We start from the raw sequence: 72,089 nt of genomic DNA on the forward strand, positions 1-72,089 counted from the left end.
CATGTATTATAAGTTGATGATATAGTATCCTCCTGTACCTACCTCTTGATGTTTTGTGATCAGAGGACATACTGCAATTAATAGAAACATAATCTTCATTTCTAATATTTGTTCAATTGTTGTTTGTTGGTATTTGTGAATTGGGTGTGCATCTGCTACACTAGATTTATGTTTGGATTGGATTGGATTGGATATAACTAAGTATAACTTGGTGCTTGTAGTTTGCAAATGCATTCATGTTCTATGATTTGGACTTGTTAGCCTAGTTTATTAATGGTTTCGACTTTAGAGTTTATGGGTGAAGAAAAACTGTTGTTAAGCCCATCGTTTCGATAATCACTTTGATTAAATAACACCCCCCTCGATCAAAACCGAAAAGGGTAACATCTTAATTGCCCCCTACTCTGATAATTGACAAACGTATTTGAACCCCTAATGGTTCTTCTCTTTGGCATCACTGCAAAGTCTGTTGGAAACTCTTGATTGGGAACTTTCTTCCGGATCTAGTTGTATATTTTGTTCGAATCGAAATGTGCTTGCTTTACATGACATTTGGCTTGCATGATGATTCTGTTGAGGTCAAACTTCAAGTTAAAGTAGTACTGAATTGCATTCATACTTTCTTTAGTTGATAATTTGAGGAGATCAAGAGAGCATATTACCTCCTTAACTGATGATTTTTTTTCTTGCACTATGTGGGAGTTAAGTGTTGCTTTTCTGTTTCATGGTATCAAGTATATATTTATTATATAGGTCGTGTAACTTACCTGAAAAAAATAGTTTACTTTATACATTAACCAAGTAATTTAACTGAAGGACCTGTTGTATTAGGAATGATCATGCGGATCTTCGAAAATTAGAACAATAAAAACAAACAAACAATGAGTAGATAAACGATATCATAAAGGCTAGTTTAGGGAGGATAAAAGAGAGGAACTTGACTTACTTTCAGGAGGTATGGAAAGAAACAACTTATCTTTGTTATTGGAACTTTAGTGTTTAAGTTTTTGTGGCATTTTCACCATATTAAAAATATCCTTGGTTATAGAGTGATGGTTGCAGTTGTTTTGACATAATGAGGTTGCAGCCCCAAGTTGTTCCTTTGACAAATGATCAAGTAACTAAACCTTAGATGTTAGTTATTTACACTACTTTTTTTCTTCATTATGTGGGTCCGGTGTTGATTCTCGTATAAATGGGACCCATGTAATAAAAAAAATGTTATTTTTTTTAATAGCGTGTATTATTAAAAAGATCAGCGAGAGAGCCGGAAAAACAAATTACAACACAGAACAAAAAACATATCAAGACTAAGGTTACATTACATGCCCTCACCCAAAACACCAAACATTGACCTGATCATAAATTCATAATACTAGCATAACATCAAGTGGAAATAGACACAACACTAGATCCAACCCTATACAAGACATAACCCCAGACTTTAAAGGCATTCAAACGGTGACCCGCACTCCACTTCAATCTGTGTTTTATCCTTGGAAACAAATTAAGTTTGACGTCTTCAAAAATCTTTGAGCTAGAGTGTTTTACTCTATTGAATACCAAGAGCTCTCCACACGAACCAAAAGGAAGTACACGATATGACAAGTAATTGTTTCCAGATTTAGACCTCTCCGCCCGTGTAAAGTTGCAAGTCAGATGTATAATGGAACGCGCCCCTTGCAAAATCGTGCCCGCACCACGCAGAACTGTTCTTCTAGATCTCTGATGCAAAGAAACATTTATGAAACGCGTCACCATGCAGAACTGCTCTAAATCTATCACATTTGTTTAAGCTTATATTCTAAACGGGCATGTAATTGTTATGTTTGGGGTCAAGTTATTCTACAAAGGCTTCTAATTGTAAGAAGGATTTATAGAATGACAAGTGTCCAGTAACCTAAAATTAAACCCACTACATCACCACCCAAAACCTAAACACCTACCCCCACACTACCACCACCCAAAAACCTAAACACCCCCCCCCCCCACCGCGCGGCAAAGAAAAAAAAAAAACTAAACACCCATCCCCACCACCACCACCACCCAAAAACCTAAACCCCCACCCCCGGGCAAAAAAAATATTTCTTTTTCTTTTTTTTTTTTTGGGGGGGGTGATGGGGGAAGGGGGTGGGGGTTTAGGTTTTTGGTGGTGGTGGATGTTTAAGTTTTTTTTTTTTTTTTTTTTTTTGTAGTGAGTTTTTTTAGGTTATTGGACACTTGTCACTTTATAAATCTTTCTTACACTTCTTACAATTAGGATTCTTTGTATTTGATCCTAATCCGTTATGTATGTATCATGTGATTGACTATTGCAACTTGAAATTTCGCTCTTATCTTTTCTATAGCATTTATATTTTCTTAAGCCATAATTGGACACTTATGAGATGCTAGAATGCTCTTCTAGTGCAACCTGAAATTGCGTCCTTAATTTGCTTATTTTTTTGTTAAGTGGGTATATAAAATTATCTTGTAGTGGATCTATGTTGGCCACAGATGTTCATGGCATAATTTAAAGCCAAATTTAATCAAAATCTTGATGCTGGAGCTTTTGGGGGCCAAAGCAAGTAAAGAATCTATTGTGTTCATTTGAAGTAAACTGATGATGAGGAGGAGGAGGCCTACCAAAATAATAACTATGTTAAACATGACTTAGAGAAATGGCAACAATCTTTGTGAGCATCATCAACACCATGTGCTTAGCACCACTCCTTTGCAATTATAGGAGACATCTAAATCTTGCTTTTCTATTTTCAAAAGTTGCTTATTTACAAATTTTTCTCTTTTGTGTTGCAACTACCAATAAAAAAAAACCTCAAAACACTTTTTTACATCAACAAATTGGACATTTTTTTACGTAATTAGAGTAGTCGTAATGTTTGTGCTGAGAGTCAACATCAATTACAATGTATAAAGGTACTCAAGGTTCCATGCTATCTATATATTGTTTGGGTTTAACTCGAACGAGCCATTCCCTTGTATCAACGAATATAGAGGGGTAATGATGTTCCTCAAATGGGTTAGAATTTCCCTCTTAGCTATTCATACCTCGGTGATAGGACAACACGCTAGCCAATAGTGGTCCGTCATAGAACTAACTATATGTTATACAATACTATGAGCTATAACGCCATATATGTTATACAAAACCATCCACATCCACATATATACTTTTGAATCATCCATCCCTTACTATATACATGCTCTACTCATATATGTCTTAAAAAAATCGACACACACATATATATACAATTCAATCCTTTTGTCATAAGCATTGCTTAGACATAAAAATTGAATTTGTAATTATGTAGTTTTCCGTGTTTTGTCCTCCTGATTTTCGGGGTTGGCTTGTTTCTAATGAAGTTTTTTTTAAAAAAAAACATGAAAATTAAATAAGGAAAGGTAAGCAAAATACAGTTTGGAATACGCTCAAAAAGAAAGAAAGAAAAAGATGACCCCTAGGAGAAGTGATCATAACTTAAGAAAAAGGTTCAAAAGGAAAAGTCAAAACTATAAGAAAGTAAAGGTCAACCTACCAATGGCTTGACTAGATCTTGTCGACTTTTTTGAATATACCCAACATCATAATTAACCTTTCATTTCATTTTCTTTTAAGAGTAACATCATATCGATCATGCTAACCTAATACTACTTAGGCCACACGGTAGGGGGTCGTCCCCCTACCGTCCCGGTCCGTCGCCGGTTTGAACACCGTGCCGCCCCTTCCGTCGCCGTCCAGTCATCGTCCTTTCCGTCGGAATTTCGCCGTCCAGGACGGAGCAATACATGTGGGCCCCCCTCTTTCTTCTCGGCGCCGCTCTGTCACCCCTGTGCCGCCACCCCTGTCGCCGTCCATCCCTCGGTCACCATACCGAGTAGTCTTATATTCCTTGTGTTATATAAATTAAAAGGGTTATGATAAATATACCCACTATAAGGATTAATATACCCAAAAGTCAAATTATGTAATGATTAACTACTTTATTGTATTATTTTATTATAAAGTAAAAAAGTAATAATTATATTTTATTATAAAGTCAAAAGTAATGATTATGTTTTTTATCTTATTTTATTTTATAATACTTTTTTACTTTTTTATATTTTGTTATACTATTATTAGTATTAATATCAATATTAATAAATAAATAATCAAGACACTTTATTATAAATACGAAAGTGAAAAAGTTAATTATAAATATTTACGCTTTCGCTCCCAGCTAAATATTTCAATTTTGCCCTCGGTTAAAAATTACGATTTTGCCCCGTTTCAATTTACAGTTTTGCCATTAGTTTTTTCTCTTAAAATTACGATTTCCCATCAGTTCAAAATTATGTTTTTACCCACACTTAAAAATAAATTTACCCTTTTGCTCCCAGCTAAAAATTCCAATTTTGCCCTCAGTTCAAAATTACGATTTTGCCCCATATAAATTTATAAGTTTGCCATTAGTTTTTTTTCTCACAGCCAAGTTACGATTTTGCCCTCAACTTAAATTTACATTTTGCCCATCGTTTTTCTTTGTTTTCCTAATGAAATTACAATTTTACCCCCCGTGTAAAATTACAGTCGTGCCGGCAGCTTTCTGGCATTCCCCCGTTGGTCCATTTAATTTACGATTTATCCCCGAATTAAAATTATGATTTCGCCCTCAGTTAAAAATTACGTTTTTCCCATCGTTTTAGTTTTTTTAGCAAAACTATAAAGGTTTTTTTAATTGGTTTACTTGATTTAATTTTTTTTCGTGTCAAGGAGCTGCCTTAGTCCTGAAAAATTACTGTTTTGCCCTGAGCCCAAAATTACGGTCTTATCATCGTTTTTGTTTTTTTTCCTAGCAAAATTATAGTAGTCTTTTTTTAATTAATTGAGAATTATTCAGCCATCGCCCCACAACGCGGGCGGTGCATCAAATAGTACTATACATTTATTAGTATGATATTAAAATTATAAAAGTATTAAAAAAATTATGTATATCATTAAATGTTAAAATTACTAATCGGTTTGTTTTTTATGCTCATATAGTATAGCATTTAAGGATGAGGGTATAAAATGTAATAATGTTAAAGATGGGATGCAAAATTTATGCGTGTGTGTAAGACCATGTGTAGTGGGGCATTATGGGGGCATTATTTTCAAAAAAACCGCTCACTCCCCCATTACATAGGGCATTATGGGGCATTATTTTTGAAAAAAAAAATTGCTTTGGCATTATAATTAAAACGCCTAAATTGAAAGAAGGATGGTTTGACTGGGTTTGACCCACCAATGAGAAAATAGTTTGTTTTTTTTATGTTTAATGATTGGAGGGGACATTATCAGGCATTATTCCCATTACGCCACTTTTGCAATAACGCCCTATGCTGACTAGAATGACACGTGTCGGATAATGCCCCATGGTGGGGGCATTATTTTTCTAAACCACTACGGGTGGTCTAAGAGATAATTCAGGGATCAGAGGTTTTAGAAACTAGGGTTTTAGACTTTTTACCTAGGTTGTCCCTACAATGCTCTTTCACTATTGGATATTCCAAAATAATATAAAAAAAGAAGTTGACTCTTGAGTACATTTAACACTACCCAATTAAAATGTCACAACTGTTATGAATGCATCCATTATTAGTGATTATCCACATTTCTAACCCCCATGTCATATTTATGTTTGTATTAATGTTATAGCCTATATATATAGTGGCTCATGTATTTTGTATGTGATATCTATAAGAAATTCATCTCTTGTACTCTCATTCTCTTCTATACATTGCTAATAGGTTCTAGTTATTACACAACACGTTATCAGCACGAATTGCTTTTGAAGTTGGATTGTATCAACACAAGACACCATGTCGTATCAACGTTGGCGAAAGAGATAAAAGACAAAATTGTTGATCTGGTATGAAAACCCTTAATTGTTTTAATTTTATTTCCTCTTTTCTCATCGATTGTTGGTATGATAAAACTCTAAAATTAACTTACGCTTTTCTTGATCCTTTTTATTGGTTATGATTTAAGATTAAAATTATCATGAACAACATTGATATCATCCTTATTTAACCAGGATCATAATGTTTTTACTTCTTTGTTTACTTTACTATGTGTTAACATATCTGAATAGTTTTCTTTTCACAAACTAACACCTATGAAAAACATTGAGATGTGAAGAAAAGAAAGTAAAAGTAAACCAGAAACACAATGGTTTTTCTAGTTTATCTAATTGATTATTTACAGTATTGTAACTAATTTCTTACACCTCTTGGTTATCTCTCTTTTATCATTAAATATTTTATTGGATTTCAAGAGAAGTTTGGTACACTAAACTGAATAGGTATGTTTCATTAACGGTTTGAAAAGTTGAAGTATCTAGTGAATTTATGCGTTAATTTAGTTGTCCCAAATATGCAATATATATTTAAATCTCCACAATTGTTCATTTTGAAACCACTCTAAAGATTTTAATAATATAATTCTACTTGTATGTCAACTAACTCTTGGAAGATTTAGTTTTGGTTTTTGAATTGTAATCAACTTATTACTTGTGGGATAAATTGCTTTTATTATTATGGTTATAAGTTTTGATTGTTCAATTAATTAGTTTTTGGGGTTTCAAAGAGACATTACAAATTCTAAATCATTATTTGCTTTTATTATTATGGTTATGAGTTTTGATATCATTATGTGTTTTTATTATTTTTGGGGTTTCAAAGAGACATTACAAATTATAAAGCATTATGTGCTTTTATTATTATGGTTATGAGTTTTGATTGGTCCATTAATTAGTTTTTGGGGTTTCAAAGAGATATTACAAATTCTAAATCATTATATGCTTTTATTATTATGGTTATAAGCTTTGATTGGTCAATTAATTAGTTTTTGGGGTTTCAAATAGACGTTACAAATTCTAAATCATTATTTGCTTTTATTATTATGGTTATGAATTTTGATATCATTATGTGCTTTTATTATTATGGTTATGAGTTTTGATTGGTCCATTATGTTAGGTCCGCTTTTCCATAATAATAATTTACTTACAAAATAATTTAAAGATGTCAAAATACCAACTTTGTTACATAATAATTTTTACAAAAATTGGGCATGACCCGTTCGTAAAACGAACGTGCCCCCCTGTTTTTAACATAATCATTCAAATAACATTCTACGAACCCGTTGACATAAAACTACCAAAAGCAAAGACGACAAGTTTTACAAATGTACAACTACTAACAAAGTTGGACAAAATAACAAGTCATGGACCAAAAGGATGAGAATAATCTAGCGGAAGCGTTTAGTATAACATGACATAGACACGTGCTCGCTCCAATTCTCCAAATCTCCTAAAGTGAGGATTTACCTACATTCAATAACAAGACTTCAAAAGTTAGCCGTAGTACTCATTTAACTCGATGTAACAATATATTAGCTTCATTCGTTTATATGCTTTCATTATTCTTACGCATTCGATTTACCCAATTAAATGGGTAATGGCATATACCCTCATAATAAGGTTCAAGCTTATCACTTACAACCCGGTAACATCGGGTTAATCGCTTTCAACATAATTCTTTCTTTCCATCCGTATAACGGATTAAATTTCAAGCTTTCGTCATAGCATTCATGACCACCCATTCAAAACGGGTGGTAGCTTATCTTTACTCGACTTGTCCAACTAGAACCGGTCGACTTGTATGGCTTAACATAACCTTCATTAGCATAACCAAATCCGCAAGGGATTTGCTATTTCGCATTCATTACAACATAACTTCTAAAACCTTTTTCGACATAAACTCTTACATCTAACCAATCTTTATCTATAAAGGAATTTACACGAATCGTATTATCAATTAATATCATTCGTAAATCTACTAGTAGAGTAAATAAAGTTCAAAAGAACTTACCGTGGCCTTGCACTACTTGTGTTTTGGAATGGCCCGTGCCTTCTTCCTTCTTCGCTCCTACATGTTACGTTTTCATACTTTTAGCTTTCATACGAATTAATTACATACGCATTTCCTTTATTCGTCATGGTGTTAAACAACTATGCACACTTCCATTTCTATTCTACCACATCAATTTAACAAGGATTCATATCAAATCACAAGTAAATAAACCTAGGCATTTCATCGAACACCTTATGTGCGTACCATCAATAAGGCATAGTGTACAAGTAATTAAAACACATTTTTCCTTGTTCATTCATGGATCATCATAATCATTTAATCTTCATATATTATCATCATAATCATATGTATTCTGTTTCTTACCAAATTATTCATCAAAACATCTTCTACAACTCTACTTGAACATCAACATTACTCTAATTCACATATAAACTTCACCAATCCTTCACTTTCTTACAAATACCAAGTGGGTTTTAATCAAAACCTTCAATATGGTCAGAATCAAACATATTACTACTTCTACATGTTAATATTATCTAACATTCATGTCAATTTCCTACTACAATCATAGATTATACATAACCCACTTTATCATACATCACCAAAATATGAAATTTGACTTACTTTGTGTTAAAAGAACACTAGATGATCATGAATCTTGATACATGCATCAATTTACACTTCAATTTCCCTTCCAATTTGATGAATTTAGGATGTTAGGGTTTTGAGGGGAAAGCTCCTCCTGTCCCCCTTCTCACGATCGCACATACACCCACATGAAGCACTGGACTTTTTTTTTTGTTAAGGGTTTTAATTACATACTTTTTCATTTTGACCCCCTCATCATTTAGAACATGTCACTTTTCTCATATTTAGATACTAACTTAGTAAACCTTCATGCATATATATAAAATTTTAGATTTGCTAGAAGCTATAATTCTTAATAATGGTAAAATTTTATATTTACCATTTCTTTTCACTAGAGTATTGCGATAAAACATTTTAACATGTCGTACGGAATTTGGGGTGTTACAAGTCTACCCCCCTTAAGGAAGGTTTCGTCCCCGAAACCTCAATACATACCTTCTGACTGGTCTAACAGTATTCCTTCGTAATTACATACCTCGAACTTCGACAACATGCTTTCATTCGATCATCCATCATGATGAATCGGTCGTTACTACTCTAAAACTTGTCTAATACACTTGGTAAATGAACCTTGCATGATTCAGTGTTATCCCATTACATCATTCCATGATCATTGTTCATTTGTTCAAGCTGACTTCTCAAAACTTATCTGTCAAGTTAACCATTTCCGCATACATCTAACATCTACTTAGGGAAATAATTATCATAATATTCATACTTGTTCATTCATATTCATTCATATAAAGTCACAAATCATGCATCATTTAATAGTTGCTAAGTGTATATATATATATATATAATTATATATATATATATATATATATATTTTTACAATATCTACATATAATCTTTACCCGAGACCAATATTTCTTTCATTGATGATTCCTCATAAGTGCATGGTTACACACAACTTAACGTATACGATTATACAAATCATGTACCTACTATCTTGCTCTAATCTTTTACCATTTATCCCTAGGTTACAAGGGCCAACATAAGTCTTTAACCATGCCATCAATATGATCGTGTAATCAATACTTACATTTGAGTAACTCATATTACACTCGAGGTGTCGTTATCACATTCCATAGCCGTCATACATACGTAATTCCTTCTAATAATTGTAATGCTAAGGCAATTCCCTAACTATGTACCACAATGGATTAACTTTTACCTATATACTTACTAAGGTTTCGTTAATACAAGATTATAAGCTTATTACACATGCCATCTCATTCCATGTATGAGTTACACATAACTTGGTACAACCCTTCTTTCGATAATTTAGTTTACACTCTACCTCGTAGGGTCGTCTTATAACACGAGCCATGAATCTAGGTATATAAACTCTAATTCGTGAACATTTCTTTAGAGGTTTACCTTCAAATAAGTCCTCACATACGCTAGTTAGCCCGACTAGGGGCAGGATCCATTAAATTTTTCAGTCATTTACTCCATTAGTCGTAAAATTTTCATGTCTTAGCGAAATCCTATCTTATATTCCTTGCAAGGTTTACTTGTGGCAAAATATCTTTTATGCCACATTCCATTCAAATATTCTTTATTTATATATTCCACGCAATCCTTCTTTACGTAACATTCTACCTCTCTAATAATTACGCATTCTAGTATTTTCATTCTAACTTCCTTCAACGTTAATCTTTCACATTTTCCATACAATCCCTTCTAATCATTCTAAATTTGGCATTTCAAGCATGTACTCCGCTTTCTTACCAGATCCTTACTTTCCTTTCCTTTCCACTATTCTACCTTTTTTTTGTTCGATATGCGGATCAACTCCTGCCATCTTTCCATAACGACATTTAGTAATTCCATCACTAATAGCATAAACAATTGTATGTGTTAACGATCATACCGATCGCATCATTCACATTTGACTCTCGTTAGTCAATTCTGACAAGCGTAAGACATATACTCAGATTCCCATTCTTTCAAATTCTTATATTTCGTCATGTCCTTCATAGTACGCGTATTGATTTAACATGTTCCATACAACTCCCTAAAATCCTACTTTTACGACCATAAGTCAAATCATGCTTCTTATGCATAGACGCTTAGTCGTCTCTCAGAAGTCAATAGTGTTAACATATAACTTACGACTTAACCTTGTTTATTCGTGTTGTTATGTGAAACTATAAAAACATCAATATACACATATCAAAAATCTTGATGTAATTGGCTTACAACCACACAGTCACCTAACCATCGTCACATATACATTCACATACACATGCTCCCACATGTAAGTGCTTTCATTAGTCACAAGCATATGATATGCTCATTATGAAAATACTTATTTAACTACTTTGTTCCATATCTACACAATTCAACGTTCATCGTTCACAACACAATCAATCATCTATTACAACATTCTAATTCATGTTTCTTACCATGTTATCTTATCAAACCAATTTCTATTGGCAATTCATCTAACACACATTCTTATGCAGATCTATTATCTATTATATCATTATCATTTGTCTACATATATTTATCCATTGTTAGCATACAATTCCACTTACCATTTTCACCTAAGCATTTCATCAAACATTTGGTGGGCGTACCACTTTCTAAGCATAATGTACAAGTTTCCTAAGCATATTCCTCTCAAATTCATCTCATGAACCATTACATTCAAACAATTCACATTGTCATTACTTCCACATCACGTCTAACTATCAAAACTATCATGTAATACCTCATGCACCAACAAAATTCACAATTTAACATCTTCACCATTTTACAATTCCAATTGGGTTTTACCACAAATCATTAATATGATCAAAACTGAGTACAATACAACTTCTATTTTCATACCAACCTCAAGCATATAATTAGTAACGTTAATACTATACGGATCTAATTTATGCTTACGCACATTCTTACAAGCATACGCACACATCTACATACATACCTACCTTCCTGCATCTCTACATACATACGTACACTCACACGCACCTTTATACACACACACACATATATATATATATTTACATACACGCATACCTTCCTACATACTCGTTCGAGATCTTGCTTACAACTTACATACAAATACATTAATGGCTTGGGACCTAAACTTTGATTTAAAGCCCATAAACATTAAAGGAATGATAAAAATTACATTTGGGATGCCCACCGTAGTCCACGGATAACGTATTGAAGCCCACGTTGCATAATCCACTTAAATAACAAGATTTCATGTACCATTTACGTGATCCTCTAATCAATATATATATATATATATATATATATATATATATATATATATATTCACATACACGTATTTTCGCATGCTAATGCTCCATGATTCTACAATTAGAAAATTTCATTCGGAACATCTATTTATCATAATTTGAACATATCCTTTACTAATTAGCTCGTATGATTTACATTTATCACATATTCGCCTCTTAATCATACTAGAGCAAATCATTAAATATACTTAAACATCACACCATTCATGTACAAGGTACAAGCCTCTAGTGCACAATTCTATCAAAGCATACATTCATCCGAATTTTCACACGAATTCCAACTCCACTTCATGCATTCGTCATTCATTTCATGCCATTCCATTCGTTACATTCGACTTTTATAAATTTTACTTTATTGCCAACGATCTACATAACTTTACATAACTTATTATATCTTCTAATACTTAATAGGAACATAAAACGGGCATTTCTGTGGAGTATGAGAACTTAAATTATAACTCATAAGCTCTCAATTCATCATAGTTCATTAGTCCGTATTTACTTCATTCGCATTCCTACATTTCATACTTTATCCACTTTTTAGACTTTCGGCATTCATTCGTGTCATTCGACACATTACTCTCGACCTTTACAAGTCTCTTTCCATCGTAATCACTAATTGTGGTTAGATATATCTTATTAGGCATTATTTGGACTCTACCTGAACACTTAAATAGGCTTTCGGACAATCCGGTAACTCGAAACGCGAAAATAATACAAAAATAAAATTTTCAGCGGATTGATATTCCACTAGCCGTCGCCGACGGCTTCATGCCCCGTCGGCGACGGGCTTCAGATAAGTGCGTCGCCTACATTAGTCCGTAGGCAGGAACTTAAGCCGTCTACCAATATAGGGGCGTCGGCGACGGGGTGTCTGGCCGTCGGCGACAGCCATTCATTAATCCGCTGCAGCTTCGTTTTTTTTTTTTTTTTTAGCATTCTAACTCTTTTTCGGGTCCGTTTCCAGCTGTACGGTCCCCGGAATTTATTGTTTCGCTACCCATAATTATTACTTCACATATTTAACTCAACTTTACATCTCAAACTCATTACATATACTAGCATTCATCGAAAACTTACATTATTACCTCATTGGCGATCTTGGAGCGAGCACACTTTCGAACGAGCCACCGGTTTGAGTTCGAGCATCGCGTTAAAAACTCGAATCCCTCAAACCTTGGCTCTGATACCAACTTGTTAGGTCCGCTTTTCCATAGTAATAATTTACTTACAAAATAATTTAAAGACGTCAAAATACCAACTTTGTTACATAATAATTTTTACAAAAATTGGGCATGACCCGTTCGTAAAACGAACGTGCCCCCTGTTTTTAACATAATCATTCAAATAACATTCTACGAACCCGTTGACATAAAACTACCAAAAGCAAAGACGACAAGTTTTACAAATGTACAACTACTAACAAAGTTGGACAAAATAACAAGTCATGGACCAAAAGGATGAGAATAATCTAGCGGAAGCGTTTAGTATAACATGACATAGACACGTGCTCGCTCCAATTCTCCAAATCGCCTAAAGTGAGGATTTACCTACATTCAATAACAAGACTTCAAAAGTTAGCCGTAGTACTCATTTAACTCGATGTAACAATATATTAGCTTCATTCGTTTATATGCTTTCATTATTCTTACGCATTCGATTTACCCAATTAAATGGGTAATGGCATATACCCTCATAATAAGGTTCAAGCTTATCACTTACAACCCGGTAACAGCGGGTTAATCGCTTTCAACATAATTCTTTCTTTCCATCCGTATAACGGATTAAATTTCAAGCTTTCGTCATAGCATTCATGACCACCCATTCAAAACGGGTGGTAGCTTATCTTTACTCGACTTGTCCAACTAGAACCGGTCGACTTGTACGGCTTAACATAACCTTCATTAGCATAACCAAATCCGCAAGGGATTTGCTATTTCGCATTCATTACAACATAACTTCTAAAACCTTTTTCGACATAAACTCTTACATCTAACCAATCTTTATCTATAAAGGAATTTACACGAATCGTATTATCAATTAATATCATTCATAAATCTACTAGTAGAGTAAATAAAGTTCAAAAGAACTTACCGTGGCCTTGCACTACTTGTGTTTTGGAATGGCCCGTGCCTTCTTCCTTCTTCGCTCCTACATGTTACGTTTTCATACTTTTAGCTTTCATACGAATTAATTACATACGCATTTCCTTTATTCGTCATGGTGTTAAACAACTATGCACACTTCCATTTCTATCCTACCACATCAATTTAACAAGGATTCATATCAAATCACAAGTAAATAAACCTAGGCATTTCATCGAACACCTTATGTGCGTACCATCAATAAGGCATAGTGTACAAGTAATTAAAACACATTTTTCCTTGTTCATTCATGGATCATCATAATCATTTAATCTTCATATATTATCATCATAATCATATGTATTTTGTTTCTTACCAAATTATTCATCAAAACATCTTCTACAACTCTACTTGAACATCAACATTACTCTAATTCACATATAAACTTCACCAATCCTTCACTTTCTTACAAATACCAAGTGGGTTTTAATCAAAACCTTCAATATGGTCAGAATCAAACATATTACTACTTCTACGTGTTAATATTATCTAACATTCATGTCAATTTCCTACTACAATCATAGATTATACATAACCCACTTTATCGTACATCACCAAAATATGAAATTTGACTTACTTTGTGTTAAAAGAACACTAGATGATCATGAATCTTGATACATGCATCAATTTACACTTCAATTTCCCTTCCAATTTGATGAATTTAGGATGTTAGGGTTTTGAGGGGAAAGCTCCTCCTGTCCCCCTTCTCACGATCGCACATACACCCACATGAAGCACTGGACTTTTTTTTTTGTTAAGGGTTTTAATTACATACTTTTTCATTTTGACCCCCTCATCATTTAGAACATGTCACTTTTCTCATATTTAGATACTAACTTAGTAAACCTTCATGCATATATGTAAAATTTTAGATTTGCTAGAAGCTATAATTCTTAATAATGGTAAAATTTTATATTTACCATTTCTTTTCACTAGAGTATTGCGATAAAACATTTTAACATGTCGTACGGAATTTGGGGTGTTACACATTACTTAGATTTTGGGGTTTCAAAGAGACATTACAAATTCTAAATCATTAGGTGCTTTTATTATTATGGTTATGAGTTTTGATTAGTCCATTAATTAGTTTTTGTTATTAGTATTTAGACAATTTATGATGAACTACCAAAATACAATTGGTATTACAATAATGCACATGTTTATATGATAATATGTTATAATATGACAACTACTTAGTCAACTTTGTTGTATATCATTGTTATTGCAATTGTATAAGTCCTTTAGTTGCTATTAGATATTTAAATATGTGAGTTGATTCTATAAAATATTTGTGTGGTAAAAGATATTATTTGCAAATTAACATGACACAAAAATTCTCAAGATGCCTGTTATATTTTCTTGAGCAACAAAATTTATTAGTATAAGAAAGCTCATTTACGAGTAATAAAGATTCATAAATTATTATATGATTGAGAAAGTTGATTCTTATTAATATCTTTTAGTTAGAAATTTGATTAATTCTTATTAATTTAAATGATCTTTAATATTTTTTTTTTCTAGACATGACAAGCAAATTAATATGAACTTAATCTCTTTAACACTCACACACATATATATGTATACGTATAATGTCCTAGGATTGTGTGTGATTTATATATGTAATTGATATGCATATAAATTGTGAATAATTAACATGCATATAACTTGCTTATGGGTAGATATTACGGATTTCAGTTGTTTAGCAATACTTCTGTTGGTCTCATTGTTTTAGATAGCATATATGTTATATGTATTGCCTTTTGACAAGTTAAATGTGCTAAATAAATTAATACAAATTTCATTGATAGCTGGTTACCAAAACAACTACGCTGAGATAAACATTGTTATGCTTTAGTGATTTGATATTTCAGCTTGTTACAATGCTATGCATAGTCATCATAATTAATTGTATGGTTATTCTTCTAATTGTTTGTTGTTGCTAAACAAATATTAATAGACATTGATATAGTCATTAGAAATGAGCCCTCACATGAAAATGATGAAAAATAGCTATGAAAATAATTAATGGACTTTAGCTTAAGTAAACTACTCTGATGTTAGTTACTTAAATTGATAGATAATAATTCATTTGAGTTAGTGTTGATGCTCACATGAATCCTAAATCAATGATGAGAACCCGAAGTTCTCCCAAAAGTATACAAAGTCCCGTTTGTTTTTAATAATCATTTTTAAAGTTTAACCCAAATTTTAGTTCATCGCACTTGGCGTTTTTGGCTAACATATAGCCTAGTGATGGAAAACCTTATGAATAGTACATGTTTTCCCTCTAAACAAAGGCTAAAACTATAATATTTCACGTGGTAGAGACGTTATTGATACTATTCAACGTGTTAATAGCATATTAAATGCTCCAGAAGAGCATTGATAGTTTACCCGCTGATATCGAATTTTGTAATTCATAATGCATCATATTCTAATGTATACCGAAGAAATTTATTAAGTTTCCACTATGTTTGAATGAAAAGTCATCACCTTGGAATGGTGTAAAAGAAAATGTACTAAATATCTAAAATATATCATATAACAAATATGGCCAGAAGACTATATTAGAAGTTACTAGAAATGATACTAATTTTCCACAATATTCTATTAAATCAAATATGGTGAGTAACCAGAAGTTACTAGAATATTTATACGTTCACCACATGGCATGACCAAATAGGTCATCAAGATAGCATCATGATATGCTAAACAATCAGACATGCTAACCGGTACCTTAGCACCTCTAAGTAATCTAAAAACATTGCTCCCAAAATGCCTTATCATATGTCTGGTTAGTTTTTCTTTGTGGCAAATAAATTTTTATGCCCTTCCAAACAATAGACTCCTACAAACAATCCCTCTTATATGGGACCATTGAAATGTACAGTTGTGTGGATTGTGGCATTCATACATGGTTACATGTGAGTTTTTAGCTACCCGTATGTAGCATATGCCCAACACTATGGAACGTTGTTTTTTTACATGGTTTAACACTGTTCTTTGACAACCCAATTGTAGGGACCATTGTTGGGCACAATGTGAAATATAATGAGAGGCATACGTAGTCGAGACGGAATTCGTCGATTGATTATATCAATTCAAAACCAACTGCTTATCACAAATACTCCCCATTACAACTGGTCTCCTGAAGAGAACCAAGTTTCCATTTTTTTTATATTTTGTTGTGCAACCTATGTACCAATAGCACCACCATAACATATAAATGGGATATGTACATCGTATTCCCAGTCTTAGGGGGAGACAAGAAAATGAAAGACTGGTAACATAAAAAAATGCATCATATTATATATCGACCCCTGAAGTGGTCAATACAAATCTGAAGTCCAAAAGAAAGAGCGTGTATTTGCAAATAATAACAAATGAAATACAAGATGCATTCACTAACACAAATAAGATGACAAAGTCACATATACCAGCTTAAACTTATCTGCTCGAATGGAAGTACTCACAAAATGATTATCATATTAATAAATTGTGAGAGATAAATCGGTTCCAAAAAGATAAAACCCACAAACACAAAAAGAGCAGAGTAACGCAATTGGTGTAACCCCAAAAGAGGTGGCACTCAAAACACCATAAGTGGTTGCATACAAAACCCCAGAAGTGGTTGCATACTAAACCTTAAAGAAGGTTGTTGTCAAAACCCCAAAAGAGGCTAATGGAGTTCTAAAAGAAACTCTAGTACCAAACAAATATGAGATCGCGATGAATTATGTACAAAATAAGTACACTATGGAACCGTAATGAAACACGTGTAAAATGATATATTTGATTATGCTATAGCAATAGATGTAATCAATGAAGAAAAGGATTACATATATAGAAAGTGTGCAAGAGTGTACGCACACAAATAGTCAAAATGGCTACATGACTTAAGGTTGAACTAAATTTGCTCGACAAACTAAACGTTTTCGAACCAGCAGTTCGAACACCCATAGACGTCAAACCAGTAGGTTATAAATGGGTGTCTTTAAATAAAAGGAAACGTAAATAATGAGTTTTTGCGATGTAAGGCACGCATTTTAACATAAAGTTTTTTCCCAAATCCCAGCAGTTGATTATGAGGAAACGTATACCCCTGTAGTGGATGCGATAATCTTTAGATGTTTAAGCGGCCTCGCAATCTCAGAATGACTTCAGATAAAACAACTTATGGATGTCATCACCGTATACATGTACGAGACAATTGCAAATGGCATCTGTATGAAAACCCCTGAAGGATTAAAAATGCTCAAAGCATTATGAAACAATAACCCCATATATGTTATATATATGAATCTTAAAGGAAACTACTCGTATGTGGTACATTCGACTATACTCTGAAAAGAGAGGTATAATTTTGATAAAATGAGCTAGATCTATTTAACAAGATTTCACTCTTACAGTGATAATGTAAACATTATCGAGAGGGAACTCTCAAACTAAAGAGAAAAATGTTGAATGACCTTTACAAAGTGTAGTTATCCTCGACCTGTAGTTTCGAGTATATATGTACTATTTTTGCTCATCAATCTGACTACATCTAGAAGATGTTATATAGAAAAAGCTCATTCATTGAGAACATGAACAATTGTCTGATCAATTGACATAGAAAAATTATTCTTATCAACCCCAAGAAAAGGATGTTGAACTACTTAGTCAAGAAGTACCATACTTAATTGCGATCAGAGCATTGACGTATCTTGCAAACAAGACGACATCTGATATTACGTTGTATTGGTAAGATTACAGTTCTAATCTCAAATGTTGCACTCTTTTTCCCTTCACTAAGTTTTTCCCAATGGGTTTTTCTTGGTAAGGTTTTTAACGAGACAACATAACTGATCCAGTAGTATCAGTTTATCTTATAGGTCCCGAAGTACTAATTTAACATCATCATAAATCATGTTGTTAATTATGTATAATGCGTAGTGCACTCTTTTCCCTTAGCTACGGTTTTGTCCCATTGGGTTTTCCTGGCATGGTTTTTAACGAGGCAGAATTATAAAGCGCATTAAATAATTATTTGACATATTTACAATCTCGAGACACGGGATAGTTCCACAAGAACAATATGGCGTCCTGGGTTATGATTGATATATATTAGACTTGCATAGAGTTCGATCTCAATCCAGATACAAGTTATGAAGGTCGAAGATTTCAGCATATTTAAGAAGTATGTAGATTAGAGTTGATCAAGAGAAGCTCAAGCCATACCGTATGAAGACAATGTAGACAACAACACTTAAATCAAAGAACACTACGCCAAATATCAAGTCAAGCAATTGTCACAGAAGATTGGATTCAACATCATCAATATATACAAGTAAAATTGAGGGGGAGTAATGTACCCATAATATACACAGTGTATGTACTCTTTTTCCTTAATGAGGCAACATACCTGATCCAGAAGTATCAGGGGGAGACAATACGCGCTGCACTCTTTTTCCCTTAGCTGAGGTTTTGTCCCACTGGGTTTTCCTAGCAAGGTTTTTAACGAGACAGCATCACCAAGCGTATTAAAGAATAGTATATCATCATGTCGATAGTCAAGGGGGAGTGTTATGAATGCATCCATTATTAGTGACTATCCACATTTCTAACCCCCGTGTCATATTTATGTTTGTATTAATATTATAGCCTATATATATAGTGGCTCATGTATTTTGTATGTGATATCAATAAGAAATTCATCTCTTGTACTCCCATTCTCTTCTATACATTGCTAATAGATTCTAGTTATTACACAACAACAACAAAATTATCATGTAAACCAAATTCATTGTTCACCATATAATTCAAACAACTATTCATCAATAATATAAAAAATAATTCTCACTAAACTTTTGTCTAGAAATACAAAATAAAATAATATATATTTTAGACATGAACAAATCAAATAGTGAAGTGTTGGATAAGATTTATTATTTTTTTTGGAAGGTGACTTTTTATGTACTGGACCTATTGGTCATCGGGTTCATGTCGAAGACAATTCCCGTCAGCCCCGCACTCTCGGACGCGATGTTCGATTGGGCCTCGGTCGCCGCGCAAGCTGATTTCCGCCCGGAAACCATACTGTCCCCACACGAGAGACTCGCTGGAGTAACAGCTGGGTAAAACCGGGTTGCCCTCAAGACCGCACCATGCCTCGATAGGATACGATCCATCATTGGGACGTCCCACCCCCGTATGCAACACCCGGGAGTCGAACCGGCGACCTCCAAGGAGGAAGCCGGCCCAACCCAAACCACATGGGGATTGCCAAGTGAGCTATTGCATGTAATTTTAATTATCAATATTTTCTTAAACTTTTAAACATTTGTTATACTTTAAGAATGAATTGACTGAAATTAATATGTGTGAACACAAACTTGTTTTCTCAATTCATCCTTACCATGACATTGCATGTCAGTCTCTAATGCCAAACTTTATTCTTATAGAAATTAACGAATGAAAAGAAGTTCTTTTTTAAATAATTTGAAGCATTAGTTTTATATGTGTATACTTTTCAAAAAGAAGTTTTATATGTGTATGAAAGAACCAGTCATGGCCGACCCTACTGCTAGCCTTAACCTTAAATGACATGTTTCAATCTAATATACAATCCTTGTTTTACTCAAAATATTTTGATTCGTATGAAACACGTAAAAATTTATTATAAATATAACAAAACTGAACCGTTATCTTTCAACTTTCTATATTACTTTCGGTTACACTCTATATCTTCCATATTCTTGTATTGTGATTACTTATATGATAACTAGTCTAAGTACCCGTGTGTTACACGGGTGCAGTGGCGAAGCTTGACCATGAAAACGGGAGGGGGGGGGGGAAATTTCTATAGAACCGGGGGGTCGAAAACGTATATACCCAAAATTTTCTATACGAAAACTACATATATAACACTACTGAGCGAAAAGTTCGGGGGGTCGGGCGCCCCTCCCGGCCCCTCTTAAGCCACGCCCTTGCACGGGTGGCTAAACAGGAAAACTGTTTGGTAGCCTCTTAATGACCATTCAGATGCTACCTCTTAATGGTTTAAAACCTCTGAATGAATAAGAGGTAACCTCAAGTCTGAATGGTTAAGAGGTAACCCCTGAATGGTAAATCATCACATATCACATTCTTCTACCTTCTCATTGGTAAAATTCTTAATGGTTTCATTAAGAGGTAGCCTCTTAATAACCATTCAGAGGCTACCAAACAGCCCCTAAGTCCTTTAAAATTGTGAGATAAAAATTATAATTTTATATACGTTGAAATATTAATGAAAATGTTAGTGAGTACACAAAATAATTGAAATACATGAATACAACAATAGTAAATTTAGTACAATTACCCCAAGCTTGAATGTTTGAGATCTATCTTTTTCATCGTGACAATCAATGTCGTTTTTATTCCCATCATTGTTATCTTTTTCATTTGCTTTGTTTAAACTACTTTAATACTTTCACCTATTCTTATCCAAATGCTTTACAAATAAAACTTGAAACCTTCTCGTATCGGTGATCTTGCATGCAATATATAAATTAAAAGTTTAAATACTCGTGTACTAGACTGGTTAAAAATGTTAAACATTTAATTTATAAGTCGGTAAATAATATTTCGAAATGAAAGAAATGTGCATTAAATCTATAAAAATTTAAATTACAATTATTTCACAAACAAATAAATAAATCGGAACTCTAAAACTTTCATTCTAAACCACATTTGTTGTCAATTTGTAAGTTTTCAATCTTTGTCTAATATTAGTAATAAGTTATATATCCGGTATACTACACATGTTAAACAATGTAAATATAAAATTTATAATAATCATCTTTTTATAAATGAGATTAAATGTTACATTAAATAAGAAATAGTTAAATGTAGAATCTCTTATAACTCAAGTTACATAGTATTTATATATAGTAATTATTAAAAATCCGATTTCATAACCTAATAATCAAAATAAGTTAAAAAAAAGTTTAAATATGTGATACACGTCTTTGGGTTCATAATTTTTTTAATGAAAACAGTTTATAAAAATAAATACATATCGCACAGGACTTGAGTGTGTGAAACACTCACCTTAGGTCTGAAGTTTTTTGAACCCATAAGCCTCTTTAAAAGCAAGCTAACAATTTATCATTTTACATCTATGGTGAGTTTCCTAAAATTAACATATATAAGCACCAGCTCGAGCGGGAGCACGACAAAAGTTCGTTAGATAATCGGTTTGGTTCGGAACTGGTACGATATCAACACGATTCCGCCACACGCTAGCATTGGAAATCGGATTATCTTCGGGCCAATATGGCCATGTGTTGTTATCAAGCAAACTACTCACCACCTCATCGGAAAACATATAGTTCGCAATTGAAATATAGTCGGTGATGGTTTCCTAGACGCAACACCTGTTGTAGAAAATAAATTTAATATTAGTAAATACAGCCTTATGGTATTGCCATTTCCAATGACATTTGAAAATAACAACTGTGAGTTTAGAAGATTACAAAGAAAATTGATCAAGTGATTGCGCAAGTTAGTATCTTAGTTATGGTTATCAAGAGATGCTTAAATACATGTATCCAATAGTAAATTTACATGCACCAAATCTGAGTTTGACCAAAACCTTCAGTCATTTGATCTCACAATAAATCACCATACAGCCCATTATTGCAATCGGTGAATTTAACTAAGCAAGTCACTTAATTTGACCTTGAATGCAAATTTGATATCAGCAACGAACAAAAAGACCTTATTTGCTATCATCCATGAATGGCCCTTTTAATTGTGCAACAAAAATACCTTTTTCAACAAACTATTTCAACTTTTGAAAATGTTCAAACTAATCTTGATCCACTTTATTGTTTTTAGAAAAGGGTAATTTTATTTATTGATATAAAAGAGTGTGTATTTGAATATCTGAGCATGGTACCCGTTTGGTACTGAAAAATGGGGAAAACTTGTACCAGTACCGAATATACCGATACCGATACGGTACCGGAAAACTGGTAAAATGGGTACCGGTACCCGTACCCATACCAAATGCTCATCTCTAGACTATAGTGTATTGCATCTCATGCGGGATTATATCTCCTCGTTCTCAAAAGTAACAATAAAAAATACCTCATTAGAAAACATCAGCTAATGAAAGTTACAAACCTGCACTTTTGGGGAATAAGTTAGCATGCTGCATTTATGTTGGTACTTAATCGGTCCATCAAAGTTTCTTTAGTCACACAATAGTCATTGTTGCCTAAAATGTTTACAACTTTATGTGAGAGCCAAGATATGCATACAATATTAAGAATAGAGATTTTAATTTGACCCATCTGCTTATGAATGGGTTTATTTTATGAATCTTATACACGTTTGATGGAAAGCGTGTTGGATGGTGAAATTAAGATGCGTCGTCATATGCAATCTAGTAACTCTAGCGAAATCAATGCACTTGCACCGCCATCTCTCTCTCTCTCTCTCTCTCTCTCTCTCTCTCTCTCTCTCTCTCTCTCTCTCTCTCTCTCTCTCTCTCTCTCTCTCTCTCTCTCTCAGTTTCTTTGTTAAATGAAGCAAGTTAAGTATAGGTATTTGAGCTTTAAATGTAAAGGGTACGTGGTAATGTAACAAAAAGCGATGAAAAAATAAGTCGTACCTAAAGTTTTAGTTGTTAGGCTTGCAATTTGAGTTACTTTGATGGCTGCAAAAAAATGAACATAAGTTCAAGCGAGTTGAAGTTTAAAGAGGATGACCTGAAGATGCTAGCAGCCTCCAATCTACAGCCAATATAAATCAATCAAAACAGAAATTAATGGCATTACACAAATATAAACGACCTAAAATTTTTTTCTTAAGCAGCACTTTCACTTAAACTATGAAGTTACATATGTCAAGAAGCTTAGAAGCATCAGAATAGTCGTCGTCGAGTTTTTATTTCCCATAATGGCTAGCAAAACAGTTCACCATCCCACGTCTTGTGCACCATCAATCAGCTCATACTTGTAGTTCGCTTTCAAGGTCTCACTCTGCTGTTTACGCACTTTCTCTCTGCTGCAAGTTGTTGCTGCACAACAGGAATAAACTTCAATTCACAATTATACCATACAATGTTTCACAAGTTCAACCAAAATTGCAAATTGTATTTACCTCAACCAGCGTTTTAGCCTCTTCCTTCAATCATGTCATCTCTAACATCGGCTCACCTGCAATCGCTCCAAGTGTTTTATACCATATAGCTCATATCGAAAGCCTCTCTCTTGTTGCATCGAACACGTGTCATGCTATGTCAAATGCGCAGAATATATCAGAAAAACATTCAAATCCTCTACAAACACATATTAACTTCTAATACATAAAAACACAAAAATCAAAGATGTGCATTGTAGTTATCCTCCACCTCCAATTTTGGCGCCCATCCATCGTTGTCATCACCATCGCCAATAACAATTGCTTCCCGGGTCACTTGTACCTTATCAACCTATACAATTAGACATGATAAATGTTCAAAACAATACATTTTCTTGGCAAACTGATCTATCAATTATTAATAAATGGTAAAATGACAGTGAAAAACAAATGAATTGACAATAGTAAAATGTGTTGTGGCATGGGAATGAGCAAATGGTACCAGGTATCGGTTTCGAATTTCCCGATCCGATTCGATTTTTAGTGTACCGACAATAAGCGTTATCGGTAGCCTGTACCGGTACCGACAGTACCGGGTATTTTCGGTACCCGTACCCATGTTTTAGAATTTTTGGGACCGGTTGGTACCGAGCTCATCCCTATTTGTGGCATATCTTTTATTAAAAGAAATAAATAATCTATCTAATGAGAAAATTTGAGCCCATGTCACACCCCGATATTTCCACATGTCACCGGTGGGCCCGGTGGGGAGTATCGTTGTTACGCCCCAAATCCCACCATTAAATACGTACAAATAAGTAGGATTATATTTTTGAAAATTTCGACATGACCTATTCGTTTGACATCATTAACCACCTGTTCTACAAACCAAACTTAACCACTTATACATCCTAGACAAAAACACAAAACAAACGAAGTCTACATGGGTCACGACGTGACTCCATTTACCAACTTTTACCCTACGACCAAGATGTCAACATATCAACTAGACATAAATACATAAGACCAAGACTTAAAACCATTCCAAAAAGATTTAACAACGGAAGCGAGTAGCGGGCGTAAATCAAGTGTGCACGTTCCAAGTCGTCCAATCGCCTAAGTCGAGGATTTACCTACATTAAACATCAAACTTTAAAAAGTTAGTAAAGGCGCTTATTTAGTCCACAATATCAACATGGTATTTACAATCATCCAAATACTTCCATTTCTTATACGCATTCGATTACCCATTTAGTGGGTATGGCATACAATCTCATAATGAGATTTAAGCATTTCACATCCGACCCGATATCATCGGGTTAATTGCTTTCACTAAAAAAAAAAAAATCTTTCGTTCTATCCGTATATCGGACTGAACCTTTTTGCATACGATTTTGCTTACATGACCACCCGTTCTAGACGGATGTCTCATATCATTACCCGACCTAGTTGTAAAAAACCGGTCGACTTGCATAACTTAGCATAATCCTTCTTTTGCATAAACGAATCCGCCAGGGATTCACCATTCTTTTATTAACACCGCAAATAACTAAAAACATAAGATAATTCTTGTAACAAGGGTCGTTCAATATAATTGCTAACGAATAAATAAAAAGTAAACTTTCGTATGAAACGGATCATACCTCGATCTTGTGAACCTTCCGTTTTCTTAGCACTTGAGCCTTCTTCCTTCACGCCTATACCAATACATAATTTCATTCTTTTAGTACCCCGATTTCATTTCGTTAATTCCTCTATATTACACATAATTGTTCTTTCAAGCATTTCATCAAACACCTTGTGTGCGTTACACTAAATAAGCATAATGTACAATTATTTGAAGCATAGTTTACTAATTCACCTACATATCATCATTATACAACCAATTTTCTTAAAACTCTTTACTCTACATCAAATTATCTAGCATTCAAGTAATTCAAACAAGATCATATAACAAGAATACATGAATTCATAATCACTATGATACTTGTTAACCATGACACAATTCCACCAAGTGGGTTTCTTTCAATTAACTAAAATTGAGCATGATTCCTACACTAGGGAGTGCCCTTATCACCTAAACAACACAAATCATGCCACGGATCTTGTTCGGGTCGAAACCCCTTTCTCTAAAATTCACCAAATTCAAAAATTCGACTTACCAATCTACTAAATATGCTTAGATGTTTGAAGTTTTAGAACATGCAGCAATTAAACTTGATTTCTCCTTGTCAATTGCTGAATTCTTGCAAGAACAAGGTAACCCTTGTTTTTCCCTGCCCTTGATCGATCCCAGTTACGCACACAAGAGTGTGTTTTTGGGTTTACCAATATCAAACCTTAATTATAAAAATCTTACACATTAACCCCTTCTAATTTGATAAGCATTTAAATTAAGCATTACTTCAAATTCTTAACCTATCCTTTTATCATAATCCCTTAATTAGGTTACTTTTGTTCATTTTCATTTAATTTAATTAAGTACCGGTTTTTGGGGTGTTACAAATCTACCCCCCTTAAAAGAGGTTTCGTCCCCGAAACCTGGATATTTAATAAATCTTAAATGTGCACATACCAAAAAGAAAGGGATAGTGTCTTCTCATCTCATCTTCCGTTTCCCATGTGAGTTCTGAACCCTTTCGGTGTTGCCATTGTACCAACACCTGTCGGACCGTCTTGTTGCGGAGCTTCTTCAACTTGACATCTTTGATGGCTATTGGTCTTTCGATATAATTCAACCCCTCGTCCAACTCAATGTCATCGAGAGGTACTAACGCGGTTTCATCCGCAAGACATTTTCTCAATTGCGACACGTGGAAGGTATTGTGAATTCCGTCTAAAGTAGGCGGTAATTCTAATCGATATGCAACCCTTCCAACACGAGCCAAGATTTTAAACGGCCCAATATACCGAGGACCTAATTTACCCCGTTTACGAAAACGGATTATGCCTTTCCATGGCGACACCTTCAACAGAACGAAATCTCCAACTTGAAATTCAATAGGACGCTTTCTCTTATCTCCATAAGCTTTTTGTCGATCCTGGGCAGCTTTCAAACGAGTCCTAATTAATTCAATCTTTTCATTTGTCATTGCTATTAAATCAATTGGCGCGAGCTCCCTTTGCCCCACTTCACCCCAACATACGGGAGTTCTACACTTCCTTCCATATAGTAATTCGTATGGTGCCATTTGAATGCCACTGTGGTAACTATTATTATAAGAAAATTCCACTAGTGGTAAATGGTCATCCCAATTTCCCCCAAAATCTAAGGCACACGCCCTCAACATATCAATAAGTGTTTGAATGGTTCTTTCTGACTGGCCGTCAGTTTGAGGGTGGTAGGCGGTACTTATGTGCAATCTCGTTCCCACGCTTTCGTGAAATCTTTGCCAGTAGCGAGAGGTAAATCTAGTATCACGATCCGAGATGATTGACACAGGCACCCCATGTCGAGACACGACCTCGTTCATGTAGATTTCTGCCATTTTCTCGGAAGAATAAGCTTCTTTAATGGGTAGAAAGTGGGCGCTCTTCGTAAGTCGATCTACGATTACCCATATTGTATCATACCCCTTTTTCGTTCTTGGAAGCTTGGTTACTAAATCCATCGTTAGTTCTTCCCATTTCCACAACGGTATCCCCAATGGTTGTGATTCTCCGTAAGGCTTTTGGTGTTCTGCCTTCACTTGAGAACACGTTAAGCATTTTGCGACATACTTGACGATATCACGTTTCATGCCCGGCCACCAATAGTTGGTTTTTAAATCTTGATACATCTTTGTAGCCCCAGGGTGGACCGAATATCGAGACTTATGTGCCTCGTCGAGTAGAGCAGCCTTGACTTCACAGAATCGGGGTATCCAAATTCGGCCGAATCGCGTTTTGAGTCCGATCGAATTTTCTTCTAATTTATCGATTACACCTTTTAGTCTTTCCTTCTTTAAGTCTTCCGCTCCAAGCGACTTTATTTGAGATTCACGTATCATTTCAAGTAACCGTGGCGTAACAATCATCTTCATGGACTTTACACGAAAAGGAGTCGGATACTCTCTTCGGCTTAACGCATCGGCTACCACGTTTGCTTTTCCCGGGTGATAAAGAATATCACAATCATAATCCTTGATAAGTTCCAGCCATCTCCGTTGCCTCATATTTAAATCTTTCTGCTCGAAAAGATACTTGAGGCTTTTATGATCTGAGTAAATAGTGCATCTCGGGCCGTACAAATAATGTCTCCAAATTTTTAAGGCAAACACTACCGCTGCCAATTCTAGATCGTGAGTCGGGTAGTTTACTTCATGCGGCTTCAATTGTCTTGAAGCATAAGCGATGACCCTTCCCCTTTGCATCAAGACGCAGCCTAATCCCTGGTGTGAAGCGTCTGAATAGACCACCAAGTCTTCAGTTCCATCCGGTAATGTCAGAACCGGAGGACGGGATAGTTTCTCCTTTAACATTTGAAAAGCCTCCTCCTGATCTTTACCCCACACAAACTTCTCTTTCTTTCTTTTCAGTTTCGTTAAGGGTAGGGCTATCTTCGAAAAATCCTGTATGAACCTTCTATAGTACCCGGCAAGGCCCAGAAAACTTCTTATCTCTGTCGGGTTCTTCGGAGAGACCCACTTCATTACAGCATCAATCTTTGAAGGATCAACTAAAACACCCTCCGCATTGATCACGTGACCCAGGAATTGCACCTCTCTGAGCCAAAAGGCACATTTTGAAAATTTTGCGTAAAGTTTCTCCTTGCGGAGAATTTCAAGTACTTCGCGCAAGTGCATTGCATGTTCAGCTTTGCTTCGCGAATAGACTAAGATATCATCTATGAACACGATTACCGATTTGTCTAACATGGGTCGGCACACCCGGTTCATAAGATCCATAAACGCAGCCGGCGCGTTCGTCAATCCAAAGGACATGACTAAAAATTCATAGTGCCCATAACGGGTTCTAAATGCAGTCTTTGGAATATCCTCCTCCCGTACTCTAACTTGATGGTACCCCGAACGCAGGTCTATCTTGGAGAACCAGCTCGCCCCTTGTAATTGATCAAAAAGGTCGTCAATTCTAGGTAAAGGGTAGCGGTTCTTTATGGTTAGTTTGTTTAATTCTCTATAGTCGATGCACATGCGCATCGACCCGTCTTTCTTTTTAACAAAAAGGACGGGTGCTCCCCAAGGCGACACACTCGGGCGTATGAAACCCTTATCTAGAAGATCTTGCAACTGTGTCATTAATTCCCGCATCTCGGTGGGGGCAAGTCTATAGGGAGCCTTCGCAACAGGCTTCGCACCCGGATTTAATTCGATGCGAAACTCTATCTCCCTTTCGGGAGGAAGTCCCGGCAGTTCTTCCGGAAATATATCCGGAAATTCGTTCACGACCTCAACGTCTTCAAGCTTCGGGAGGGTTTGTTGGGCATTTCCTACATAAGCTAAGTATGCTCTACTCCCGTTAAGTACGTACTTATAAGCTTGGACCAAGGTACACAACTTGGTTTCCACGTTTCTCTCTCCTTGAATACTTAATTGTTTTCCACTTGGAGCTTGAATAACCATCACTTTAGTTTCACAGTTAATCTCCACATGGTGTCGCGCCAACCAATCCATCCCCACGATCATTTTAAATTCCCCCAAAACCATGGGTATCAGGTCGATGTCAAATTCTTCATCTTCTATAGTGAATTTACAATTTCTACAAACCTCATGTAACATATACATCTTGCTATCGGCTATTTCTACTTCTAAAGGCATTGGCATTCGTTCGATCTTAAAGGACGGATGTTGTATGATTTCATTCGAAATAAACGACATAGTAGCTCCAGTATCAAATAGGACATAAACCGGTATGGAGTTTAGTAAAAAGATACCTGAAATCACATTCGGGAGAGACTTGGCTTCTTCGGATGTAATTTGGTACATTCTACCCTTGGCCCTAGAACCTTCTTGTTTCTTATCTTCCTTCTTCGACTCCTGCTGGAGTTTCGGGCACTCAGATTTGATGTGCCCCTTTTCGAAACAGTTGAAACAAGTTTTTGGGCTACTCGGACATTGATAAGATGAGTGTCCTTCCTTACCGCATTTGTAACACCCTTTCTTGCCTAACAAACATTCCCCCGTATGAAGTTTTCCACAAGTCTTGCACGGCGTGATACCACTCTTCGACTTATCCTTTCTTCCTTGCTCCTGATACTTCCCCTTTTTGGCCGGGGTCGGATTTCCACCCTTTTCGTTGGGTCTCTTTTCCCCACGCTCTTCTTGCCTCTTGATCTCGATTTCTCTATCCCGCGCTAAATTGATGAGCTCATCAAGAGTCTCACACTTCGAGGGAGTGATGAACTCCCTAAATTCTGCCTTTAACACGCCATAAAAGCGGTTAATCTTCATCCTTTCAGTTTGCACAAACTCTCCACAAAACTTCATCTTATCCAAGAAGGTGTTTGATATCTCATTTATCGTCTCATTCTTCTGTCGGAGGCGTAAGAAATCCTCTTGAATCTTATCAACGGCGGACTGAGGGCAGTGATATTTCATGAAAGGATCTTTAAACTCTTGCCAGGTCATTGTTTGGAGCCTTTCTTCACCTATCTCTTTACTGTGTGCATCCCACCAATCCTTTGCCTGAAAAGTGAGTTAGCCGGTGGCGAACATCACCTTATCTTCGTTATCACAACGACTTCGAATGAACACTGCTTCTATATTTGAAATCCATCTTTGGCATGCGATCGGATCAATTTTACCATCATACGTTGCCGGATTGCACGCCATAAAGTCTTTATACGTGCATCGTCGTTCCTTACCTTTACTTCTAGACCCCTCAATTAGTTCTTTCAATTCCTCAATCTTACTGGTCATCATAGCATCCACAACCCCCAGAACTCGGCTTTCTACCTCCTGAGCCAACCGTGGAAGATTGGCTTGCATAACCCCTTCCGCTACTTCCGTAACTTTGTTCTCGAACGCTTCTTGTCTAGCCACATCGTCATTATCATTAACGTTGCTTGCATCAGCCATCTATACAATAGCATATTTTCGTTTAATACAAATCACAAACTTTCGGTATATATCATTGTTCATTAATCAGCATTTACTTATTCCATTTCATGTCATTTGGTTCATTTCTTTTATACTTTCACATTTCAAGCCTTTATCCATTTTTTTTAAGGTTTCCTCCATTTGTCCATATTATTTGACGTATTACTTTCGGCTTTTATGGTTTCATTCGATTGTAACCTCTATCCGTGGTTACATCTATCCTTATAGGTCTTATATGGGCCTTACCCGACAAAAAAAATAGGCTTTCAATTAATTCGGGAACTCGAAATATGAAAAAGGACATTAATTAAAAAGTTTCAGCGAAGCAGACTTCCGCTAGCCGTCGGCGACGGTCTAGCCTCCCGTCGGCGACGGGTTCAGGATTGTGGCGTCGGCCACCTTCACCCGTAAGCAGGTAAGTAAGGCGTCGACACATGGGGGGGCGTCGGCGACGGCCAGGGGCCCGTCGGCGACGGCCTCTCCTCTGCTGAAACGATGCTGAACTCATTTTAGGCTTTTCCGACCATTTCCCGAGTATATTTCCAGCTACCCGGGTCCAGGGGCTTCTTATTTTACCCATCTTATAACTTCTTAGCATACTCAATCTTAAAACTCATCCGTGTCGCATTATACATTCTCATACTAAACAAATATTTAAAACTTTACCTCGTTGACGATCTCGGAACGAGCACACCTTCGCGAGAGCCATTGGTTTGAGTTCAAGCGCTATTACTCCAGCTCGAATCCCTCAAACCTAGGCTCTGATACCAACTTGTTACGCCCCAAATCCCACCATTAAATACGTACAAATAAGTAGGATTATATTTTTGAAAATTTCGACATGACCTATTCGTTTGACATCATTAACCACCTGTTCTACAAACCAAACTTAACCACTTATACATCCTAGACAAAAACACAAAACAAACGAAGTCTACATGGGTCACGACGTGACTCCATTTACCAACTTTTACCCTACGACCAAGATGTCAACATATCAACTAGACATAAATACATAAGACCAAGACTTAAAACCATTCCAAAAAGATTTAACAACGGAAGCGAGTAGCGGGCGTAAATCAAGTGTGCACGTTCCAAGTCGTCCAATCGCCTAAGTCGAGGATTTACCTACATTAAACATCAAACTTTAAAAAGTTAGTAAAGGCGCTTATTTAGTCCACAATATCAACATGGTATTTACAATCATCCAAATACTTCCATTTCTTATACGCATTCGATTACCCATTTAGTGGGTATGGCATACAATCTCATAATGAGATTTAAGCATTTCACATCCGACCCGATATCATCGGGTTAATTGCTTTCACTAAAAAAAAAAAATCTTTCGTTCTATCCGTATATCGGACTGAACCTTTTTGCATACGATTTTGCTTACATGACCACCCGTTCTAGACGGATGTCTCATATCATTACCCGACCTAGTTGTAAAAAACCGGTCGGCTTGCATAACTTAGCATAATCCTTCTTTTGCATAAACGAATCCGCCAGGGATTCACCATTCTTTTATTAACACCGCAAATAACTAAAAACATAAGATAATTCTTGTAACAAGGGTCGTTCAATATAATTGCTAACGAATAAATAAAAAGTAAACTTTCGTATGAAACGGATCATACCTCGATCTTGTGAACCTTCCGTTTTCTTAGCACTTGAGCCTTCTTCCTTCACGCCTATACCAATACATAATTTCATTCTTTTAGTACCCCGATTTCATTTCGTTAATTCCTCTATATTACACATAATTGTTCTTTCAAGCATTTCATCAAACACCTTGTGTGCGTTACACTAAATAAGCATAATGTACAATTATTTGAAGCATAGTTTACTAATTCACCTACATATCATCATTATACAACCAATTTTCTTAAAACTCTTTACTCTACATCAAATTATCTAGCATTCAAGTAATTCAAACAAGATCATATAACAAGAATACATGAATTCATAATCACTATGATACTTGTTAACCATGACACAATTCCACCAAGTGGGTTTCTTTCAATTAACTAAAATTGAGCATGATTCCTACACTAGGGAGTGCCCTTATCACCTAAACAACACAAATCATGCCACGGATCTTGTTCGGGTCGAAACCCCTTTCTCTAAAATTCACCAAATTCAAAAATTCGACTTACCAATCTACTAAATATGCTTAGATGTTTGAAGTTTTAGAACATGCAGCAATTAAACTTGATTTCTCCTTGTCAATTGCTGAATTCTTGCAAGAACAAGGTAACCCTTGTTTTTCCCTGCCCTTGATCGATCCCAGTTACGCACACAAGAGTGTGTTTTTGGGTTTACCAATATCAAACCTTAATTATAAAAATCTTACACATTAACCCCTTCTAATTTGATAAGCATTTAAATTAAGCATTACTTCAAATTCTTAACCTATCCTTTTATCATAATCCCTTAATTAGGTTACTTTTGTTCATTTTCATTTAATTTAATTAAGTACCGGTTTTTGGGGTGTTACAATCGTGACGTAGTTGATATCATCATGGTCAAACATACACAGAATAGCACATTAGCTTGTCACGAATAACTTTAAAACATAACTCATTGATTTGTCATCAAGGACATTAGTTTATAAGTCGTCATCTTATTGGATTAGAGGCTTCCAGGTTTGAACATAGTTCTTCACCTTTGGACAGGGAGTCATAAACTACAACTTTCATTGTCTCTAAAGATGACTTATTTGGCACAAAGGTAACCCAATTGACATCACTAATGGATGTTCATGTATCATCATTGCATTTGATGATATTAGTCATGATCATACTGATCATATAGACTGTTGGGGTTGGGTATAACCCATCACTTTGTACAGGGGGTCATAAAGACCACCACTAACTTTGTCTTATTGACAATAGAGTAAAGTGTAGTCCGTAGGCATTTCATCACAAGGGATGTTAATATTATGATCATCATATTGATGATACCAGTTAGGATCGCAGTGATCATATAGACTGTGGGATTTGAGCATGGCTCACCCCCTTGGGCAAAGACTCACAAAAGATTACAATTGCCTGGTCTCAGATGGACAATATAATATAGCCCTTAGGCAAATCATCATTAAGGATGTCAGATTCAATCATTGTACTGATGATTTTAGTCATGATCGCATTGACCATGTAGACTATTAGGCTTGAGCACAGCTCATTACCTTGGACAGGGGATCATAAAGATCACAATGTTAATGTCATAGAGACGTCCTCATATAGCACATGGCTTGTCTCGAAGGGCAGTTTGATGGCACAAAAGGCCTTGCCACAAGGATAATTAAAACATAATCAATGATTTCTTGGATCAGTGATTTTTTTAAGGGTCGAACATAGTTCATCGCCTTTTGACAAGAAGTTTATAAATTAAAACTATCATTGTCATGAATACACCGTCGCCCGTAGGCATACATCTTAATTGGATGTTTTGGTGTATACTTCATACTGTTGTTTGATAGCCATGATTCGTATCGATCATATAGGCTATGAAGGTGGCTTGGAAAAGTCCAAGTACTTTTGGAAGCTAGTGTGGTCTCTCAAGTCACACAGCCAGGAATGTTAACATGTTCTCAGATGTTAACAAAGATTAATTATCTTAAGAGGGTTTTACCATCATAGCCATGTTCGTAAACATATAGGCTAGGTTATACCATTAAGAGGATCTTTTGAAAATTTTCGGCTGATCGATAAAGTTTGAGTAAAATTCAGAACTATTGTTGGATAAAGGACGAAATGAATACCTACATAAAATTTTCAAAACTTTCCTAGATTATTAGGAATTTACAATAGAGCCTTAATCAGGACTTTTAGTAATATATTTGTCCACAGAGGACTAAGAGGAAAATATAAGTCCGTATAAGGACTATAAAATATTATAAGTCCACATAGGGGTTATAATGAAATATCATGTCCTTAAAGGGACTATTTCAAAATAGCATATCCCCAAAGGGATTCTAATGAAATATCATGTCCATAAAAGGACTATATTGGTACAGCGTGCACACGAAAGGGCTTTGCTGTACAGGTGTCCTCACAAGGACTTTTAAATAACTCTAGTCCATGCAGGGACTAAAAGGAAATATAAGTCCGAAAAGGGACTATAAAATATGTCCGCATTGGGACTTTTATGAAATAGTATGTCCATAAAGGGACGTTAATAAACAATTGTCCTCGTAGGGACTTTATGTCAAAGGGTACGTCCTCGATGGGACTTATTAATGAAACAATATGCCCTTAAAGGGACTTATGATAAAATATCACGTCCACAAGGGATCTTAATGGAATAATATGTCCAAAAAGAGACTTTAAAGAATCAGTATGCCCTCGAAGGGACTATGATGAAATACTATGTCCTTGAAAAGACTATAATGAATTATTATGTCCGCCAGGGGACTCTGATAAAATAATATGTCTACGAAAAGACTTTTAATGAAATACTATGCCCATGAAGGGACTATAAAGAAGTATAATGTCCATGAGAGGACTATATTGAAATATCAAGTCCACGGGAGGACTATTTTAAAATAGTGTATCCACAAAAGGGATTTTAATAAAATCACATGTCCATGAAAGGACTATGATGAAATAGTATGTCCACCGAGGGAATTTGTTGGAATATAATGTCCACAAGGGACTATATTGTATCATAATGTCCATGAAAGGACTAAATAGCAAATGCCCATATAGGGTATTAAGTTAAAAGGTGTGTCCACACAGGGATTAAATAGAAGAGATAGGTCCTTATAAGGACTTAAAGGACAAAGAATATTATGAAAGAAGGATTTTCTAACGCCTCCCTTACTCCATTTCAATTGTTTCTCTTCTTTGTTTACCGTAAATGGTAGAGATACTCAAGATCTTCAATGAATAAGGTAGGTGTTCCAATCAGGATCCGTTATAGAAGTAGAATTCAAGGATTCAATGGTTAAGGAATGATATGGATCACGGATTGGGTTTTGACTGATACAATCCAAATCTGGAATTTCAAAATTTGAAGGCAAGAAATAGGGATCATTAGGATCCACTGGTATTATTTTCAATACGGGAGCCTCAGGGACCACCTGGTATGGTCTCCACTGGCACAGACTTTAAAATTTGAGCCTCAGGGACCTCCGGTATGGACTCTGAAGTCTGATTGCAATTAAAATGGGTTTGGTTTTGGGAATGAATCCATAAAGGTCTTCCTCCAAATCGGTCGCACGCTTATTCTAGTCGTATTATGAAGCTTGGCACTCCTTAACTTCGGATGAGGAGAATCTTTATCAATGGCTTCCTTGCTTAGCGACTTATTTAAAATACATAAAATCGAAAACAATGTTTACTTAATAGGGATGAGAGCATTCCTATGTTAAGTCTAGACTCATAGGGTCTAAGGAATATGCTACTGTGTCATTGAGATTAAACACAAAAGACTAGTGTTTAATTCACTCAATGTTGGCTCTGATACCAACCTGTCACACCCCGATATTTCCACATGTCACTGGTGGGCCCGGTGGGGAGTATCGTGACGTAGTTGATATCATCATGGTCAAACATACATAGAATAGCACAGCGGAAGTCTTGGATTATTAAATATTATTACAAACTCAAATGTCTGAAAATATCAAAGTATTTATTATAGACGAGTCTGCAATATCAAATCCACAGGAGGATCATTACAGAATGTATAAAATGAAGCTTAGCAGACTTTATGGCATCTTTAAGGATTTGCAAGATCCTCTTTTTCGACACCGAGCAACTCCCAGCCTATTACGAGTAGTACCTGCCACTTAGCCTTTTGAAAATACGTCAGTTTTCACTGGTAAATACAATTTAACCGACTCATTTGAAAAGAGTTTATGAAAATTGATTTAAGTGCACAAGGCACAAAACCTTTTATAACTTGGGACAATTATTTAAAGATAATCTTGTATATTGAATTACATGTTTACCATACATCTGGGGCCCAGTACAGAGACTGAGACATGATTGAACGACTCACCACTTATAAAACCCATAAAGGAGTTATCCCCAACTTGTGGGTAATTAATAATTTATTATTGGCATCTTTTCGGTGTATGCCTACACCCTGCGCATCGGTCGTGGCCATTTACAAATGAATGAGCCAAGGATATATCCAGGACACGGTCGTTAACCCCCAATGTTTAAGTTATTAACAGAACAGTATCAAAACAGGTTTTGTGGATTTACTAGCCACAATCCGGCGTTTGATTGATCCACACCCGACCAAGCGGTATTAATCTACCGTATCCCAAGCCCGTATAAGGGAAAATAAGTTAAAAGTATTTACCTGAGCTAATACTTGATTCACAGCAAAATAACTCAGTCGTATCCAATCTATCTAAATGCAGGTAGCTTTTACCGGGTGGCTCTAGTCTGGAGTGATGGTAATATATAACCAATTCAGAATGCTAATGGTCTTATTTAAGTTGTAGACTTAGACCGGCTAGCTCAAAGTATCTAAAGCGGTACGATACGCTAGATTAAGCGATGACCGGAATAGAATGTTATTTAGACCCAACAAGTTTGGATACTTGTATATTATGGGTAAACTAAACACATGCCGGATTTTGAGATAAAAACAATAAGGTTAAACCCGTTTCGGCAAACTTACGTAAACTAGTTACATAAACCGATCGGAACGCGTAAATGCGTAACGGGCAACCAAATGAACCATATACAAGTTCCATTTGTTATTATGCTTAGAATTTGTTAATACATCAGTAGGATGTTAACATATACGCCCAAAAAGTAATTAAAACCAAATTAAGTCTCGTAAGGGCATTTTGGTCATTTTACCCTTTATAAAAGAGGTTTTAAAGCAAACCGAGGTTCTGGTCTTTGGTAATCAGTAAAAATATTTATTTTATCACATTACATCAATAAGATATCATACATATGTGAGGTTTACCATTTATGGCCAAACTATGCCCCGAAAGGGTATTTTGGTCATTTCACATATGCTTTTACGGACATTTTTGGAAGTCTGAGTTCACGACTTATACCTACTGAAATAATATTAAAATTTGTTTAAAAATTCAGTAGGTAACAAGTCTTAGGTGTTAATTATGGTTTAAACCATACGATGCACCTAAATAGCGTAAAAATCGCTAATTAACGATAATTAAGGAGTTTTATGGAAATCTAAGATTTTGACCAGTTTTGAATGCTCAAAATAATTTATTTAATATATGAAATCAGTAGGAAAAGGTTTGGCATTCAAATCATTTGTAAATCTCATTTTATGCATGAAAAGGGTATTATCGTCATTTACCGAATAATACAAGAACTCTATGATATGATCAGTTTATAATCTGATCAATAATTCCAACAATCCCTAAAAATAATATCTTAATAGTAGGTAATGAGTTTTGGGTCAAAATCCAAGTTTAAACATGCCTTATGCAAGATATCGCAATTTACTTAATTAAAAGCTTCTAATTACGATATCGAGCATAACTCATATTTGGGACCAAGAGCTGATGTCAAATTTTCGGGACAAGCTTATATATCAGTAACAAAGGTTTTTTTCCTCTCACATTTCTAAAAATCTCATTTATATGTCAAAAGGGCAAAATGGGCGTTTATAAGCATAATAACGGAAACTAGCGTATAATTCAAACTACTAAGGACCAGGTAATACAACCTTAGGGGGTTATACTACAATATAATACGGTCCTAATGGAAGCTTAAAACATGGAAGAATCAAGCTTAATCGGGTCAGAACTGAAAAGTCAAAGCAAAGTCAAGTTTTGCGACTTTCGGTTGTGAACCGACCCTAAACTTAGAATTGTCGGGTTGGACCTGCTTAGACCTGTTTTAATAATTATTACCAAGCTATTAGAGTGTTAAAATATAATTTATAACCTCTGCAACTATGGTTCTTAATTAATATTCATAATATGCCAAGTTTGACTTTTTACCTAAACGGTTTGACCCGACAATTAACTAAGCAAACGAAGGAATTAGGAGGTGCCCTTTCAGGGGTAAATCACCTACCTAACTATGGTCTTATACCCACTTTTATTTTGGTCAGTGGCTGGACCATGAGAGTTTAAACCAAAATTCAAAGCTAATTTACGATACTTGACTTTTCGGTTTGTAAAACTATGAAGCTGAACTGTAGAATGGGTTAAGGCACTTACAAAGGGTGCATGCTATCTTTTCTACAAGAAAATAAGTCTCATTCAGTCCAGGAGCTCCAGGTTTGAGAGATAGAATGATAGAATGATAATGAGCAAAGGAAAATGGATGAAACTCATCCTATATATAGTTTTTGGGTGTTGATAAGATCAAGTCAAGTGTTAGGGAGGGACTATCAGATGTTTACAAGTGTAAAACCATGTTACAAAACCATCCAATGGTCCCTAGGATCGAATAAGGTGGTTTGGATTGATGAACAAGCAAGAAAATAAAAAAAAATAAACTAAACTGCAGATATGGGGCTCTCACGGCCCGCGTCCGCCATGGCCCAAATCTTACGCGGCCCGCATGGTAACCACATTCGAACAAAACTTTGGCAGTTCAGCTGTTTTGGTCCCTGCACTTATATACTTCTCAAACAGCACACAATGTGTTGCTGTTTGTTTAGTTATCCCACAAGTAGGCAGCCCAATGGGCTCATGGCCCTTGATTAGGCCCGAACCAGCCCAAGCATGTTTCAGGTTATTACAACATCAGTCCCTGAACACTTTAGTTACTTATGAACTTCTAGAAATGACACTTTAAGCACGTAACTTCCAATCTCGCATATTTCTTCATTGTAAGGTATACAAGATGTCCGTGGCCAACCTTCGGCACACCCGGAAGTTTAACTGAGCATTACGAAGCTCTCGGTTCATTCAAAAGGCTTCTTAAAGGCGTAGTTTCACATATTGACGCGTTTAGTCCTTTTAACGCATAAAGTAGCGCGAAATGTCATTTAACCTTATCCAAGCCTTCCATGGCCCATAATGGGTATTCCCAAGCATGTTTTTAATTATTACTACGCTCCCATTTGCTTATATAATCATCGAAAGGCGTAGATTCAAAAGTTGACGCTTTTGGTCCCTCTAATGCGCAAACTTGCGCATATCAAAGTCTTATCTAGTCCATGTTAGGCATTCTTGAGACTATTATAATACATCACGATGCTTCGGGTATGTTAAAAGGTCACTCAGAGGTAAGAATTAACATGTTGACACTTTTAACCATTCATTGCGCAAACTTTCAAATAATTACGCAACCGGTTCCTCTCGTCCAACAAGTGGCTCGTCTGAGAATATGGACATCGTATAAGGTCACTCAGAGGCCTAGTTTAGGCATGTTGACACTTCCAGTCCTCCTATATTCATAGTTTTCGATTTTAACGAAATTAGTCCCTCATAGTCAACGTTTGACTTTATTAGGGTTCATTACACGTGTCAACACATCATTGGACACGATTTTATGAGGTGTTACAGCCCAGTTCCCAACAATTATGTTGTTCTTTTAAAAATCAATAGTGGATGTTTAACATTTGCTATTTGAATATGAATAAGTAAGCAAACGCTAATTGACAATTATAAGAAATATCATACACCTGCACTCGTGTAAAAAGAAAGACCAGCTTATTTCAAAAATACATATGAAAAAAAATTATATGCTTTGAAGTTTCAAAACACAACCATTTTAAAATTCAAATCCAGCATACTAAAGTGATACAATTAACTCAAATTATATTGATTTTAGTAAATACAAAAACACATAAAAAATAATAAAGTAAATAATATATAACTTTAATATTTGAAAACTACCAAAGCGTATGCATTGGATTTTTGTTTCAATTTCAAGATAAGTGGATGTGCAGAACTATATACAAAACCAAGGAATGATTTGTGGTAACCATAACCCTTGACCATGTTGGTTTGGGTAAAAAAAAACTATAATAAAACCGATACAGGCCATAACGAATATACCTTAAGCTAAGTAACAGTTTGAAAAGCTTAGATTGTTAATGCGATACCAGCTCCTGCAGCATGTTCATCACACCAGCTACTGCAGCAAATGCGATACCAGCTCCTGCAGCATTGTCAATCAGGTATTCTTTCTTCTCTCAATTATCAGTAGAATATATGCTACTTTTAAAGAAGCCTAATTATGTATTATTCTTGTATCATGAAAGGTTATTTATATCTCAGTATATCTAGATCGACACCCCCTCTTTTTGTCTCTATACCTAAGCTCCCTCTTCTCTTTCTTTTTACCTCAGCCCATGATCGGTACAAACACCATCTATCTCTCTCTCCCTCTCTCTGAGGGAGGGGGAAATAAATAAAAAACAATAGAAGTTGCTAAAATCATAAGTTATGACATTCATGACACAAAATTAAATGGTTATGAATAAAGATCTACAAACCAAACTTTAGCACTTTTAAAATCACATACCTTGACCTGATGGGGTGTGTGGATTTACCTCACTGGGTCCAAAGAACAAACTCATGCAATTTATCTGGATTGTACTCCACCAGCTGGACCTACAGAGAAGACAAACCCGCAGTTGGAAACTGTTGACAATCAGTAGTGCTCTATGTGCATCAAACCTGCAAAAGACGGTTGAGTTGAACAAAACATCAAATTGTACTGCTGACCACTGCTATTAACATGCTGATCTTATGCGGGCTGCTGATCTGCTGCCAAGGGGTGTTGCTGATGTAGACTGGATGTTTCTAGTTAACTCACTCAACTGTAATGATCGATGAGAGAGCTAACTTGATTTTGATGATGGGTTGCTCAAACAAACATGATCGTAACTGCTTGTAATCTGCTGCTGATTAGAATCGGTACACTTAATCGATCTTTCTCTGGCCTAACACGAATAGACACTATAATTTAGTTTGATAGTTACATCAATATAAAATAATTAAGAAATATTATATACTAAAATTAGGCACTCTTACTTTCATCTGCAAGGTTTGTTAATCCTACCAGCTTGGCTGGTTAGGTCCATACCATCAAAAATGTGGATCTAATAAACCATACTAATTTCAATTAGATATAATTAGGTCAAAACCTATTAACTTGTTAAAAAAACTAATAACGTATTAAAAAGATGAGAATATAAAAATTAACAAAAAGTAGAGAAAAGATTTAGATAAGATTAATACCGAAGACTCATTATGAGTTGTGACTATGGCGACAACCAAAAATCTCATTGCAACAGGGAGCAGGAATCGTTCATCATCTCCCTGATCGTGCTTGCATAACCAATACATTCAGTAAAAAAAATTAGTACAATCAGCCATCATAAGCATGAATAGGATGAAGATTGTTCAAGAAACTTACCCACAATTAAATCTTCCTGAAATTACAGCAAAATAATCCATTTTTATGTGTGTCATACCCAAGTCACATGCCAATGGATACTACGTCCAAAGGATACCAGTTAACTCAAAAAGCTGATCAGCAATAGTATATTTTCCACACCTTATGTAATATAATTTTACCAGTATTGTCCACTGCCCTCACAATACATGTTATTCAAAGGATCCGACACGTTTATCACTATTGTTTCAACGTTCTCTCTGTTGCAGATCCTTGTCACCTGTACAATATCATTAAATAATTAAGTGCCAAATGCTTTAGTAATTTTACCCATATCAACATTAAAGATCAGTCTGGAGCTTCAATTCATAGCCCTAAGGTAGTAATCAATTTCAGAAAATCTTTAAGAACAACAACAAACATATAACTAACCTGGGATTCTTCAAGGAGAAAAAAAAGTTTTAAAATTCCACAAAGTCCAAGTGCTCGTCTGAGCTTGCTTGCGCCTGACCGGAGGTGTGCCTATAGAAGAACTGCACCTTGCATCTACATGAAGGTTGTGGCCTCGCCTTGACAACTACAATTAACTTCAATATATATGCATTACTATTAGATGGTTAAACTCAAAAACATTATTTATACACTTAATCTTTGTATCAGGTGTTCGACACCTCATTAAGCTGCTCCTTGGACCAGGTATAAGAGTAAACAACACACAACATTGTAATTTTGGATAATACCTTAAACCATAACAGTAGTAAGCGTCAACCCATGAATGGTCAAAAACATATTCTCCATATAAATGACAGCAATTAGAGAAAAAATATATATGACATAAATGAAAATATGTGAATTTATAGAACTTGTAGTAAATTGCAAATAATAACCTTTGAAGATAGAGTGGGATCACACCTAGGATTATATTATCTTCATCTTTTGCATGTATTTCACTAACATGTTCACCATATTGAATATCAAAAGAATGTTGATGATCAAACTGAAGGCCTTTAAATACATTAGTGCAAAGTCCTTAAAACGCCCTGAAACAATAATCAAAGACTATTTTGAGACAATAGAAGTGCAAAATTGCCAAGAAAGGTAATTGTCTTTGGTTCCATATAGATATCATACATAAAACTGTTACTCCTAAACATATTAAAAACTGAACTTTCATTCCTATATTAGTCAAATGTGGCTCGCTAATATAGATGGGAAAGAAAATTAATGTTTCCATCCATATAAATGGATATCCATTTCACTCTACATGATAATGTATGTATATGCCAGCATGTCACCCAAATTTCGTAACGACATTCACACTAAGTATCAATTTGGTTTCGAATAAGCCTATTCTGGCCAAGCAAGTCATGTAAATATGAAAAAACATAACGAATAAAATAGTAATAAACCAAAAAAAATGATTAAACTCGTAAAACTTTATAAAAACTTGTCATTACTGGAATTACATATTGTTACATATTGATTAGGAGTTTCAATTACACAGACACATGAACAATTTAAACAATAATCATCATAGATCAGATATCAAAAACCATCACATGAACAATTGAGGAAAAAATCATTAGATGTATCTCAAAATCCATGGCATATAGGGGTAGAGCATCAGACTTGTAGGTATACATTACTAACAATCGTTCATCAAAACAAAGGATTATAGAAAATAAGTACAAAATATGTAAATAAGAAACTTACAAAGGCATGAAACACAAATCAACATAAGAAACTTGCATGAATTAGGTTACGGATTGAGAAAAAAAAAACTTACCAGGTGATGTGGCAAAGGGTTTTCAGCATCTGTATTCATTCAGCCATATCATGTAATCGTAAAATCAATCAATCGATCACAACATCATGGTTCAATTCGATTATTTGAAAACCCTAACCTACCCTACGGTTGCAAACACAAAAACAAACTGAACATATTAGGGTTTCAAGGTAGAAGAATACCCCTTTTGACTAATTGCAAAAGATTGGAAACGCTTCCATATGATCTTCCGGTAATTGATGAATTATTCAACTTTCCATATATAATCCAATGAGCGTTTGAAAGAAGAATGAAGGAATTGTGAGGCGGTAAGGAGAATTGATTGAGAATTGAGATAAATGGCGCCTAAAACCCAATTCTCTGGCCTAAGACCATTGCCACATCATGGTCAAATGGTCAACATTATTTTGCTTTAGTATAAGAGATAGATGGGGGTGAATACTTTTTTAGGTCTTTTGAGCTATCAAGAGATGGGTGTCTCGTTATTATTGTCAAGCCTCAAACCTGCTTATTATTCAGTTGATTCATAGTCTAACGTCCATAGAAATAAAACGTGATTTGAACTACAAAACTCAATAATTGTATGCTATAGGTACATTAAATGGGTGAAATAGACAAAATAAATAAGGAATATTGGATTTTAATAATCTCAACTATTCATCGTTGGCTGCTAACAATCCCAACTTAAAAAATAACCACTGGCAGTCCCAACTATTGATATATTGGCCACCAATGGATCTTGACTAGCAGAACCCTAACGCCGTTAGTCTCCGGTCGCCGGAAAACCGTTTTTTTGCCAGAAAAAGGTTTCTAAATGTCCGGTTTAAGGTTACAAAGAGGTTTGGAACGAAAATGTTGAGTTTTCGGATCAAAAAGTTGAGTTTTCCAGCCAAAAAGAAGTTTTCCGACGAAAAAGGAGTTTTCCGGCGACTTCAATAGTTGAGGCTTTTACTAGAAAAATGTTTCTAAAGGTCCGTAATAAAGTTACAAAGAGGATTGAGACGAAAATGTTTAGTTTTCCGGCCAAAAACGTTTTTTCAACGACCGGAGACTAACAGCGTTAGATTTATGTTAGTCAGTGTCTATTGGAGGCCAATAGACTATTAGTTGGTACTGCCAGTGATTGTTTTTTAAATTAGGACTGTTGGCATGCAACAATAAATAATTAAGATTATTAAAATCCAATATTTCAATAAATAATGAGTCAAGTGGATGGGATGATTAAAATCAAATATTCCAATAAATAATGACTCAAGTGGAAGATACACGAAACATTTCCCATACATACATTTACCAAATGGGGAATAGTGCCAGGCAGCTGTCTGGCATTTCCCCATTGGACCAACAATTTTATTATTTTATATCCATTTTAAAATTACATTTTTACTTCTGTTTAAAATTATCGTTTTGCCCCCAACTGAAAATAAAATTACGCTTTTTCCCCATCTCAAAATTACGATTTTGCCCTCAATTCAAAATTACGCTTTTGTCTGGCCCTCCCCCATTGGACCAACCTGTTTATTATTTTTTATCCATTTTAAAATTACGGTTTTGCCCCAGCTCAAAATAAAATTACACTTTTGTCCCTAGCTCAAAATTACGATTTTTTCCTCGATTCAAAATAAAATTGTGGTTTTGCCCCCAGCTCTGAATTACCTTTTTGCCCCCCTAGTTCAAAATAAAATTATGTTTTTGCCCCGGCTAAAAATTACGATTTTGCCCTTTGTTAAAAAATGTGATTTTCCCCGTTTAAAAAATTATAATTTCGCACTCAGTTCAAAATTACGTTTTCCCTCGTTCAAAATAAAATTATGCTTTTGCCCCCAACTCAAAATTACGATTTGCCCTCGGTTCAAAATAAAATTGTGGTTTTACCTCCAGCTTAAAATTACGATTGTGCCCTTAGTTCAAATTTATTTTACGTTGTTACCCCAAGTTCAAAATTATGAATTTGCCCATGTGAAATTTTACAATTTTGCCCTTTGTTAAAATTTACAGTACTGCCATCACTTTAGCTTTTGGCAAATTACGATTTTACCACAGTCAAAAAATACAACTTTCCCTCAGTTAAAAATTACAATATTGTCATTGTTTTAATTTTTTTTTTCAAGACTATAAAAATGTTTTGTTTTAATTGGTTGATTCGATTTAATTGTTTTTCGTATCAATGAGCTGCCTAACACTTGCTCATTATTTGGCCATCGCCCGACAACACAAGCGGGGCTTCCACTAGTTAAAAAAACACAAACCACACAAACTAGTAAGGTCAAATAGTCTCTTCAACCTTTTCTAATTCTACAAATAATTAATATATTGGATAATATCCAATACTATAATAATTATATTCTTAAAGTAATGATATTATACTTTATAAAACAATTTAGTGGTTCAACATGTTTCGTTATCAACTATAATATTAAACTAACCTTTTTGACCGGTCTATGTATATATCACTACATCGAGATACACTCGTCTTTAAACTGGGAAAACTCTTTTTATCTAGGGTAGAAGCTCGTGAACACTCGCCCGAAGGCACGACAGTGCAAGGAGGTAAAACCCATTCAGTTCAAGGATTAAATTAGCGATCTTCGTCTACTCGCCTAGTCTCTCATCATCACCAGATGCCGCTGAAAACTAATGGGAAGAAGCAGATATTGAACTTGAGTTTCTTGAAAACTCAAATCTCTCCTATACCACTCCATCACAAGCTCATTGGCAACAATTATTAACTATTGATATAAAAAACTACAAGAATATCCTTATTTAAATAGAGGTTGCTTGCTGAATTATTTTGGGGTCTCTTTTGGGTGCTAGACTACCAAAGACAAATATGTTGGTCACCAGGACGGTCACATAATGTCATTATGTTTCGTAATTTTTCATCAACTAATCATTACATTAGAATAATTCTGCTTACCATTTTCATTACATTAAACAAATTCAAACTCTATTTCATCTCTATGTATATACAAAGTAACAATTGTATTAATGTATAAATAAAATTATTATAAAAGCGAGCAATTTTTATCTTTAATTTGATTATAATGGTGCTAATAAAACTTTTATTATGCTCTTATAATGTCCAGACATAAGATATTTGTTATAAGGAATGTCTTTCTCAGATATTATTATATCACCTTTTAAATTCAAATCCAAGTGTGTATTATGTTTAATAGTCACATCTTAATTATCAACTTATTTTGGATGTATCGGTTGTGGATGAGAGAAAAACTCTACATGTGACTGCGATTAATCATAGCAAGTATAATTTACTAGTTTCGATTTATTGTAGCGATGATGAGATCGAGTTCAAATTAAAGTGTGTGCTTCGGTGACTTTGGAGGATAATCTAATTTCTGGTTTACATTTAGTCTCAATTTTGTTCTTGTTTAATTACGTTCAAGTTCTAGATTTCCGAAACATGATGTCTTTTTAGTTTCATTTCATATTGTGGGTTCTTCAAATTATGCTAGATGAATCTTTTTAGTATTTCAAAACTGTATTCAGTTTTCGTAATAAAAGCCATAAAGTTAGTTATACGGTTGTGAGAAAGCGCCGTCATGATACACGTGGCATGATGAACCTAACAAGCCGTCAAAAAGAGCGTAACAAAAACAAGAATAGTTGACTTAAAATGTACGTACACTCCACTCACGCATGCATGCTTTTCCTCTACTACACTCCTATACAGTACTATGGTCATCGTCTCACGTGGCATAGCATGCCATTGCCACAACTTCGCTGACTCAGCACGATTCCATCTACGTGTCGTATCAGAAAAGATGCCTTACGGGGAACAAATCAATCTGCCTGTTTCCTTAATATCATTCATTACTCACCAAAATTCTCATATACGTTATACCCTTTCCATTCCATGGATGTCTGCTTTTTCCAACTATAGCAATTTTCTGTTGCACCATAAAAAGGCAATGAAACAAATGCTGTTTTCAAATATTAAATGTTTAAATTTGTTGTACATTAATTATACAAACAAATGCAAGTCAAGCAAAACGTGTGTGTCAGATTGTGTATTGTGTTGGGTTAAAAAGATAATTTCAAGTCATAATCGCAAGGCTTAAAGAATATCAATTGTTTCTAATTAAAACTGATTGATGCCCAAGTGTTCAAGTCATGGTATTTCTGAATGATTGTGTGTCGCAGCCCCCGGCCCCTAATCACTTAGGAACGGGCGGTCGCAAACCAGTATCAGTAATATCGGTGTTTATCAATTTGGCAGCGGAATTTAAATCAGGATCGTAGTTAGGAAATATTTTATCAGAGTAAAACACCACATTTTTATAATATTAAATACATAGGAATTTCCCATGTTTCCATTACAAATATATTTATAGGGATAAACCCTAATTTATTGAAATAAAACATTTTTTTATTTAGGTAACTTTTATAGCCACTTTTCCAAGTCTTTAGTGTTGTCCAGCTGGGTTCTAATTAGCTTTCACATTTTGTTACCTGAAACACGTTTAAAACATTTTATCAGCGAGAAATACTGGCGAGTGAATCCCAATTTAATCAAAACAGGTTTTATCGTTTAAAAACCTTTTTATGGTCTGTTTCGAATTTCGGTTCTTATTTATGTTCTTCACATGTAATTCGGATGCTCATTCATCAATTTTGGCAATAATCATTTTTCACTTCGAATTCTATGCATTTTGGGAAGGATTTGGGGGTTTGGGGAATATTATCACGGGTATTCACAGAATCAACATGATCAATCCTTCATTATCGTTTCACACATTACACCAAAAACAGATTCCGATCGAATCAATCTTAAATTACGATGTTCTTTTTAGAAAGAAAAGACAATCAAAATGGTTCATTCTTAAATTACGATGTTCTTATCTTAATGAACGAACATTCATTTAACTTTAACCGAACACGAATACAAACATATAATCATACATATTTTTTTGTTCCTGTTCATTTATTAAGAAAATGGGGATGTTTGTGTCCGTTTATGTTCGTTCGTTATGTTCCCGAGTCATTTAACAGGGGGATGGGAGGGGAAAATTTTCTCTCCTAATCTCTCTAATTTGGGAGGATGAATATATGGTCATAATTGGTCATATTTTCTTCTCTTTTCTCTCCCCTCCCCCTGTTAAATGAAACTCAGGAACATGGTTTTTAATATTTTCATCTCTTTTCCCTCCCCTTCCCCTGTTAAATGAGTCTCGGGAACAGAGTGTTACGAACAGTTGATGAACGCAAACGAACATAAACAAAAAAAAACTTAAACAAACACAATTTAACAAACAATAAACAATACTAATGAACATATATAATTAAAGAACATAAATGAACATAATTTAACAAAAATAAGCAAACATAAAGTAATTTTTCATATAAATTAGTTATAAATACGATAAATTTCAATAGAAAACCCAATAGTTAGGTGCCATTTTAGTCCATGTGGTTTGAACTGTTTTGCCAGTTTAGTTCAAAGGTTTTATTTTTCGTATGTGGATCCAAAAAGTTTTCATCGTTGTCATTTTAGTCCACTGGGTTAACTTCATGCATTTTGTTAATAAGAAAAACAATTCGGTCATTTTATATGTGGCCAAATTGCCTTTCTAGTTAACAGAATTACATATAAAATGACTAAATTGTCCTTCTCGTTAACCGAAAAATGGATAAATTTAACCCAGTGGACTAAAATGTCAATGGTGAAACCTTTTTGGATTCACATGCGAAAAATGAAACATTTGGACTAAACTGTTAAAATGGCCTAAACCACAGGGACTAAAATGGCATTTTGAGTTAATTCAAAACCCAATTATCAATTAGTTATATCTATATAAATAGTTAGAAAGTTACTTTTATGTTTGATATTTATATAAATATAACTAGTTATGTATTTTAACTTAAATGTACATAAATGGATTGAACAAACATAAACAAACGTACATAAACGAATTGGACAAACATAAATAAATGTAAATAAACGAACATAAATGAACATAAAAGAATGAACAAAACGTGTGTTCATATTCGTTCGTTCAATTAAGTGAAGAAAATGTGTGTTCGTCGCTATGACGTGCTTATATTTATCTACGTTTCGATTTAAAAAGTATTTTTTTTTTATCAAAATCGAACGATTAATATAAAATTGACTTTTTTTGTTTGTTACTATTACAAACCGAACCGATATCGTCCACACAACTTCGGTACCGCTACACGTATCTGTTTTTATGGTTTTCGTTGTAAAAAGAAGTTGTATTCGCACTGGAGTATCTTTTTGATATCGTAAGCTATACCAAGTATTGATACCGTACTTGTTCAATGATGACCATACCATATACCATTCGAGAATATCATTACTAGCACCGGTTTCCGGTATATGTTTCTATCTTTTTCAGTTGTTATACGAAGTGTCAGTACAACACCAAACCATAATAAACCGAATCGATAACGACCAATTACTGTTGCAACGCGCGAGGATATCTTCATATTAGAAACCGAAGAGAGGAACTAACATGATTATTTAATTATTTAATATTAATATAACATAATTCGAAGTCATAATTCGACACATGGTTATTTAAGGTAAATATATGTTTTTTTTTTTTTTGAAAATTTTAAGGTAAATATATGTGAGGTGATACATTAATTGCACAATAAAAAAACATACTAAACTATTAGGTATGCCGGGGTGGTACCGTTATTCTATAACGGAAATATAATCAACGCGTGATGCGCCGCCGCCGGTTCTTCTTCAACGCGTTATTTTATAACGCAAACCCCGATTTCGTGATGTATTTAACGCGTTATGGTTTATTTTTGTGAGGGTATTTGTTGGTTGGGGGGAATTGTTGGGTGTGGTGGTGAGTGATGACCACCCCCACTAAAAATGGTTGTGAGTGATGGAAAAATGGTCAATGACATGGCGAAACTTGATTGATGCTTGTGAGTGATAAATTCTATCACTAGTGAACCACCCCTAGTCCCCGTCCACTATAATTATATGGTATCTTAATAACTTACAAAATTAAAAGAAAAAGAATCGGTATGTAACCGTCACCATCTATACATATATATATTTAGGCATCTACACCTCTGTTTACACCACATCTTCTTTAGTGGGAGAAGACAATGAGAACAAGAAGCGGAACTTGTTATCAGGAGGTCCATAACATGTGTCGCCAAAAGAGAACAACAGATTTTAATTTCACCGGAGCACGGAAACGATTGAAGCTGTTGTCCGGATCACCGCCGCAGCATGACGCTTTCGACACTCTTCCTGACGACATCGTTTTAGCCATCCTTGCAAAGCTCGCTTCCACCGCCAGCTGTCCCGCAGATTTCATCACCATTTTATCGACGTATGGATCTGAAAAATATCTAAACTAACTACTCTGTTTTGCATTAATTCTGTAACTGATTATGTTTATTCAACAGATGCAAGAGACTAAACGGATTAGCAACACATTCTGTTGTATTATCGAAGGCATCTTCGAATTGTTTAGCTGTAAAAACTAAAAACTGGTCGGAATATTCTCACCGGTTTCTAAAACGGTGCTCCGACGCCGGCAATGTAGAAGCTTCTTACACACTCGGCATGGTGAGTTTAAACTTTAAATATCAAAATTTATTGAAATAATTAGATTTCTTATGGAATTATTAACTAACAGATTCAGATCTGGTAATTGTGTTATGTACAGATTCGTTTCTACTGCTTCCAAAACCGAGAAAGCGGCGCATCGTTGATGGCGAAGGCGGCGATTCGCTCTCACGCTCCGGCGCTGTACTCACTAGCGGTGATTCAGTTCAACGGCAGTGGAGGAATGAAGAACGACAAGGATTCACGAGCCGGAGTCGCTCTGTGTGCGCGTGCGGCGTTTCTCGGCCACGTGGACGCTCTCCGGGAGCTCGGACATTGTCTACAAGACGGTCACGGTGTGAGTACAAACGTAACCGAAGGCCGGCGGTTGTTGATCCAAGCGAACGCTCGTGAGCTCGCCGGAGTTTTAACAACCACTCCGTCGTCGTTGTTTTCCGGTAAACAGTTAGTTGGACCGCTGCTTAGTGATTTCGGTTGCAATGTGCCGGTTCCGGAGCCTCATCCGGCGAACCGGTTTCTTATCGGTTGGTTTGCGGAGAAGCCGGCGAGTGTGGAGATGAGGTTGTGCTCGTATAGCGGTTGTGGTAGGGTGGAGACGCGGCGGCATGAGTTTCGACGATGTTCTGTGTGTGGGGATGTGAATTATTGTTCACGCGCCTGTCAAGCGCTTGACTGGAAATTCCGTCACAGGATGACGTGTAGAGAAGCTTTTGACGGTAACGGTAACGGTAACGGTGACATTAATGAGAATGGTACCATGGTGGATGAGAGATGAAACCATTGACCTCTAAAATAAACGTTTCAGTGGTTAGATAGCTAGAGACATAGAGATGTCTGTACAAATGTTAAAAAATAGTTTGTATTACAAACCTCTATTTTAGGATGGTATGTTGTGTGAGACTCGAACCTCTTTAAAATAACTCTATTTACCGATGGTGGTCTAAGGCTTATGACCATTAGGTCATGGGTTTGATTCCAACAAAGGAGGTTTTTCCCAGATTTATTGGGTTTCTTCCTGAATTGGTGTATAGGCATTATTGCCTAGTAGAGATGGATATGATTGGGTGGTTCTGCTGGTGGCGCGATGATACTCCAGTGGTCTGTCAGTGATCCAAATTTGCCGTTCAAAAAAAAAATAACTCTATTTATGTTAACACCAAAGAGATAAAATTTATTTGGTGTAATTATATTACTTAATTAAATAACTTTTGAGAATTAAATTATGGAACCTTCTTTTATCTTAAAAGAATAATAATTTACATCGAGATAGTTGGTAAATTGGCTACAAGCTGCGCCGCTACCCCTTTTTGAATAGCAAAACTAAGCCTTTTAAAAACTACGTCCATAGATCTCAGTGTCATAACATTAGTATGCATGACCCTTTGAACTCGACCTAATTGGTAAGATATGGAATTAAAGTTTTATTAAAACTTAACTTTATTAAAGGTCCCGAAAGGGAGAGATGTAAACTCTCATAATCTTTATAAATTTTGTGTTATATAAGCTATGGTTTTTAATCCTTAATTTCAATAGGAACCGACAAATCTTTTTACGGCCACATATTCTGTTGTCGAGGACACGCAAATTTATATATGGTAAGAGGATATCGTCGTCTAGCTTTTCTTATTCATTGAATATGGGCTTGGTTATTCACACATCCCTCTTGGTTATTGGCACATCCCTTGAACCCTATAGGAAGCGTATAGGGCAATACGGTTCCTCTGGTCCAAGCGTATTGAGCAATACACTTCCTATATGTGTACTTGAAGTACAAACTTTTCAGAAGATGGTCAGCTAATGATTAGGGGACCATAGGAAGCGTATAGGGCAATACGGTTCCTCTGGATCCGAGCGTATTAAGCAATACACTTCCTATATGTGTACCAAACTTTTCAAAGGAAGTGTATAGGGCCATACGTTCCCTTAATGATTTTTTTTTTCAAAAGAGAAGAGGAATCATATAGGGTCATACGTTCCCTTCCCTTGAGTTTTTTTTTTTTTTTTTGCAAGAACAGCATATTGTTATTAGTATCTGATGAAACAATGGTTAACCGGGCAGGGTTAACTCACTGGTCTCGTCAAGAAGGGTTAATCCCTTCCTCTCGAGGATCGCTGGCTGGATCACCGGTGGGTTGATCTCCTGCACAAGGAAACAAACCGTGACTCGTAACAAGGAGGATGGGGTGGGGGGTGCTCCTTGTTATCACTCTCCGGCGTGAGAATCAGTAGTCTGCTTGGGAAGCAAAGTATGATAGTAGTAGTAGTAGTGAGAGAGTTGTGAAGATATACCTCAAACCTGGTTTGGGGTTGGTATTTATAGCTGAGGAGTGAAGGAGAAGGTGGATGGATAGACTGACGGCGCGCTGCACCTTTGCAGGTGTGTCAGACATGTCGGTCGGGGAGGCGACGCCACGTCAGTCTGTTGCTTACGTAGCCCTGACAGGCGGCTGCCATTGGTGCTACTTGCTCTGTGGTGTCAGTCCCACTTGATGAGTAGACAGGGTGCGGTGCAAGCCGCATCGCTGTTTGCGGTAACTGTTGACGTTCCCGCGTCTTTACTCTTTGATCAAGAAATACGCGAGATGCGGTGCCAGGCCGCATCGTCGTCTGTGGTGACTGTTGCTGTTATCCAGCTTCTCTGTATTGATAGAAGTGTTCACTGGATGCGGTGCCAGGCCGCATCGCTGTGAATACTTCTGTTTTCATACACCAGATGCGGTGCTAGCCGCATCGCTATACCGTTCTCATATTCCAGGTAAGTCCTCCTCCATCATTGGACAGATTGGATTCAACCACTGTGTCGATGCATTCCCGCACGGACATAAGTAGGTTGTTAGCTAGTGGGGGTTTTGATAAGCGTAATGGTCACTCGCGGTCGATGCTGACGCGAGATCTGGGACCATACCCCTTCAAGTCCCCCCAGTCTAGTGTTGCTGCCATATGAAAGTTGCATGTGGGAGGAGTACTGGACTATGGTGTTTAGAAGGTAGTTTGGAGTCTGGAGAAGATCCTAGGCCATGTAGATGGTCTTTGCTCTTTGTAAATCAAGCTGGAGATCTGGAAAGGTCATTTGATGCCTCTTCCGTACCGGTGAGAATGTTTCGTCTGATGCGAAATTCTCAGCCTCGGGTTGGGTGCCACCTGTTGGTGTGTCGAACCAACCTTGAGACCTTGTTGGGGGTATGCACAAACTTCGAACCAATCTCTGAGATGGTGGTTGAAGGTGTGCACAAACTTCGAACCAATCTTTGAGGTGGTGAATGAAGAAGAGGGTGTTCTTCTGTCATAATTGGACATCTAATGATGATCCCTTTTGTGGGGTGTTCGTGTTCTTCCAATTAGCTCTCTAGTAACCGCACGTCCTTTGCGGTTACCTCGTTGCTTGACATTGTTGGCCACGGTTGTGTGAACAATGTTGGGTACTTGCGTCATTGTTGGCCATGTTTGGTCGAACAATGTGAATCTGGATAATGGTCAAATAAACATGGTCATAGGCATGGTAATGCCCACCATTGTTTATTCTATCCGTCTTACAAGTAGGGTAACAAAGTCATAAGCAGACTTGTTACCGCTGTTCGACCGCTTGTTGTTCGACGAGATCTCGTATGATCATTGGGATCTCGTCCGCATCTCTTCCTTAGCCACTTTCCTTCACGCTCTAATACCAAGGAGTTTTCCTTGAAGTAGCTTCGTTCATCTATGTGATGACTAAGTTGTGGCTCTTCCGTAGCAACCATTTGCGGAGCTATGGGCGTGTCCGCAGCAACTCATGAGTGTCTGCGGTTTCGTCACCCCATACTCGCTTGAAACGGGTGTGTTGCTCGGATGTGGTTCTTGAAGGATCAGGAGTCAGGGTTGCTGATGTGCGTGTGCGTACATTCCCTTCCTTCTTCTTGTTGAAGAAGTTGTTTATGCACCCTCTGTGGTTATGAACCGGACAGGAGGGATTTGAAGCTTGAAGAGAATGAAGGCAATGCGGTTTACCTGTTTCTGAGATGCGGTTCAGTCCAAAGAACAACGCTGGTTCTGAGTATCTGACACACCTGTACGGGCTCGTGTGTGTCATCTCCGCATATTCCACGTGTGCTCGTGGGTATGTGCGGACATATTTATACCCCCTTAACCATGGAAAGATATAATTTTTTGGCTATTTTATGGGGTATGTAAAAAAAACGACATGCGGTATGGGTTATGGTGCGGTATACCAGAGAAACCGCATGCCGCTTTTGTTTGGATAATATTGTCGCTTTTTGTGGTATACGTGGCTGAGCGCACTTGTGAGTTGGTGGAAGTTGGTGAGATTTTCTGGCACGTGCTGAAATGAAAGGACATTTGCACTGCCCGAGGTCATTAAATGCACTGTAGCAGGAGTGTAACGTCTCTCTTGTCAGGCGCGTGGGCGGTCACGCGCGCGCGATAACCGTCAGCGTAAACGTCGCTTGACACGTGGTGCCGCATAATTCGCTCATTTTGGACGTAATGATTCAGTTTCCATGCTGCATTTATTGCGGTGAGTATATAAGGGGAAACCGTTCGTGGTTTCCCCTCACTTGTTCGAAATTTCAAAATTTTTCCGGTGAGAGAAACAATTCCTTTGTCTTCTCCGAAAAGATTTTATGAACTTCCGGTGAGGTTATTTTGAGTTTTTCCACTCACGTTCTTCCCTTCGTCTATATTTCTGATGGCTGAACCATCAAATGTACACAATATGGAGGGTGAAAACCTCGAGCAGCCACTGGCAGGGGCTGAAGAAGATGAAGATGATGATGGTGGTGCCGTCGGTGGTGGTCCACCGGTATTGAAGTGGACAAAAGGTGGTTTTAAAACCCTGATGACCACTATTCAGATGGCCGACGATTGGAAAGCCACTTACCCACAAGAGGGTGATACTGGTGCCGATGCTCCGGCCGGCTATATCACCCTGTGGGCTGATTTTTTCACCGAGGGCAACCTTCGATTGCCGGTGACAGTGTTCGTTGCAGAGGAGTTAGAGTACTATCATCTCCATATTTCCCAACTAAGTCCATTTGGGATGTTCCGGATTAGGAACTTTGAGTACACCTTTCGTGCCCATGGGTTGGACGTTACCGTTGAGAATTTTTAGCGGTTTTACCAGTTAACGGGGAACACCGGATTTTTTTCTTTTAATCAACGACATAAGAGCTTGAAGTTGATGGCACCTCCCAAGGGTGTCTTAAAGTGGAAGACGAAGTTTTTTTACGTCAAAGCCTGTGCGGTCTATGCCCATATGACTTTCCGGGACGTAAATGTGGGTGTTACCGATGAGGATATTCCTGTTGCCACCGCGAAGACTTTGGATTGGTACTCTATGCTGCGGCCTATTGAACTCAAGAAGTTAGACAACAACCAGTTGTGGGTGTTGCGGATGATGCTCAGTAGGCCGGATAGGAAGGCAAGGCCCGTTCTGCGGGAAAAGAGTGGTGGTAAGCCTGTTTCTCTTGATTATTTTCCTTGCTTCTTTATCCCTTTAGTAATGTGTATGTGTTTTATCAGTGAATGCGGTTGGCCTGTGGAGGATGTTTGAGCCCGATTTTGGGGGCAAAGTTGAGCTAATTCCGTGTGAGGTACGGGAAGGTTTCAACCTGGAGATTGTTGGCAATTTCCGCGTTCCCACACGTGATGTGATGAAGGCACCCGTGCCAGAAGGCGCCGGTATTTTCTAAGTTGCTCTTGTTTTCAAAGTTCACCCTTGTAACTCGTTTGCTTGATTGTTTCAATGCAGGTATTCTTGGGGATCTGGGGAAGTTTGAAAAGCGTATCCCCAAGAAACACGTGGAGAAGAAGCAAGTGAAGAAAACCGCGCGGGGTCGCGTTAAGGAAAAGACTGAGAGTTCTGCTGCCCCTCCCTTGGTGTCACAGGCCGCAGGTACCTATCGTTCTTGTTACCGCAGATATACCTATTACGTGGTAGTATCTGATACCCTTGAGGGTTTGGGTGTTCCAGGTGGTGGTGCGGCTGTAGGTGGGGTTGCTGCGGGTTCCACCCTTGATGGGGGTAAGAGAAAACCGGAGCAGGCAGCTGCTGTTGGTGGTGAATTGAAACGTCGGAAGCTGCAGTCTAAAAGGACTGGTCCGACACAAAAGAAGCCTTCGGTTCCTGCTGGTAAGTGTATAACTTTGCAAGTGTTTTGTATGCACAACTTGTTTATTGATAGTTATTGCTTACTTTGTATTGCAGAACCACAAGATGCAGGATTTTCTTTCTTTGATGCTCCCTTGTCTCCCTCGCATACCACAGCTGCGGATGCGGGGGTACCACGGTGGGCGCCAATGATGAAACAATGGTTAACCGGGCAAGGTTAACTCACTGGTCTCGTCAAGAAGGGTTAATCCCTTCCTCTCGAGGATCGCTGGCTGGATCACCGGTGGGTTGATCTCCTGCACAAGGAAAAAACCGTGACTCGTAACAAGGAGGATGGGGTGGGGGGTGCTCCTTGTTACCACTCTCCGGCATGAGAATCAGTAGTCTGCTTGGGAAGCAAAGTATTATAGTAGTAGTAGTGAGAGAGTTGTGAAGAGATACCTCAAACCTGGTTTGGGGTTGGTATTTATAGCCGAGGAGTGAAGGAGGAGGTGGATGGATAGACTGACGGCGCGCTGCACCTTTGCAGGTGTGTCAGACATGTCGGCCGGGGAGGCGACGCCACGTCAGTCTGTTGCTTACGTAGCCCTGACAGGCGGCTGCCATTGGTGCTACTTGCTCTGTGGTGTCAGTCCCACTTGATGAGTAGACAGGGTGCGGTGCAAGCCGCATCGCTGTTTGCGGTAACTGTTGACGTTCCCGCGTCTTTACTCTTTGATCAAGAAATACGCGAGATGCGGTGCCAGGCCGCATCGTCGTCTGTGGTGACTGTTGCTGTTATCCAGCTTCTCTGTATTGATAGAAGTGTTCACTGGATGCGGTGCCAGGCCGCATCGCTGTGAATACTTCCGTTTTCATACACCAGATGCGGTGCTAGCCGCATCGCTATACCGTTCTCATATTCCAGGTAAGTCCTCCTCCATCATTGGACAAATCGGATTCAACCACTGTGTCGATGCGTTCCCGCACGGACATAAGTAGGTTGTTAGCTAGTGGGGGTTTTGATAAGGGTAATGGTCACTCGCGGTCGATGCTGACGCGAGATCTGGGACCATACCCCTTCAGTATCTTTTTGAACTTTATTTTTTTAACATTAATTAAGTTGTTTTTTTTTGTTATAAAATGATGTTAGTTTTTTTGTTATAAATTTTATAAAAGATGTAGTGAAATTAAAAAATCCAAACAAAGTAAACATATCAAAATTAAACAAATATTACAAATACTTAAAATTAAATTCAGTTGTTCGTACAGTACTACATAATATGATAATAAAAACCACTATCATCATCAATACTCGTCAGACTCAGCGAGCTCCTCCTCTGTAAAGTTCGGGCCACGCCTAGTAGAAGATGACGGGTTGTGCCGTGTATAGGACGTGCCTGGAGCCTATAAAAATTCAAACAAAATACTCATTACATAACATTAAAATTGTCCGTAGAAAATGAAATAAAACAAAATAACATACTTGCATGGAAAGGTCGGACAGAGGAAAGAGCGGCATGGTCTGCCGGACCGAGGAAAATGTAGCAAGGAAAGGTCAGGCTGAGTATAGGACGGGTCGTAAGGCTATAAGAATTTAAACAAAATACCCATTACATAACATTAAATTGCTCGTAGATAAATGAAATAAAAATAAGATAATATACCTGCATGGACGGGAGGGGCTGGGTAAAGGATGGCATGGACGGGTCGGGCTGCTGCGTAAAGAACGGGCCCTAGTCCGGATAAACTCATGGTGGTGGACAGGGTGGAACCGATATACCCATGTACTTATACATTTCACCCATGCCAGTCATCAGCCACCCCATGTCATCATGCATCTGATCCATCTGGCGACCGTGGGATGTTATCTCCTGACCATGCAGTGTTAGAAGTCGCATTTGCTCATCTTGGTTACGCAAAATCCTATCGAGAAGACGGTTGGTTGACCGAGGCAAACTAACCGCGCGATAAGCTCTCTGTGGATGCTGATGATCCCCATGTTCATGCTGAGGCGAGACCTCAACATCATCATGCCCGCCATCCTGCTCAGCCATCTGAGGCATCTGAACCTCCTCGGCCTCCAAACGCGGGTGATGTACCAACGACTGTCATGCCCAAACCTGACGGTTCGTCCCGACAAACCTATAACCACATGTCTATATAATGATAAAATTATTATGGTTATCATAAGTATGTTTTGGGTATTACAATAATGTGTAAACGTTTTTTTTTTTTTACACATTTTTATAAAAAGGATTCAGATTAGGGGACCAGGGGAATCGTATTGCCCAATACGCTTCCCTATTATACCAATAGGAATCGTATTGCCCAATACGCTTCCTATTGATTTAATGCGTTCACCAACCCAAGCCCTATGGGAAATGTATTACCTTATACGCTACCTATTAAACTTATGGGAATCGTATTGAGCAATACGCTTCCTATTGGGTCACTTTTTAGCGTCAGAGAATATTATACCAATAGGAACCGTATTGCCCAATACACTTCCTATTGGTGTCGCATTTAATGCTTCAAACCCTATGGAAAGCGTATTGGCCTATATGGTTTCTATTGAGGGATGTACAAAAATTTTAGGGGATGTGTAGATACCATTACCCTTGAATATTAACAAAAGTAGACCACATAAATAACCACTGTAAGACCATGTGTAGTGGTTTAGGCAAATAATGCCTCTATCATGGGGTATTTTACGACACGTGACAGTCCAGTCAGCATGGAGTGTTATTGTAAAAGTGGCGTAGTGAGAATAATGCCCAATAATACCCTTCCAATCATTAAAAAAAAAAACAAACTAGTTTCTCATTGGCCAGTCAAACCCAGTCAAACCTTCCACAATCCATTTTAGGCGTTTTTATAAACACGCCAAACCAATTTTTTTTTTCAAAAATAATGCCCTATGTAATGGGGGAGGGGGCGTTTTTTTTTTTTTTGAAAATAATGCCCCAATAATGCCCCACTACGGGTGATCTAAAAATTGTATGAAACGTATTTCATAATGTATGTTTTATGTTTAGTAGGGGTGTTCAACCAAATACTACAACCCTAGGCAACATTAAATTTGGATCCACATCAATTACACGTAAGTTAATTTGGATTCATAATAATCTGACACCAATGAATTTTGTATATCATATGTAACATGTAATAAGAAAATTTCGAACGACACCACTGATTTTATAAAATAAAAAATAACCCCAATTGCATTACAAACTCTATAATGTAATAAAGAAACAATTATGTAAACTTGATTATTCGATGTTAGGCTTGATTAAAGTTCAAATTATAGACTTTTAGGGTTAGGTTAATGATTCTAATGATACATTATAGAATTATTATTTTTTTGTTGTTTTTGACTTGTTTAGAGGTTCCTGGACGATTTCTAAAGAGAGTCAACAACATTTGATGCTTCATCTTCAGATAGCAAACCAGAAGATTGATTTGGATGATCTTCCAAGGATCATTTCGAAAGGATTCCAATTTCATCTTATCATACTAATCAAAAAGATGATGTTAGACGAGCATATTTTGTCAGAGGTCAATGACAACCAAAAAGCCATGATTTTCCAATGGGTGTTGTTGATAGACGGTATAGCAAGACTTGGTTTGAACTATGTACAAAGTGGCTAGAGTATAATGAAAAAACGAGTTGAGTCTATTGCTTGTTTTGTAGCTTATTCAAGGAAATTGGTCAAAAAGATTTGTTTGTGAGTGACGCTTATTATTATTAGAACAAAAAAGGTAGATTTAAATGACTATTGGTGACAAGAATAGTTTCCACAACACAATGTGAAGACTTAGGTAGACAAAATCAATGTATACATGATGCATTTAAAAAGCAAAAAAAAAAAAAAAAATGAGTACGGTAGCCAATTACATTCTTTACCATCATCGTTCGTAAAGAAAAAAAAAAAAAACTATACATGCAAAAAAAGAAGAAAAAAAACTAGGTATTAGATCCTACTCGGAAAAAAACTTGTAAGCAGATATTCAAAATCCAGTTTTTCCGTATCCGGTTCTATACCCGGTTCTATACCCGACCCTACCAGCTAGCCGGTTATTTATCAGATTCATTATACACTTGCTTCTCCATACAAGCCAGATTTTGGTTTTGACCACTGAAGGGGTATGGTCCCAAATCTCGCATCAGGCTTGGGCGCGAGTGACCATCACCCAGCTCATTACCCCTACCAACAAGGACTCAACTGCGTTCGTGTGGGCATGCGCGAACCCGGTTTGTTTTCCCACTCAAGGAAAAATGAGAAAACTTACCTTGTGTATGAAAATGGATGTTTTCGTTAATATACAAGGGTTGCGGTAACCACTACCAAGAATGATGGTGGCTACTACCATTCACTTTCTGTCAAACACATTTCCATGTTGCGGTCATGCGCGGGCACGCACATTGCGGCAATAGGAATGTTTAGTTTACGCTCAGATTAACCCACACTGCGGTGCGGTCCTAAACCGCATCCTATTGTCATACAAGTGGAACTGACACTTTGACTTCAGTGACCAAACCAGCAAGTGGTATGCCCGGGCACCGACAGCAACGGTCAGCTGACCGCCCAATGCGCAGCTGTCCAGCCCACATGCATGAAAGCTAGTAGACAGACTGACAACACTAGCAGGACGTGGCAACACCTCCATGTGCGTCCAACACTCCCGTGACCTGCGCTCCTGACACACCTACAAAAGGCTACGCGTTGTCAACAGGCCCTAGGCCCATCTAGCGGCCCTTTGGCCCTTCGCCTTCGCTCTTCGGCTATAAATAACCATCCCGAACCAAGTTTGAGGTAACGCTAATCTGCTCTCTCACAAATACTACTTAAATATTTATCTTGCTCCCAAGGAAATATTTATTCTCACGCCGGAGAGTGGTAATAAGGAGCCACCCCCACTCCATCCTCCTTGTTACGAGTCACGGTGTGTTTTCATTGTGTAGGAGACGGATTAGAGAACGACTCGGCCATCGATCGATGAAAGAAAGGATTAACCCTACTTAACGAGACTCGACCGGTGGATTAACCCTCTGGTCACAGGGAAAACCTGCAAAATCACAAGGAAATAAGCACACCGTTAGCCTCGTCACAGGGAGGGGGGCCTCTCTGTGACCAAGCTCGGGCGTGAGAATAAGTATTTGTGAGGAGGAAATAGGTCAGGGAGAGAGAGAGAGAGGAGAGAAAGTAACGATTACCCGTTTTGGAGGTCTAAGTATGATATTTATAGTCTTTGGGTATGCTGATGTGGCAAGTTAGTTAGGGTCGGATCAGTCACTGTCATGGCGGTTATGCTTGTGGGGCCCAGATAGTTATGGCGTATCATTGTGTTTGTCCGTTCCGTCTATGGTGTTCGATTCGATCCGACCTCGATGTATTTATGACATGGTTCTATGTTTGACGATGGTTCGGTCCAACCAGGGACGTATCCTCATCAAGTCCCCCTAGTTCGTAGTGTTTGTTTAGCAAAAACTTCGAACTATTTGGCGAAGTGTTTTAAGGTCCGGGGTCCTCGTTGTTGGTTTTTTACCGATTTCAAATTTTGAAATTGGGCGGTGACCTTGGTTGCGTAACCGTCGGTTGACTTTAACTTTTCCCTTTGACGTGACGCTTGACATGCATCAGTTATCGTGACGTGTCATCTTTTCATTGGTTCTTTTTTGAGGCGGTGTATTCCCCCTATAAAAAAGGCGAAAGGTGATTTTTTGTTTTCACTTTTTACTTCATCTTCTTCATTTTTCTTTCTTCTTCCCTGAGGTGAATCAACTCGTTCGAACAGGTCAGTACCCTTCTTTTTATCATGGCGAACAAGAGCAACCTATCTGGTTGCTTTAATATTTTGACTCAGAAAGGTTTAGATTGGTATATAGATAGCTATGCGATTCCCGCCTCGTTACACCCTGTTCTTCCTAAAAAGAACACGCCTATCTATCCTTTCGTTCCGGGGAAGATAGGAATTCATACTCGCCTCTTCGACTACTGCAACTATCGTCTTCCTTTGACGAAGTTCTTGATCGAAGTTCTTTTATTCCACGAGGTTCACCTTACTCAGATGAACCCTTTCGGCCTTGCCAAGGTGTGTCATTTTGAGTTAGCTTGTCGTGGTTTGGGATCCGACCCGGATTTGGATGTGTTCTGAGCTTTTTACAAGTTGAATCGGTCCGGCAACTGGTATACCTTCGAAGTTAGAGACAAGAACTCTTGTTGTTATACATGGATTACCACAAGTATTAAGGATTGGAAAGATCACTTTTTCTTGGTTGATGATCGATGCGTTCCGGAGTTTATGACATGGAGGTTAAAGAAGTCGAAGCTCCCGCCTCCTCTTTCTGAAGACTTCGAATATAATACAAAGTTATATGCGGATTTGATTAAAGAGGCCGGACGCATACAGAAGTACCCGGAACACATCCTTGTCATGGGGCGGATTAGCACGATTTGGGCCGAACCGGAGTGGTACCCTACCCTTAAATGGAATAAAGAGGGTCAGTTGTGCGGTGCTTTCTGTGTTTATGTTGATTGCTTTATTTTCTTTCTCCGTTCTGTATTATGTCGGATCGTAGATATTATTTATCGTTTGTGTTTTTGTGCAGTTATGGGTTTAAAGGAAGCCTTGAGGCTAAAGTCTTTCGACTCAAAAGAACTTGATATCCGGGCCACCAAGACGCCGAAAGGTGATCCTTCGTATCTAAGCATTGTGTAGGGAAACCTTTACCAGATTCGGGAACCTGAAGCTCCGGATAACCAGGGAGGTTCGGGTTTGGCTCCTGCGGCGCAGACAGCGAATGCTGCTCCGGCCCAAGCTGTGGTTGTGGTTGATGATGCTGAAGGCAATAAAACCGGTTCGATAGGAACAAAAGGGTCCGGTTCCAAGTTTGTGATTGAAGATGAAGGAGTCCATCTTTCCGTTGGAGATGAGGGAGCTCATGCTGGTGGTGAAAAAGGAGGTGGTGATGACAAAGATGAGGATGAAGAGGGCGAAGAAGGTGAAAAGGAGCACCCTCAGGTTAGCTTAAAAAGAAAGCGGGCTGTTTCGACTAAGTCCGACCCGAAACTTAAGCAGGTGAAGAAGAAGAAGACAGAATTCAAAACTATCACACTCGACGAGGATGACCAAGTTACCGAGTTTTCTACTGCCGGAGGCATTTTGGAGAATTTGGATGCCCATCTTCACGAAGGTCGCACTCCGAGGGACCGCCCGGTAAAAATTCCGTCTAGTCCGATATCCTTCGGAGGAGGGGCTATCAAGGTTGTTACTGATGTCCGGATGTCAGATCCTAAAAAGACCGAACCTTCTCTTTCGGGTAAGTTTACCACGGGGGTCGCTTCTAACGTGTCCAGGCCAAGCCCTATGCCAATTGATGGTGGGGACAGTGCCTCTTCTTCTCCTTTATGGTATAATACTGAAGCTATCTTCTTATCCCGAGAGTTAGGTTCGGGTGGTATTGAAGATATGGATTCGGCTCGTGCGTTGGAGAAATACGTACCGGAGTGGTCGTTGGCGAACAAGGATAGAATTGTGGACGCTCTTTCAGCCAAGATGGCTTTATTTCATTTGGGAACCCTGGCCGAGCATTCTTACTACCGGAAGATGAGCTGGCCGGAGCTTGGGAATGCCCTAATGCTGAATCAAGCCCAGTCGAATTCTTTAGTGGTGGAAAGGTACAAGCGCTGGGTTGAGTCAGAATCGTCTTGTCACAAGCTTCAACGTGAAATTGCTAATCTGAAGGGTGAAGGTGACGTACGGTCGAAGACAAAACAAGAGCTGGCTTCCCTCCAATCTCAAATCGATCGCTTGAAAGAACAAGTTTCAGAGGCGAAAGAAGTTAACAAGTCTTCCCAAGCTTCGGCTGCGGTTGCTTACGAGGCTCGAGATAAAGCCCTCCAGGACTTGGAAACTTTCAAGGGGAAGTTTGTTGACTTAGAGAAAAAGCTAGCTGGTACGGAGGAAAGGCACGCGGCGGAATTGAAAGAGATGCAAACATCATACGATCAGCTCCTGGCCGATTATCACCGCTTGATAACTGGTACGTTCGCAACTCACTTTTCGTATGTATACTTTATTTTTATCTTACCGAACTTCTGCCTTTCTTCAGCTAAAGTGAACTTGAGAGGGCTCGTGACAGGGCTGTTGAGTCACACAACGCGGTGATTGATGAAGCGAAAGGAATGCTAACACGCTGCGACAGCGAGATGGTCGAGCTCTATGCTCAGGTGTCGGAGCTTATGCTTACGAAGCAGTGGTTTCTGACGGAGGGAGTTGCTTGGGTTGTCAAGCTGGTTCAGCAGAGTCCCGAGCTGGAGAAGGTCGTTGCAGACCTGGTTAATAGTGTCAATGCGGTGGGGGCGAACGAGGGGATTAAGCAGGGCTTCAAGGCTGCCCATGATTCGGTTCGTTCTGCTGAAGAAGTTCCTGGTTATGATGAAGGAGCTCATGACGCATTAGATGCTGCGGTCAAAGCCTTCGATGAGCTCCAGATCTCCGTTCTTGGAAAGGTCGCGGACTTGATAGACAAGCCCTTGTCCGTCATTCAGCAAAGGAGTAAACTTCCCATTGTCGAAGAAGATGACAATGAATTTCCGGTTTAATATTTTAACTTTGTAACCGTACAATATATTTTTCTGTTGTGGCATGTAATCCATACGACTTATTTTGCTTGGAATATTCGACTAACATGTTTTGCATGAGATCCTGATTTTTGATAATCAGATATCCATTCCTGGCTACTTAGTTCTTAGTTTGCGTCCAAACTTCACTGTTCGCCCAGGTTTATTTCTCGGTTCACTTAAGTGACTGAGTTTTAGCAAGAAGTTTTTTGTTACTTTCTTTGCTTAGTAGATTTTAGCGGTCGAACCGAATTGAGTGCGGACCGTTTGCTTAATAGATTTTATTGTTTTTAGAACTATTTAAGCCTTCTCGATCGGCACGAGGCATGGGTCGAGGCCCGTTTGTGCATATTTTTGGATATTGTTCGAACTTACACGAATGCTATGCTTTATACTTATAAAAGTAAGGATCGCTTTATTCGTTATTATTTATACACAAAAACTCCGGGGCATTACCCTCCCGGACTTACAATAATAACTGGAACTTTTCGGGGCATTACCCTCCCGAATTTTACATGGAAATTAAAAACATAAGGAAATAGGGGATAGCGATCTTTATCGGCCGTAGCAGGCCGTTTACATAAAACACTTTTTCAAGTGTACCCCGTTCCAAGTTCTAGGTACCGGGGTTCCGTCAATTTTCTCCAACACGTACGAGCCCTTCTCGCTTGCTTCTTTGACTCGGTACGGTCCTTCCCATTTCGGGGTTAACTTGCCAGGGGCTTCGGCACGGCTTTCATCATTGTTTCGGAGTACAAAATCTTCGACTTTGAACTTGTAGATCTTGGTGCGGGCGTTGTAATACTTCTCGATTTTCTTTTTGTATCGGGCTTCCTTGATTGCCGCGATGTTCCGACGCTCTTCTAGTAGATCGAGATTAGATCGGAGCTCTTGCTCGTTCTCCTCCCAGCCTTTGCACCTTTGATTCGGGAGTCCGATTTCTGCAGGAATTACAGCCTCAGTGCCATACGTAAGGCTGAAAGGCGTTTCTCCATTGCTAGTCTTGTGCAACGTTCGGTGAGCCCACAGAACGTTCGGCAGTTCATCCGCCCAGCCTTTGCCTTCATATCCCAGCCTTCTTTTTATCCCATCAACAATTCTTCGATTTATCTGCTCGACTTGCCCGTTCCCTTGGGGGTGGGCAACCGAAGAGAAGACTTGGTTGATCTTCAAATTTTCACACCAGCGCTTGAACGGGTTCTCTGCGAACTGTTTTGCGTTGTCACTGATGATGTAGAGTGGAAGACCGAAACGGCACACAATTTGCTCCCAAAAGAATCTTGTTACATTATAACCGGAGATTACTGTAAACGGCCGAGCTTCCACCCATTTGGTGAAATAATCTACTGCAACTAGCAGGTACTGGGCGCTTCCGCTCGACCGTGGAAAAGGACCGACTATGTCGACGCCCCACTTTTGAAAGGGCCATGCTGCGGTTATCGGAATCATTTCGTTCATAGCCCGAAGGCTTATTGGTGCGTGCCTTTGTCACTCATCACATTGCTGAAGCTCCTTGACTGCACTCTCGTGCATCCCGGGGCAGTAATACCCTGCATTTTTTACCTTGGTCACGATCATTTTTGGTCTGGCGTGAATCCCACAAATGCCGTAGTGTATTTCCCTGATGATGTAACTGGCTTGCTCCGGGTCAAGACATTTCAGCAAAGGTCCGAGGAAAGTCTTTCGATACAACCCTCCTTCTTGCATCTGTTACTGAAGAGAGTTGATTTGGATTTTTCTTGCTTCTGCCTTGTCAACCGGTAGAACGTCGTGCACCAAGTAGTTGATTATAGGTGTCATCCATGTTTGGGACGGAGCTTCTACTTGCATAACATGGGGAGCAGAAATCGAGGGTGCGGTCAACACTTCTACCCTTACTTCCTTTGCTAGGTGACTAAATGACACGGATGCTAGTTTGCTTAGCGCATCGGCCTTTTTGTTTTTGCTACGAGGGACGTGTTCCACCTTGCATGAATCGAACGATGCCATGACTTGCTTTACTTGTTCGAGATACTCAATCATGTTAGCTTCCCTTGCTTCATAATCTCCATTCACCTGATTTGCTACAAGCAATGAGTCTACATGGGCTACGACGCTTCTTGCTCCGACTTTTGCTGCCAGGCGCAGACCTGCTAATAAAGCCTCATACTCGGCTTCGTTATTGGAGCTCTTAAATTCTAAATGGAGTGCATATGTCATATCCGTGCCATCCGGATCGGTGAGAATTAAACCTGCCCCTGACCCCTCGGAGCTCGAAGCTCCGTATGTATACAGGATCCAGGGCTTGTCCGGAGCTTTTTCTGCTTCTTCGGCTACTTTCTCCTCCGGAATTTCTACTAGGAAATCGGTTATCACCTGCCCTTTCAATGGTCCCTTGGTTCTGAAAGTAATATTGAATGCACCCAGCTCAATCGCCCATTTTGCCATACGACCTGAAACTTCGGGTCGCCGGAGAACATGCTGGATTCTTTAATCCGTTCGCACCTTATTTGAGTGGGCCTGAAAATACCGACGAAGCCTTCTGGAAGCATGAACCAGCGCCAGGGCTAGTTTTTCCAGGCTTGAGTACCTTGTTTCATAATCTTTTAATGTTCGGCTCACATAATAAATAGGGATATGCGCCCCGGTTCGGTGAGCGACGAGTACTGCACTGATTGCTCCATACGATGCAGCCAGATAGACCGTCAATACTTCGTCTTTTTCTGGTACGGTGAGCGTCGGCAAAGTGCCGAGATAAGTTTTAAGTTCTTCAAAGGCTCGCGCGGCTTCTTCGGTCCATTTGAACTCCGACCTAAAGCTTCTTCTGAGCACATCCATGAATGGGAGAGATCTATCCGCTGCTTTCGACAGGAACCGGTGGAGAGCGGCTAGTCGTCCATTCAAGGACTGAATTTATTTAACTGATGTTGGAGCTTTCATTGTAAGAACATCGTCGATCTTGTCTGGGTTGGCTCGCAAACCCCTTGACCCGACCATGACTCCCAGAAACTTTCCTTCTTCTACCCCAAACGTACACTTTTTGGGGTTTAGCTTCATGTTGATGCTTCGGAGCCGGGTGAAGGTTTCGAGTATGTCTTTCAACATGGTAGCTTCATCGTGACTTTTGATCACTATGTCATCTACATACACTTTTAAGTTTCGTTCGATCTGGTCTTTGAAGGCTTTGCTCATCAGACGCTGGTATGTCGCACCGGCATTTTTCAATCCGAACGTCATCTTAGTGAAGCAATAAACTCTTTCGTTGGTGACGAACGCTGTCTTGTCTTCATCTTCAACTGCCATTTGTATCTGGTGGTACCCCTTGTAAGCGTCTAGAAAACACTTCAACCTAAACGTGGCGACATAATCGATCTTCTCATCGATTTCTGGTAATGGAAAACAATCCTTGGGGCATGCGTCGTTTAGGTCGGTGAAATCGATACACATTCGCCAGGAGTTATCCTTTTTTCGTACCATGACCGGATTCGACACCCATGTTTGATACCGGACTTCTCGGATGATTCCGGCGTCCAGGAGACTCTTCACATCTTTTGCAATTGCCTTGGCACGATCCGGCGCCATGTGCCTTTTCTCTGTGCTATCGGCTTTATTGACTCCTTTACATTCAGGTGGTGATGTGCCATGGACCGGGGGACCACTTGCATATCTGAGTGCTTCCATGCAAAAACATCAATCGAATTACTCAGTAGTTCCCATAAGAGTTTCCTTGTTCGTTTTGGTAGTTGGGCGCCGATAACCACCTGCTGTTCGGGATAATCCGGGTTGATCGCCCAGAGTTCTGTGGGAACTTCAGACTTCTTGGAACTTGTTTCCGCTGCGTGTCTTGCTTCGGCTACGAATGAATTTTGTTCTGAAAGTATAGTGGCGACACCTGCTTCGGTGGGAAATTTAATGGCACCGTGTATCGTAGAGCTGATTGCTCCGAGAGCTCGTAATCCGGGTCGCCCGAGTATTATGTTGTGTGAAGAGTGGGTTCGAACAACCAGAAAGGTTAGTTGTACGGTTCTGCTCTTGTCACCATCTTTGAATGTGGTCGGAAGAGTAATCTGCCCTATCGGATGAACTACCTCCCCTGAAAAACTTATCAGAGGGGTGGACACTTCGATCAACTTCTTCTTCGTTTGGGGGTTTAGCTGTTGGAAACATTGTAAATACATTATCTCAAAAGCACTTCCTCCATCCACGTAGATCCGCCAGACCAAGTGTCCTGCGACTACGGCTGATATCGTGATTGGTCCGTCTCGAGCATCTTCCGGATCAATCGGAGGGAAATACATGGGCTGGTGCATCCAGGCTACCATATGCTGATTCGACTGTTTTACCCCTCTTGGCTCGGCAGACCGAATCATATTGATTCCGGCCTCGGTGTTCGGGTTATTGTTTGCTGTCGCGGGCTTTTTCCCGTCCTTTACTTCTTTTACAGGATGAGAAAGTTTACCGGACCGTACGGCCTTTTCGATCTCCTGTTTTAATGCCCAACATTCATCAATTGTATGCCCCTTGTCTCGGTGATACTCGCAGTACTTCTTGGAGTGCTTATCCGAAGGATGTCGCTGCTTTGATGGTGTAGGAAACCGAGTGGTTTCTGTACTAAGGATCTCACTTGGTGATTTTGTCAATTCGGAGAAAGTGTTAAAACGTACGTTTCCAGTTCGGAAACTGCTTCGATCTGACTTTTAGTACGGGCCGCGACTCCTGTTCCAATTGTTGTTTCTATCTTTTGGTGGTGATGCGTTCCGTCTCCATGACGTAGTTCGAGCTTTAGAATTTCTAGCGGTTGTTTCGTTCGGCTGACCACAGGCACTTTTCCCCCGGACAAAGGCTCGAGCTCGCTCCATGAGTATCTCCATGGTTTTTGGGAGATCCTCGTGGAGCTTTTCCACCAACTGATTGTTCCTTACCCCGTGGCAAAATCCGGAGATCCGGAGCTGATCGACCGCTCCGCTTATCTGCATGCTCTCCCGATTGAAGCGATCTATGAAATCTTCTATGGATTCTCCGTCGCGGCGTTTTATGTGATGAACCTCAGTAATGTCTTTCTTGCAGCGGCGTTGCTGGCAAAAATTTTGCAAGAATATACGCCGGAAATCTTCGAAATGATCAATCGACCCTTCTGGCAACCCATCGAACCATACTCTGGCTGATCCGGTGAGAGTCTGAGCGAACATGTGACACCAAGCCGGCATGGGCCATTGTTCGACCTTAGCTGCTCCGGAAAATGCGAACATGTGGTCGTCCGGATCGGACGTACCATCATAAAATTTCAATGTGGGGGGCATCTTCAACTTAGCCGGGAGTGGGGCGTTAACAATCCGCATCGTGAACTTTGACTGAGAAGTCATAGATGTGGGATGATATGGCATGATCAACTCCTGATCCTGGGGGTTTAAACCCATAGATCCCTGGCGAAACAGGTCATTAAGACCGTTACTCATCGGAGCATTTGTATACGAGGAGAATTGTGCAACACATGTTATGGGAGTAGAGATTGTAGAACTTACCATAGATCCAGAGGTGAAGGCTCCGACGGAGACAGGATTACTCCCTGGATACACACTGCTGAACAGATTCGTGCGGAGACTTTGTAGCATTTCTTCTCGCTGCTGCTGTT

At 37.9% G+C, this 72,089-nt stretch overlaps 3 protein-coding genes and 2 long non-coding RNA genes across 5 annotated transcripts in view; 2 read left to right on the top strand and 3 right to left on the bottom strand.

Moving 5' to 3' along the window:
• The window catches only part of LOC118488967, a 797-nt gene extending 681 nt beyond the window's left edge, over nt 1-116 (top strand). Inside the window, exon 1 of the mRNA XM_035986436.1 lies at nt 1-116. This exon is cut by the window's left edge and continues 681 nt beyond it. The gene's annotated coding sequence lies outside the window, so the exon portion shown is untranslated.
• A 7,033-nt stretch (nt 117-7,149) lies between these two features.
• LOC118488968 lies at nt 7,150-8,700 on the bottom strand. Its single transcript, XR_004885472.1, has 3 exons — nt 8,515-8,700; nt 7,888-7,944; nt 7,150-7,343 (listed from the first exon to the last, which is right to left on the bottom strand). It is a non-coding gene; the product is annotated as an uncharacterized LOC118488968 (long non-coding RNA).
• A 4,390-nt stretch (nt 8,701-13,090) lies between these two features.
• LOC110922912 lies at nt 13,091-14,697 on the bottom strand. The gene is made up of 3 exons (XR_002583564.2): nt 14,535-14,697; nt 13,908-13,964; nt 13,091-13,363 (listed from the first exon to the last, which is right to left on the bottom strand). It is a non-coding gene; the product is annotated as an uncharacterized LOC110922912 (long non-coding RNA).
• A 10,424-nt stretch (nt 14,698-25,121) lies between these two features.
• Nucleotides 25,122-30,633, bottom strand: LOC110925408. Its single transcript, XM_022169363.1, has 3 exons — nt 29,940-30,633; nt 25,711-25,764; nt 25,122-25,200 (listed from the first exon to the last, which is right to left on the bottom strand). The coding sequence occupies exons 1-3, from the start codon at nt 30,631-30,633 to the stop codon at nt 25,184-25,186; spliced, it is 765 nt and encodes a 254-aa protein (XP_022025055.1). The 3' UTR covers nt 25,122-25,183.
• A 20,611-nt stretch (nt 30,634-51,244) lies between these two features.
• LOC110923040 (F-box protein At1g67340) lies at nt 51,245-52,689 on the top strand. The gene is made up of 3 exons (XM_022167226.2): nt 51,245-51,530; nt 51,607-51,769; nt 51,870-52,689. The coding sequence occupies exons 1-3, from the start codon at nt 51,301-51,303 to the stop codon at nt 52,542-52,544; spliced, it is 1,068 nt and encodes a 355-aa protein (XP_022022918.1). The 5' UTR covers nt 51,245-51,300; the 3' UTR covers nt 52,545-52,689.
• Nucleotides 52,690-72,089: the final 19,400 nt, after the last annotated feature.

Source organism: Helianthus annuus, chromosome 17 (genome assembly GCF_002127325.2).
Source record: "Helianthus annuus cultivar XRQ/B chromosome 17, HanXRQr2.0-SUNRISE, whole genome shotgun sequence".
Taxonomy (NCBI): Eukaryota; Viridiplantae; Streptophyta; class Magnoliopsida; order Asterales; family Asteraceae; genus Helianthus; species Helianthus annuus.

Coding starts and splice junctions, on each gene's coding strand:
- LOC110923040 (XM_022167226.2), top strand. CDS start 51,301: ATGAGAACAAGAAGCGGAACTTGTTATCAGGAGGTCCATAACATGTGT. Junction 51,531..51,606: donor TTCATCACCATTTTATCGAC/GTATGGATCTGA, acceptor TTTATTCAACAG/ATGCAAGAGACTAAACGGAT. Junction 51,770..51,869: donor CTTCTTACACACTCGGCATG/GTGAGTTTAAAC, acceptor TGTTATGTACAG/ATTCGTTTCTACTGCTTCCA.
- LOC110925408 (XM_022169363.1), bottom strand. CDS start 30,633: ATGACCTGGCAAGAGTTTAAAGATCCTTTCATGAAATATCACTGCCCT. Junction 25,765..29,939: donor TCTCCCGAATGTGATTTCAG/GTATCTTTTTAC, acceptor GTATTGGTATAG/GCGTGAAGGAAGAAGGCTCA.